This window comes from Arachis stenosperma, chromosome 2 (genome assembly GCF_014773155.1).
Source record: "Arachis stenosperma cultivar V10309 chromosome 2, arast.V10309.gnm1.PFL2, whole genome shotgun sequence".
Classification (NCBI taxonomy): Eukaryota; Viridiplantae; Streptophyta; class Magnoliopsida; order Fabales; family Fabaceae; genus Arachis; species Arachis stenosperma.
Genome location: NC_080378.1, coordinates 2,152,039 through 2,209,778, shown reverse-complemented (window position 1 = coordinate 2,209,778; position 57,740 = coordinate 2,152,039). Strand labels below are relative to the sequence as shown.

The following is a 57,740-nucleotide window of genomic DNA, read 5'->3' as shown; positions in this document are numbered from 1 at the left end:
TTTCCTTAAAGTTTTAAGGAGTATATGTAGCATAAGAGCTTTATCTATTACAAGAAGTTTGATTGTAGTGTTGGTCAAGTCCTTGAATATTATTAATCTTATTGAAAAAACTTGGGCATCTATCTTTTCATACTTAGCTTCCCACCTCCTTTTCAAATGTCACTGTTTGGAAGAAGATCCTCTAATGTGAGAAGATGGGTAAAGTGGTAAAGTGGGTTAATCCCCATTGAATTTGTAACTTTCATTATATATCTACTACACCAAAAATTAGTGGAATTATTAGTTGATTAGTGGCAGGGTAGTATTGTTGGTAGTGGTTATGATAGTGTAGTTTTGTAGCTGTTAATATTAGTTCATTTTGCAGTGAAACATATGCAGATCAATATATTTCATTTCCTTTGTGTTGGAATTCGGATACCATGGAAATTACAAGCTCTTTTGACTATGTATAGGACATTATTAAACCCTCTTCTTATTTGCATGAACACACAAAATGCTTTGCTAGTAGAACTTTTAAACAGAGAAACAATACAGTAGTATTATTATTCTTATTATAACATTCACAAGGACTTTGATCAAGAGTTGCATAACTGAGCAATTCAGTGAATAACTCCAAATGCTTCATTTTCTTCTCATCCATGGAAACCCAAGCTTTTATACCATCTTTAAACCTAATATCAACCAATATTATCATATTCGTAAATACATAAGTACTTGTCAAACCAATAGGACTCACCCACATAGGTTTTTTCCACCCAAAATCTGCATCATAGAATCCAAAGTTCCCTTGTTTTACTGCCAAAATTCCTAAGAACATCTTCTATAATTGAACTTTCCTCTTAGTCACTTTGCAATCTTGCAATAAAATCCTTATCAACTTCATGGATTGAGTTCTTCAATTCACTCACCAACTCATCCAAACTCAACTCGTGTTCACTCGTGTTCTGCTGGTGTGAAGCATAGAAAATTCCCTATAGAATTCTCAGGACGTAGAGATTCGTCCATTCTTCGGCGAAGATTCACCGAATGAGTCACCATAGAAGGCCTTTGAGTTCCAAATTGAGTTTTCTTCGCGGCCATGAAACACTTCCACAAAAATGCAGAAACTATTGGACAGGTGTAGGATGATTCTTCAATGGATCTAATGAAGATTTCGCCAGTACTTGAGCTTTGAGTGTGGTAATAGCTGAATTTGTGAACAAAAATCTTCTTGTGACCTATTTTTCTTTCCTAAATAAGGAACCCCAAATTTCCTTTGATCAGTCTCTGAAACATAAAATACTTGTAAGGAAGAGAGAATTTATATATGATTGTTTGAACCTAAAATAATTTAATCATACTACATATACACAAAAAATTAGTCATTCGTATGAAATATATATTAAAATATAAAATACACATTGAAAATGAACCAAACAACATATATATTTAATTTTTTAGAGTAAATGTGAGCTGAAAAGAATTGGTTAGAGCTTAAGCTAGTTAATTAGCAACTAAGTATTAGTTAATGACAGCTGGCAGATACCCTTTCTATATCTAGCTAGAACCTAACTATCGTTATAACTAACTTTCACTTGATCAAATAAATTAATTTTTTTATATACATGTTAGACAAATAAATTCTTAACAAATTTTATTATAATACAATTAGGTTCTCAAAAGATATACTCTAAAATAAATTAGTCCTCTTTTTAAACGATGCTACGATCAATCTATCTCACGAAAGTAGTTCTCAAAGATATTTAACACTAAAAATTTATTGATAAACAATGTATCTGATCTAAAATTCTACAGAAATCAACTTGAATATTTATTCTAAAAAATTTAATCTGTCCACATATTTCATATCGTATCATATTGTACCGTACTTCCAAGTGTTTTATATATCATAAATTTTAATTTCTAAAAGATTATTTAATTTTTTTTCTTTAATTCTATAAAATAAAAGTTTATTTATAGAATCATTTTGTTCAGAACTAACATGAGATATATAGAGATGCACGCTTTAAGGTTGACCTTCCCCCCCCAAGAATTGGTTAATCATGCGGTATTAATGTGATTACTTGTTCATATGAGCGAAAGAAAAGTCTAAAAAAACCAAAATATTATATATAAAACATTTATTCGTGGAATGAAGGTGAAGTACACATCAGAGAATTTTAATAGAGGCAAGGTTCATGACCATCCTACGTAGTCTTTCTGAAAATGTATAAGATTTGAGATTAGATATTAGAGGCAAAGGAATTAGCAAGTTCAGATTGTTATTATGAGGGTCGATTAGAACACCTTATACTTAATTAAAAAGCATTTTACTAATAATTCAAAAGGGATTTAAGTCCTCACAAATGGAAAATATATATCATTTAGTATATTTTAGTTTTACATTTAGCATAAACCATGCCGTTTAGAATAATAAATGGATATATTTTATTATTGTGTTAGTTCATACATATACATGCTTATTTTATGATGATAAATTAATAAAAAAAATACATACTTTTTATTTGGATTGACTTTTCCTTGTAATGGAAAAGATGTTAATACAATAGGCTGTCACTGAATAACAAAAACATTTTTTGTTACTATTAAGTAAAGAGTAAAGATGTAGATACAGAAAATAATGAATCAATTATAATTAAATTTTGGATAAAGTATATTCTTTTTTAATATTTTTTAAAAGTTTTTAAAAATACTCCGAATATTTAATTTATTTTAATTTTGTCTTTAATATTTTTTATAAGTATTTGTTTTATCTTTATCTATAATAAATTAAACAAGATATATATTTATACACAAATATATAGTAATTGATTTTGGTAGTTAATTTTGATATATAAATAGGTTTTTTTTAATAGTAAGGCACGGGCATGGATAATCTTCCCTTATCAACCACAAAGTTTTCACCAACTTAATTCCCTTATCATATTTGGAGGTGACATAAAAATTAAAAATCAATTACAATTATTTTAGTTTACAAAAATATAGAAAGAAATTATTTAGTTCTAAATATAATCAAATCCAAGATTGTCAACTCTTTGATCCACATGCATGCATGGTTTGTGCATGATACAATGATGCAACATTGATAATTTCTAAATTTCTATAACATATTCCAGACACTGTTTCATGGGACACATGAACCATGCTTCTTTTTTCTTTTTTCTTTTATTTTATTTTATTTTATTATTTTTTTATTTTTTTTCTTCTGCTGTCCCAATCCAATTAATTCCTATAGTTTAATTTGTACTTATTGTTCATTCCATTATATTATTATTATAACCTTAATTCTTGTACTATATATACACTTGAACTTTCACTCAGATTCTCCTCATTAGAGAGACTCATCTTTTCCCCAAATTAAAGAAACATACATATTTTACATTCTTGAGTTAACATATATTTAAAACTAAAAAATATATATAAAAAAAAAGGAAAAAAGAAAAGAAAAATGGGAGATCAAAAAATAGTGAAAAGGTCACCCTCTCAAGTAAAATATGACATGATTCTATATGCAATAAGGCTTGTGGTGCTGGTTGTTCTTCTTGGTTGGATTTTCATTTGGATAATGATGCCTACAAGTACTTTCAGACAAACATGGTTACCTCATCTCAGAGCAAAGACAACTACCTCAACCTATTTTGGTTCACAGGGTAATTTTATTATTATTATTATTCGATCCCACCTAGTGGGATAACACTTTGTTGTTATATTATTATTATTATATTTAATTATTCTGTTAGTTCTTATAGTTTTATCAAATTTTTAATTAGATCCATATACTTTTTTTCCTTTCAATTGGGTCTCTACACTGCTTTAGTTTTGTAATTAAGTCCTTCCTAGCTAGTGTAAAAAATATTAGAGTTAACTGAGTATTTTTTGCAAATTGAAAGTATTTATAATTAAAAACTTAATTAAATATTTGATCACATGTATTTTGATAAAAATATTATGTTAATTTTAACATTTTTAACATAAAAAAGACGTAATTACAAAATTAAAAGCGGTGTAGGTACCCAATTGAAAGGGAAAAAAGTATAAGGATATAATTAAAAATTTGGTAAAACTATAGAGACCAATAGAGCAATTAAACCTTATTATTATTAGTCGATCGATCCCACCTAATGGGATAAGATTTTATTATTATTATTATTATTATTATTTTTATTATTATTATTATTTCACTCTTGAATATATAATTTGTTTGCATTTTCACCATGTGCATGGTGTTATTTACATATAATTGCAGGTACAACACTTTTGATTTATACTTTTCCAGTATTGTTCATAGCTTCTCTTGGGTGTATCTACCTCCATATAGTCAAAAAAGCAAATGATTCCAACATGGATAGGTAATAATGATCAACAATAATATTTATCTAAATAAATTCACTTAAATCTTTTACTTGGTCATCTCTATCTTTTTTCTTTTTTCTTTTTTTTAATATAATGAAAATGCTAAAGAATAAAAAATTAGTTTCACTATATAAGATAAGAATTTAGTATTTAATTATATTTTTAATGGTTAGTTTTTTTTCTATGACTTATTTATTATTTATTTTGCCATCAGATGTGACAATAAGAATGATGATAAAGGAGGTAAGGTAACAATATGGAAGCGTCCATTTATTGTAAAAGGGCCTCTTGGAATTGTTTCTGGAACAGAGGTAGCAATGTTGTTAATGTTTATTGGACTCCTAGTTTGGTCCTTTGCTACTTACTTGCACAATTTCTTTGCTCTAATCACACAAAAATCAGCAGCACAATTTGGTGAAAAAGTGTAAGAATTTTCATTAGTTATTTTCTACCATTATTGTTATTTTTACATTAAATATAGAAGGTCTAAATATTTTTTTATTTCTCTAAAATTTGATTATTATTATTATTAGTTTTGGTCTTTCTGAAATTTTTGTTTTATTTGGTCCAAATAAATCCTGTGTTAATGTTTTCTCATAAGGCAAAATATAAAAAAAAATTGCAAAGACAACAAATTCATAGGTTGATAACAACAGTCGCATTCTTTTTAAAAAAAAAAAAGAAAAGAAAACTATTTCTTTAATTTCATGATAAACTTAATTATTTTCAAAACATATATTTTTTGGATTTAGAATTATTTCATGTGAAAATTCAAACTTAAATATTGAAATATATCATATATTCTGTTCAATTAAAAATATTCAGTTCGATTAAATCAAGATGAAAAAAGAAAAATGATTAATAATTACTTATAACATAAATTAATCTTTTTTATTTACTACAATATTTTTTATTTATGACCAGAGTTTTAAAACCGTGACCATAATAATGAAAAGCGTGATTATAAATCTATGATTACTATTTTTTATTTTTTCTGACGCGATCACAGATTTATGATTATAATTTTTTTTATTTATAATCATGATTTATTTTTTGTCACAATTGTAATATTTTTCATCTAACATTTTTTACCATAGTTTATAATCGTGACTAAAAAATAGTCACGAATAAAAATCATCACTATAACTTAATCTATGATCACTCTATTTTAAACCGTACAAACTTCATTCCATCTTATTTAATGTGGCAGATGGGAATTGAAACTGGAGGACGCAGGACTAATATTGGGTTTGGTTGGTAACGTATGCTTGGCATTCTTGTTCTTTCCTGTGTCACGTGCCTCCCCCGTGCTTCCACTTCTAGGCCTCACCTCTGAGAGTTGCATTAAGTACCATATATGGCTTGGACATTTGGTTCTCACTTTCTTCACTGCCCATGGCGTTTCCTACATCATTTTTTGGGCTGCCACCAACCAAATTTCTCAGGTTAATTTAACAATTATATACTCCCATTCATTTGCATATGGATAATTATTTATCCAATAGAGAACTCAATTACAGTTTTTTAAAATTGTAAGAATCTAATTAAAATTTTAATAAAACTATAAAGATTTATAAAATAATTAAACTTACATTAGAAAAAGTGAGCTAATACTAAATTTAAAATCTAAATTGACCATATTTGTTGGGAAAAATGAATTAACTTTAAAAGACAATTAGTTATGAATTATGATGTACGGACACGATATGATATGGCACATGATACGTTGACATATAAATTTAAAATTTTTATAAGACATGAGAATACGATCGTGTATGTATAAAATATAAAATATTTTTTAAATAAATTATAATGATATTTTGGTATTTTATTAATATTAAAATACAAATTAATTTTTTAATTATTTTTTATTTTTTAATTACATAAAGTATTTAATTTTTTGTTTTAATAATTAATAATATATACTATTTTTAAATTCATTTCAAAAATATATGTTAAGAATAAAGTTAAACATGTTGATACATAATGATATTTAGATGTATCCAAACATATCTGAAAAAGAATTTTTTTATTTTTTATTAAGATACAGTTAGATAAAAAACAATATATATTAGACTAATATTAATGAGGCTTGTATCCAAAATGTGTATATCACATAAACATAATAAATTAAAGAAGTATCTATGCTTCATAAGTTATGAACAGAGAGTAAGAGTAGACTAGTATTTGTATGTGGTGGAAATTAAACAAGACAAAAATGAAATAAATTGGACAAAATTTTCAATGTACATTGTAGTCTATCTCGAATCTCTCTAATAATTATTCTTTTTCTTCTATCAAATTGAGTGATTTTTTTTTTTTTTTTCATAGATGGTGAAATGGGAGAAAATTGGGATATCAAATGTGGCCGGAGAGATTTCATTGGTATGTGGTTTGATCCTATGGATTGCAACAATTCCTGCCATTAGAAGAAGATTCTTTGAGCTCTTCTTCTATGCTCACTACCTCTACATATTCTTCATGATCTTCTTCATCTTCCATGTTGGAATTTCCTTTGCAAACATCATGCTCCCTGGTTTCTACATCTTCATGGTTGATCGTTTCCTAAGGTTTCTTCAGTCAAGAACCCATGTTCATTTGCTTTCTGCTCGTGTCTTGCCTTGTGATACCATAGAACTCAACTTCTCTAAAACCCATGGTAAGTATAGTAACTAATTAAACATAGTCATCAACATCCTTAATTACCATTCTGTTTGGTTTGGTACATAGCTTCCTTATATAAGACACTACGACTGTGTGTGGTTCTGAGAACAAAAATAATACAGAACATAAAAAATAAATATACAAAAATTAATATTTTATATTTTATTTGGTGCTAAAATGAATATAAGATAAAACAAATAATTTAGTATATTCAAAATTAATGTAGTGTGTTATTATTATTTTAATTTAAAAATAATAAAAAATAGAATAATAAAAAATATAATTATAAAAATTTGATAATGTTGATGTAAGATACGCAAATAAAAAAAACATTAAAAGAGGCAAATTTTATGTATTTAATTTGTTGTCATTCTAAAATGTGAAAATAAAAAAGACACCATTTTTTTATCTTATATTTGAATTCTATGTTATGTCTCTAATATCAAATGCAATTTATCTTTTTTTTTTAATCTCAAAGTATCTAGTACTTAAATAATTTAGTACATTCAAAATTAATGTAATTTGTTATTATTATTTTGATTTTTTGGCAGAGTTAAGTTACACGCCCACAAGTGTTATGTTCATAAATATACCAAGCATATCAAAGCTACAATGGCATCCATTCACCATTACTTCAAGTAGCAAATTGGAGCCAGAAAAGCTTAGTGTTGTTATTAAGAGTGAAGGAACTTGGTCCAAAAAACTGTACCAAATGCTCTCAACACCTACAATTGATCACATTGATGTATCTGTTGAAGGCCCTTATGGACCTGCATCAACTAATTATCTAAGGTACTCATCAACTTTAATTTAATTCAAAATCATTTTGTCATCAATAATTCTTTATTATGTTTATTTCACTAAGCTCTTTAGTGCATGTTTTGAGGTTTTATTGTAAATTTTATACTTGCTATTTACTTTAGAATTTTGTAAAAAAAATTAATTTTATTAGTTTTTATTTTGATTTCCTACATGTTCTGCTTTGTCAGAATGTTGTAAATGAATAGTAAAGTTTGATTGTTACTATTTTTACTTATAAATTTTTATTTTTCATCTTAAAATGCTAAAAATAAAAAATAATGGACATGAAAATAAAAAAATAAAAACTGAATCCAATTAGGTAGGTTTATTTTGAGGTATTGGAATGGAGACTAGGAGATTGTGACTCAATATCATATTTGTTGGTCCAAATATTGATATTAAAATTTCAGTCTTTGTTCTCAAAATTTCAGTATTTCAGTACTTCTAAAAAATGGAGACACAAAGGACTGAAATTTTTTAGGACGGAAACTGAAATTTTAATAACATTTTATACCTAAAATACCCTCATATCAATTAATTAATTTCAATTTTACTCTTTATGCAAATTAAATTAGAACTTCTTTCTTATTTCGATATCTGTCTCTTTAGCGTTTGGTGGAGAGACAGAGACTAAGAGACAGAGATTGAAATAAATCTCAGTATTTTGTTTGGTGCAAAGTGGGAGACAGAAATTGAAACAAGAATTAAATTCTAATTTAATTTGTACAAAGGGTAAAATTGGAATTAATTAATTGAAATGAAGGTGTTTTAAGTATAAAATGTTATTAAAGTTTCAGTTTCCATCTTTAAAAATTTTAGTCCCCTGTGTCCTCACTTTTTGAAGGTACTTAAATACTGAAATTTTAGGGATAGAGATAGAAATTTTAGTATCAGTCTCTGAACCAACAAACATGATACTGAGTTTTAGTCTCCCAATCTCTGTCTCAGTACCTCAAAACAAATGCTACCTTATTTTACACCAAACACAATACTAAAATTTAATTATTTCAGTCTCTGTCTCTCCGTCTCAGTCTCTCTTCCAAACGCTAACTTATTAATTTCTCCTAAATCACTAATAATTATTGTTTTCTTTTTTATTATTTTTATCAGGCATGATTCACTTGTTATGGTTAGTGGAGGAAGTGGCATAACACCTTTTATCTCCATCATTAGGGACTTAATTTATCTTAGCACCACATTCAAGTACAAAACCCCAAAAATACTCCTAATTTGTGCATTCAAGAACACTTCATCTCTCTCAATGTTAGACTTGATCCTCCCAATTTCTGGCACCCCATTTGAAATTTCTAATTTGGAGTTACAAATTGAAGCCTACATCACAAGAGACAAGGAGTTCAAATCAAATACCTTAATCAACCTTCAAACAAAATGGTTCAAACCTAATCCAAATGATGCCCCAATATATGCCATATTAGGCGCAAATAATTGGCTTTGGTTTGGAGCTATAATTTCAAGTTCTTTCATCATTTTTCTTATTTTAATTGGGATCATTACACGTTACTACATTTTCCCTAAAGATCATAACACAAATGGAATATTCTCATACTCTTTGAAGGCTTTAATTAACATGCTAGTAATGTGTGTGTCCATAGCCATAGTTGCTAGTGTAGGTGTTCTTTGGAACAAGAAATTAAGTGCTAAGAAAGGAAATAATCAAGTTCAACATTTGGAAGGGTTATCACCAACAGTGTCACCAAGCTCAGTGGTTTATTACAATAATGGAGGGAATCATAATGTGGAATTGGAAAGCCTTCCAAGCCAGTTAATTGCTCAAGCTACCAATGTTCATTATGGTGAAAGACCTGACCTAAGAAGTAAGCCTCTTCTATATACTTCTACAAGAGTAATTAAATTAAAATTCTAATCCTAATTATTGACCAAATTAAAATAAAGAGGCTAACATTATCTTTTAGAATTTGAAAATGACAAATTTATAGTAAGTCAACTGAAAAAAATTAAAATGCTAACTTATTTGTTTCGCTACAAAAAAGTCAGTAGATAGCGACAGTTTTTCTAAAATCTATATACTTTTTGAACTTTGTCTCTTAGAATAGAAAAAATAAAGACGTATATTTTCTGTTTTTGAAGAAGTATTTAAATTACAAATTTTTTTTGTCTTTATAACAAAAGAATATATTTTTATCTCAGAGATAGAATTCAAACAAAATTTATATGTATGAGATCAAAAAATTTAATGCATCCTACATTTTGAAATATTAAGAAGACGAATTTATCATTTTTTATTCTTTATAGATTATATATATCTCTTTTTTTTGTTCAAGATAAACTTGATAATAATTTATAATTTAATTTCTAGGTACAATTATGTCTCATCTCCTATATTATATATGAATGAAATGAAATGAAATCACTAGTTTTAATATAATCTTTTTTTATTTATTTATTTTACTTTGCAGAAATACTATTTGAAATCAAAGGGTCAAGCGTGGGAGTTTTTGCTTCAGGACCCAAGAAAATGAGGCAAGAGGTTGCAGCTATATGCTCAACTGGTTTAACTGAAAATCTTCACTTTGAGTCCATTAGTTTTAGCTGGTAATTTTATATTATAATTTATAATCATGCTATGTTGTAAAAGCTATTACAAAGAGAATTTTACTTTCAACTTCTATAATAGTAGCTAGTGGTCTCAGCTTGCCTTGGTGGATAGGAAACATTTCAAGTGCAAGTGTACCAGTTATTTTAATCGTTGATTTCAATTAATATATATTATATATATTTTTAATAATTCAGATTAACGGTTAAAATAACTAGTGCACCGATACTCTCAGTGCACTTGAAATATTTCCTGGTGGATATATATATATTTGTATTTGTAACCTTATATTTTAACTTAAATAAATGTATATTATTTTGTGTATGTAAAACAATATTTCATTTATCCATTTTTTTTTATGCATGGTGAACAATGCGCTGCAAGAAATGTCTAAAAATGTTTATATTTATATAAACTATATATTAAGTATTCTTCTCTTTAAAAAAAATGAACTTAAACTTGATAACTTTTTTTTTCAAAAAATAACTGTTAAGCAATTAATAATCAAATCACAACAATACTATTTGTACAATTGTACATAGTAAAATGAGTCAGTTAATTTATGGAAGTTGTGGTTCACTTTGCTATGTTCAAATAATGTTATTGCTCAATTTATTAATTAAGTATTGAAATATATTTTCTATATGTTATTTGTTTCTTTTGAATTTGGAAGCATATAAAAGACAGTGCCAAATGACAAATGTGCATACCAATCTCTGGAATCAAGATCAGGTGACATTAACAGTTGTACGAACAGTATATACCATGTGACAATAACACCTCCATTATTGTGTCAAGAGAAATTCTTAGCCCAGTATTTTTTAATATTTTTTATTATTATTTAATCAGTATAAATATTAATTTGTATTTAATAAATAAATTTTAAAAAATATGAATACAATTGGTGTGTACTTTTCTTTTTCATACGTTCTTCTTCTTCTATCTTTACTTCTTGTTGTGTGTGTCTTTGTTTTTCTTCATATTTAGTTCTTCTTTCTTCTTTTCCTTCACTTGTTATTAATTGTTTTGTGTGTGTATGTGTTTTAATTTTTTTTTTCACTTTCTTCTTTATTTTGTCGCATGTGTTTAATTTCCAGATCTAGTTAATTAAAACATGTTACATTCATATATTACTTTATACTCTTCAAAAAAAGTCCACAGCCTTTAGGCAAAAGGAAAAACGAATTGTTATTATTAGAAGTTTATAGGACCACATTTAAGCTTGAATTCTTTATGTATACTTTTCTCAGCTTTGATACAAATAAAGTGTTGAAATTATTCTAGGGAAATGGTGGAAAACATATATGATGTATTATCTCAAATTAATGAGATCAACTCCTATATAACTTGTAGATCCATTTTGCCAACTTTTACATCACATATGGAACAACAATGAAATTGATTTTTTTTTTTATAATATCTCCTAATTCGATATGTCAAAATTAATTTGTCATGAATTAAAATTCTGTTTAAGGATTTTCTGCTGACCAATTGATTACTAACCAACTCAGTTTGGTTTGGTTCAAATTTTGTGTGTCAAAATCGAACACCAAACTAAACCGAATAAAAAAACTACAAAAATTCATTTTTTTCATTTTTTCGATTTATTCTGTTATTAATTTTTTTGTTTGGTTGATCAATTTTATTTGAATTGGATTAATTTTGAACACTCCTATAAAATAGTATTTAAATTTCTAATATTTACTTAAATAAACTAGTGATGCAACGGAGGTCTAACACGGATGGCATTTCTATATGCCTCTTGCAAATTGCACCTGAGTTCTAATCCCAGCTGAAGTTGGTTATTGTTTAGTTAATGGAATTGGAATTTATTTCATATTCTTGTCCAAAGAGTCATTTTTATAATTTTTTTTTAATGAAAAAAGAAGAGAGACTAATGATGGATTTGTTTAATTGGATGTTAATTAGCCCAACACCCAAAACCCAAACCTAACAAGATCACTCTATAACTACTAATTTCTAATTGGGCACCCAATTGTTTAACCATATTGTCCATATTTTCTTCTTCCTTCCTTCCTTTTCTTTTCGTAATTTTTTGTGAGTTTGGAATACAATTCATGAGTTTGATTGAATCCATGAAGTAATTAAGCATGTCCACATAAAAAAAAAAAATTGAAAAAGAAATGATAAATCAAGAAGAATGCAAAAGGAGACTAATTAAGGTGATTATATAAGGACCACCAAATAAGCTTTTTACAAGATCCAAATCAACGGTCAAATACAAGTTAAAGAATGCCACTATATATTCTTATAGAAAGAGATAAGATTATAAACTATTGAGCATGTGGTGTGCATGCTTGATGGGAAGTGAAAATGGGGGACATAGATCAAACATTTATTGTTCATGCATTATTGGGTCTTTTTTTTTTTAATCTACACCTCTTTCATTATTTATGTTAACCTAGCATTAGTCCTTTTGTGATAATAAAATAAATCACATATGACATAAATTAAAGAGGGAAAATCAACCCCTTTCAAATCATGACTTTATCAAAAGCTTCCCATTTAGCTCCACATTAGGGATACATTTTCTTGGATTGTTGATTTATTGTCTCTTAATCTAAATTTGTGAGGATCGGATCCTTTTCAGTAATACATAGAGGAAAACATCTAGCAAATAAAAGTCACTAAATATATATATATATATATATATATATATATATATATATATATATGCCTCAAAAAAACTATTAACATGATTATTCTAGATACCCAAAATTTTATATACCATATTAAGCAATAATCATGATATTAGAATGAGTTAATTTTAATGTACTGACAGTGTAAAACGTTTTATACAGTCGTGCAATTATATCTGTTCTTTCGGATAACTATTCACACGATTTCTTTGGTCACTAAAATCGATCACTGAATATAATTTTAGCGACCGAATTAGCGATCAATTTTTTCCTAATCCTAAAAATCCTATATAAGAAGTTAAATCAATCGCTATTAGCAACCACTTTTTTTGGTCGCTAAAATCGGTCGCTATTTTGATAATTTTTTGTAGTGTACTTTCTATTAACAGTGCATCAAAATTAAATTCTATTAGAATATATATGTAATTTTTGAGATAATAATTATAAAATTAGTATTTTTTTATTAATATAAATAATGGCCATAAAAAAAGGTTTTTATGCTAATAATGTATGAAGGTGAAGTATTTAATTTCTTTTATATAAGTGAATAGTATTTATGTTCCATTAAATTGTGTACTTTGTAGCACATCAATTCAACATCATTTTCATTTCTTTGGTTCACAAATATATAATCTCCTTAATTTGTGAAAACAAATATTCTTGTGTCTCCCTCCGATCCTTCTATCATTTTGGAACATATGTTACTTTTACAGCACTGTTTATTGCTGAAAATCCAACCTCACATATCTATACTTTAATTTCCATAAGCAACACCAAGGACCTAAAACATATAACTTGTCAATCCAATAAATTTACAGGATATGATTATATTATATTAATTTCTTTATTTATATAAAAAGAAGAGGATGAACCGGCTATATACATTGATCCTAGTTAGTTTTCCACTTTCAATTGGGAATGTTATCCGTACAGAATTTTAGGTGTACATTTATCTTTTAAATAAGAAAAAAATAAAAAAATAATGAATATAAATGAATTTGAAAATAAAAGAGAACAGTATAATTAAATTAATTAATCCGCATTATGAGGTCAGATAGAGAATATTTTAACTTTATATATAATATTTTCTTACTTTTCCTTTATTATATTCTCCTGTAAAAGTCTTATTAAGTATTTTTTTTGTTTACTTTCTTTCATGAAACAACATGGTATTTTGCAAGGTTATGAGAACTGGACTGGTCAATAAACTGGTGAAATGATTGGTTCATTGGTTTACTAGTTTAACCGGGATTTAATCGGGGTTCAACCGGTTTAATTAAATATTAAATAAAATTATTAAAAATTTAGTATATAAACACATGAAACACAATACGAGTTCCTTAATGCATTGAAGAGGAAATTATCCAATAGCTATTAAATGTACAATGATAATGCCTATACCAAATGAATTTTGCAAATAAAACACAAACTTAAAAAACAAACTATAACCTCTTGAGCTCTTAGTGGCTTCAGTTCTTTGTGAACTTTTCCATCTGCATTACTCATTGACTCCCCTGTCTTGTTGCATTCTTCATTGCTCTTGACCTGCTCCTCTGCTGTGTTGCACGGTTCATCAAGAGTCATTCCATTCCCATCTTCACATTCACCATTCTCTCTACAATCTTTAGGTGGAAATGCATGAGAGACATTCTCCTGGCAGGTTCAGAAGCATCCCTTTCAGATACTTTCACCACCAACACAATATAACAAAAATCAAGCACATAAAATGTGCCAAAATTAGATAAAATTCAAACTTGATAAATTCAAATGATACGGTAATGAAGTTATTAAAAAACCAGAGTCCCAAAATTGAACTTTTATCAAAATTTTATATTCGGTAAAATTCAGAATTACAAAATGATTAATTCATATCATTAACAAAATAAAAAAAAATTGAAAAGCAGAAGAACTCAAAACAAATACTCTGCATCTGAAGTTATAAACTCAAATCTACCCTAAATTTCTCACTGAATAAAAAATTAATTGAAAAAAAAAACAAAAACCAGAAAAAATTTCAACATAAACAATGTAGTGAAGCAATCCATCATAACACCATCAACTGAGAATCAAACAAATCAGCAACAAACAAGTGAAGCAACTCAGAAATCAGAATTAATAAAATTAACAAACACAATAGAGAAAACAAATCAGTGAAAATAAACAAGACCACGAAGATGTTGAGGGACGATGAAAATTGAAGAACTCACGGGCAACGGCGAAGAGCCCACGGCGGCACAGGTATGTTCGCACTTCAGATAGAGAGGTGCTCGACACAGACAGAGAAGAGATGTCTCGGAGACAGAGGCATTTTTGACGACGAGAAAGAGGCGGCCGACGACGGGGACGACAGAGAAGACTGGCAGCGTCTGAGACTAAGAGCGACATAGATTAGAAAATTTTGCCATTTTTGTGAGACTGAGAGTGAGAGAGAAGAGAGAAGAGAGAAGAGAGAAGCAGAGAAGCTCGGTAAGCCATGCACATCAACCACAGCTCTACCGCCTCCTTCCTCCGCCGCTGCTGTGCTCCGACAAGCCTCATTCTTCTGCTGCTCTCCAGAGAACCTTTGAATTAGGGATTTTGATTATGGTGTTGGTGACACTGAGAGTGAGAGAAGGGAGAAGGGATTGGGGGCATTTGGGCTACGCGTATTCTTTATTTTTTTTTTAATTAAACCAAAACGACGCCGTTTGGTGTTTAAGGAGAGAACCGGATTTAAAAAAAATTGGCTGGTTCGTTTGATTCACCGGTTAACTACCGATTCAGCCGGTTTTTTCACTGATTTTTTGCAAGCCGATTTTAGATGTTGACCGGACCGGTTAACTAACCGATTCTCGGTTAATCTGATCGAACCGGTTGGTCCGATTCGATTTTCAGAACAATGGTATTTTGTTATATTAAGGAGGCATTCTTCTTTTTCTCTTTCTCCTTTTTTTATTATTATTATTATTTTTAAAGTTAAAAGGGAGATTTGAATTCAAAACTTTTAAATGAGGATGAAAAAATTATATCATTTAAATTATAATTCGTTGTTATTATTATTATTATTATTATTATTATTATTATTGTAAAATTCAATAATTCAGTTGTGAAGAAAGATATAACCATACAACTATATCTAATTAATTATACTATATCTTAATAACATTGATGCCATTAAGCCATAGACACTACACACTAATTAATTTTTAATACTTAAAATAAGGATTAAATATAATTTTGGTTTTTAAAGTATAGATAAAAAATTTTATTCGTCCCTAATTTTTTTTTGTGTACAAAGTTGTCCCTAAGGTTTAGCGTGATTTTAAAATCGTCCTTTCTCTAATTTTCGGACAAAATTACCCTTTCCTAATGTTACACACATTGACTGATCCATCATTGTTGAAGGATCACCAAGTTCTCATACTCAACAACTCCAATTTTCACAATTTTTCACGTATATTCCAAAAATTCAAGAATCAACAACACCAAATTTTCACACAAATGCCACAATTTCTTAAAGATAGAACCATAGAAAAAGAGAAGGATGAATAAAGAAAATCAAAAACAACAAGAACAAAAATCAACAGAAACTAAAGAAAAAAAAATTAACAATAAATAACAACAAAAATCATCACCAAATACTCAAAAAATTAGTGATGAAAGGCTGAAGAATAGAACTTGAAGGAGTACGAATGGGAGTGACCACCGCAATGAGAAGAAGACGACTTAGACCACCGCGAGCATCTATGCCATGCCCACGTTGCTACCGCGAGAGTCTGTGCCCTCCTAAGTCGCTGCCGCCTGCGTCCGTGCCCGCCTGTGTTGCTGCCGTTTGCATGATTGTTGCATGCTTCTCTTCCCATCCGGTTTGCTGCCGCCAGCGTGTCTTTCCGTCTTACATTGCTACCGCCTGCGTCTCTGTCCGCCTGCATCTTTGCTCACCCATGTTGCTACTGTCAATGTGTCTGTCTTTCTATCCTCATTTCATTGCAGTGATGGGAGAAGATGAGAAATTGGGATAAATTAGAAAAAGGGCATTTTTATCTAAAAAAATAATTTTAAAATCAAACTAAACCTTAGAGACGATTTTGTATGCAAAAAATAGTTAGGAATGAATAAAATTTTTTATCTATACCTTAAGAATCAAAATCGTACTTAACTCTACTCTACTATTATTATTATAAAAATCAATAATTCAATTGTAAAAAAGATATAACCATACAAGTATATCTAATTAATGATACCATATCTTAATGATGCCACTGGGCAGTAGGCACTAGGCACTAATTAATTTTCAATACTTAAAATAATTAGTATGATAAACATACAACATGCTATAATGGTTGAATAGTGAATTTACGTACCTACCCATAATGCTTTAATTCTCCACATAATGATTGGTGGTGACACTTGGGTCATTAGTGTCTTGGCTTGGCCAGGCACGCCCAAAATTTTGAATTCCAATCAAGCCTCAATAGTTTTTAATCTATATATGACTAATTAGCTAGATCTACATTCTTCTTGTATTATATGAGTTTGATTTCCACATTTATAGAGATTAATATGAGTTAATTTTCTGCTAATATGAGATCAACCATATTATATGTTAAAAACGTAATACGTGACAAGTTTTGTCTTGCATATTAACAATTACCAATAAAATATTTGTATGCAATTAATAAAAAGATTAACTTAATTTATATTTATATCTTTTAAACAGGAATTGTAGACGAATTAATCTGTGCCGCTAAAAATAATTAGTCTCATCAATAGCGGTCTCCGTCATACAAATCTGAATTAGATGGATTTTATAAATTAATTGACAATTTTAAAATATTAACTAAATTCGTCTTTTTTTTTCGAGTTATAAGTAAGCCTACTTAGCAGGTTTGAATCTGTTTGTTATCCTTAGCTACCTTCAAATATATATAAATTGATAGATTAAATATTTTTGAAGAAAATGAAGATGAACGTGAAGATTTGGAATATTGATCTGAATTAGTAGTTATTGAATATACTTTATTTTTATCCCACTTATGTTTTTGAAATGAAAGGGGTGATGCATGGCCAACCATGATGGGGGTGCTGGTTGGCGAGGGTTAGCATCACCGACGGTCCATATTTTGTTGTCTATGTCTCTTATCCTTCACTTTCTTCCTTATGAATACCTCTCTTCATATTCCCTTTGTCCTCTCCACCATGCTTCTCATGCACTTCCACCTTTCCTCAATTATACCCCACACTTTCTATTTCATCATCTCTTTTTCTAGTGCTTAAATTAGGGTAAAAAATTAAGTTGGGTTGGTCTAATGGTTAACTTACTAGTTAGTCTATTAAATAAATTATTATTTGTATCTATAAAAAATATAGATGCTGACAAATGTATCCATATAAGAATAAAACGACAATTATACCTACGGAAGATGGATAATTCCGTGTACCAAGAGTACCCGGTCGTTGGTTACACAATTGGTCTGTTAGGGTATTCTTGGCACATAGAAACTATCTTTTATGGGTATAATTGTCGTTTTATTCTTATATGAATACATTTGTCAACGTTTATATCTTTCATGGATACAAATGGTAATTTATTCTTAGTCTATTTAAAAAAATTCCAGGAATTCGAATATTACTTTGTGCATGCAGCAATTTATTGACCAACATAAAAAAATATTATATAAAATTATCTATTATTATTATATCAATAAAAATAACTAATATTATTTAAAAAATAATCTAAATACAGATGGTCGTTCTTTATACTATTTATCTAAATTAAATTAATACTAAAATACAAGATATACTTTAATTAATATTATAGTAGAATTGAATCAATCTAATTTAACTCTCAAAATTATTTTATAAATTTAAAATTTATTGAGATTATTTGAACTAGCTAGTTAAATATTATTGGTAGTGACTACAGTGTAAATGCCAATAATTTAGAGGACATTTCGTGAAAGTAGGTAGGCCAAGTTTCAATGTCATGAAACTAAATCTGCATGGAAATTCTGTCCCCTTTAATTTATTTTATGCTTGTTTTCCTCTCCTGAAATAACCCATGTTATGCATGCCTTGGGCGGTTTTAACCCCCCACCATTTCATGCTAAAGTGAAACATTTTCATGACACTTGCCATGGGCATTTAAAGTTAATTATTAATGGGATTGGATCAACAAGTTTGGTGAGTGAAAAGACTAGTTGAACAATGAGGGGACACTTTTTAATGTTAGAGATTAAAAAGTTAATTACCATAAGGGATAACTTAGTTTAGTTTCCAGATTTTTCTATTTTGGTATTGCACAGTTTTTTAGAGCAAGAATCAAGTGTTTTTGCTTTGTATAACATTATTGAAGACAATTAGACAAGGACATATGAAGTATGAACACTATAAGATTCCCATTCTGTTTGATATTTATAAAAATTAAAATACAAAAAAAAATCCAATATTTCTTTCTTAAATATGCCTTATGCTTTAATTTATTTCAATTTTCATAATAAATTTATGTGTTTATTATCTTTATATTTATATTTCAAAATAATATCAAATGCAACCTAAAAGGCATGATCTATGATCAAGTATGAAAGAAATTGAATTCTAATTATGATACCCAAAATTATTGGCATATATTTAATTAATTAAGCAAACTTATCCATATTATTCAAAATATTTAATTAATTACAAAGTCCTCATAATTTCATCAATTTTGTAAATACATTTCTATATTTTAAAAAATTGTGATTGGAATTTTTTTGTACTTAAAATTTTTTGTAATGAGATCTTTGCCTATATAAAAAAAAACAGAATATTTACAGATATATACTTATGAGAACTTAATTAAAAAAAATACATAAATAATACAAATTTTGAAATTTCTAAGATATTAAGTAACCTAATAATTATTTTTTGAAAAAAAAAAGTAACCTAATAATTAAATTAATGTCAATATGATCTATTTTTTCCTATTAAAATTTGTCGTTTACCTATATTTTTATGACAGCGAGGATGATTAGAAAGGCATCATTAACACTGAACAGTTAACTCCAAAGTAGAAATTAGGTTTAGACAGTTGGGGACATTAATTTCTAGTTTTGTGTCCTTCTAGAATCAGGAAAATGACTCAGCATACTAATAAATCTTATATGGGACTAAAATTGGAAATGATATTTAAAATATAATGCAAATTACACCAATGAAATTAAAATAAAAATATCTAGGAAAATACTAAAAGCTATAGTTTAATTTACATTTTCAATTATCATCAGTAAACTTCTAACCAATTTCCTTAAAATTATTTTCAAATTTATTAACTTATTAGATGTGGTATCCTAGTAAATTAGTTAATGCTCTTAATAAAAAAAATTTGAATTAATCAAGTAGTCAACTTATTTTTTCGCTCAAACAAATATTAAAGAACAAATCCTGCATTATTAATTACATTTAGTATCTCTTTTAGATAAAAAAAAAAGAGAGATACATCTTTTTTTATTGTGTTAAAAAAATTTAAAATATATTTTTTATATATTTTTTTAAGTTGTGTCTCCAAGACAATATTAAAATGGTCCTAAATTAATAGTTTATATAGTTAGTGATGCAAGATGTTAAGAATTTCTTAGGTGAGACGCTTATATAATGAACATATCCATTAACAAGATGTGCACCTTTACTCCTTGTTTTCAGTACAATAAATGTATTGTTTTTAGTTTCGTAGATTTACAATATTATATACTCCTTCTGGCCAACACAAAGCAGAATCAAAGCAAACATAATTATTATTAGCTCATTATTAAAGTAATGTATATATGTAGCTACTGAAGTGTACTAAGAGAATGTCCTATCTGATCATTAAATTGTATAGCCATATTGCCTCTATTATATGTTAGAATTTTAGCAATTAAGATGTGAATTATCAATATAAGGTAGCTAGGTTGGATTGGAGTAGTAGATACTCTTAATTCCACCAAAAAAAAAAATGTTAATTACCAACGTAATTATATATATAAAAATATTATTTGAATATTAAAATTAATTACTAAAATTAGTCACGATGTATTTATATATATATATATATAATTTAATTTATTATATTAGTAACTAATTTTAGTAATTGATTTTACTAGATACTTATGAAGTACGAACACTTTGTTGAGTTGTCGTATCTGTGTATCAGACATATTTTGGATACGACACTTATCGACACTTATTTGATACACGTGTTTGTTATGTCTAACGGTATTTTAATAAAAAATAAAAAAAATTTCTCTGGATACACCTAAATACCATCACGTGTCAGTGTATCCAGTCTTATTCTTAACATGTATTTTTAAAATAAACGTAGATATAGTATATATTATTATTTATTAAATAAAAAATATTTTAAATATTTGATATAATTAAAATAAAACATTAAAAATAATTAAAAATTTAATTTATATTTTAATATCAATAAAATATCAAAATATTATTACATTTTATTTAAAAAATATTTTATATTTTATATGTATACATATTTCTGTATCATATAAAATTTTAAAATTTGCGTATCAACGTATTTTGTGTCGTATCATATCTCATATTTGTGTCTATGTTGTATTGTGTCTCATATTTGTATCAGATACATATAGTTGTTATATATGTACTATGAAATTGCTCTCATATTTTTTTTAAAATATATATACAACGCACGCCTTGGATTAAAACATGTGTATATGATTCCCCCTAATTAATTATCGTCCTGCCCGTATGTATAAAAGTCAATTACGAATGTATACATGACTATGATGGATAATTAAATTATCAGACAAATGAAGATAATGGTTAAGATTAAAAACACGTGTCACTTATCTTCAAATAAAGAGAAATAATTTTTACATCTTTCATATCCTTTTTAGCACATTTAACATAAACTCTCTAAATTAAATTTATAGATTAAATTGTTTATGTAGATAGTATAAGTTGAAATAATCACGATTTAATTATATTTTTAATCTAAGATAGCGTTTATTTTAAGGTATTGGGATAGAGACTAAAAAATTGAGATTTAGTATTATGTTTATTGGTTTAAAGACTGATATTAAAATTTTTGTTTCTATTTTCAAAATTTCAGTATTTTAGTACCTCAAAAAAGTGGGAATAAAAAAGACTGAAATTTTTAGAGACCATAACTAAAACTTTAATAATATTTTACACCTAAAATATCTTTATTTTAATTAATTAATTTCAATTTTACCCTTTGTGCAAATTAAATTTGAACTTTATTCTTGTTTCAACTTCTGTCTCTCACTTTGCACTAAATAAAATACTAAAATTTATTTCAGTCTCTATTTCTTAATCTCTATTTCTCGATCTTTCAATCTTTATCTCTCCACCAAACACTACCTCAAAACCTAAAAACATACAAGATGTTATCCTTCTTTAATTTTTTTCAGAACAATTTTTGAAAGAGAATAATAATGCAAGCGCAGCCTTGTATTGAATTGAATAAACCTCAGTTCAACCCCTACCCTTTCTTCTATCTTATTGCACGGGTGCAATGCACTTCTTGTAATCAAATCTTTGGATTAAGTATACTACTTAGAATATAAATAAATTGGGAGACACGTGAGATATAATAATTCATCTAGATGATATCAATTCTCAAGTAATTAGACATTTTCACTTTATTTTTTCTTTATTGAAAATATACGAATTATCCAATATAATTGTACACATATTTAACACATGAAATAAGTTTTTTATATATTTTATTTAAAAAAGGAATATTATCTTTTAAATTAATACATGTTTTAAAAAAATTATCGAAATTTTAACTATATTTAAATTAATTAAATATATAATTGTTTATGTGATGAAAATAATATATTTTGTAAAAAATAAAAAATTAATTTAGAATATTGCTCTGAATAAAATTTTCCAACTCAAGTTAATGCAAGTTGGACCTTCACCACTGGGCACATAACAGCCCAGTAACCGAATCCCAATCTCCTCTTCTTCCACACTATAAATCCCACCCTCTCTCTCCCAGTCAGAACCTTCTCACACACATCCCACTTTCTCTCTCCTCTAACAACCAGACAAAACACACACCGAAATTACAAAAACACCCTCCATACTATTTTCAATGGGTTTTCCGGTGGGCTACACGGAGGTTTTCTTCCCTCACCTCTTCCTCCGCTTACTCACCTTCCTCGGCCTCCTCCGTAACCTCGTCTTCCACCTCTTCCGCCTCCTCGGACTCTCTGAACTCCTCATCGACACCACCACCGACAACAACAACAACTACTACAACCACAACCCCAACCCAACCCGGACCCCCTCCGCCGTCGACCGTACGCCATCCCTCTCCGCCATCCTCATCCGCGAGTTCCTCCCCGTCGTAACCTTCAGAGAAATCCTCGCTAGCGATGACGTGGCATCGCCTCAACTAACTGGCAGCTGCGCGGTTTGCCTAACGGAATTAGTTATGGAGGACGAGATCCGGTGGTTGCGTAACTGCAAGCACGTGTTCCACAGGGAGTGTGTGGACCGTTGGATTGATCACGATCAGAAGACGTGTCCGCTTTGTAGGACGTCGTTTGTTCCTGATGAAATGGTTGATCAGTATAATCAACGGTTGTGGGCTGCTTCTGGTGTTAGTGAGTTCTACGTAGATTACACTTCTCTCTAAGTAACCACATAAACACAACTCTCTTTTTCTTACACTTTAGGTTTCTCTTCGCTGTCCACCATTGATTTTTCCCTATACTTTTTTTTGTTGTGAATACAAAAAAAAAATTAGAAAAAAGAGAAAGTTAACTTGCATTGAGCTGAGAATATCTATATAACTGAGCTGAAATCAAACTTGTAAAATTTCCGTAATTTAATTCAGACAAATTAAAATAATATATATATATATATATATATATATATTATGGTATTTTTTAAATTAGCAGACTAAAAACTAATTCGTTACGTATCTGAATTTTTTTAAATTTTCGATACTTATTTAAGCGAAGTAGTAAGGCAACGGCTGCTTAAACCAATTCAAGTTTGTTTGTTTATATATTCTAGATTTGAGTTTATATAACATTAGGAAATGAGCTAAGGCTTTTTTTTTTTCCTACCATTTTTTAAAGAATTTTATCCTACCGTTGCTTACTTTAGGTTTTGGATACATCATACATAAACTTCTTTTGCTCAATTATTGTGCTATACTGGTCTCAAGTATTGGAGTTTAATTTTTGTGTATAATTATTATGACAATCTATAACAAAACCATGTTACTTTACACCCAAAAAATCAATCCTCAAATTAACAACACGTATACAATACAGGTTAAAATATAAATATATGTTAAAAGTAAATTAAATAATATATATTTATTTACAAATATACAATAAGTTAAATTCTTATTATGGTTACTAGATGAAATAAGATGATATGTTCGTTTCACCCATTTATTTGAAAGTAAATAAGATGATATGTTTCTCTAAAATGAAATTTTATTTTATTTTATTTTTGTTAATTTAGTTTCTCTCTCTCCTGGTGGGTGGTGGCCGTGGGGCTAATGGAATCATAAAGTGTATATATATAACGAAACCAAAAATAAAGGAGGAGAAAAAATGGAATATTGTTGGGTACCTTTCCTTTTATATAAGCATATATCGGTATAATACTTTCTTTATGTATGGTTGTAATTTAGATATAAACTTTACCATAATTAAATAATATTTTTTGTTAGTAGTATGTTACATGATTACTTCTTAGCCATAAATACTAGACAAAGTATTTATACCGTTAAATTTTGTAGGGATAAAGAAAGTCCCTTTTTTAGTTACATTGTGGAGAAAAAGTAGTGTGCATATATGACCCTATATAGTTAATAATGGAGGATAGATCTAAATTATTGGTGAAACATGATTTGTTTATTTGAAAAAGAAAATAAAAATGTTCTCTCTTCAATGATTGTGAACTGTATGATTTCAAAGGGAGAGGTCATTCATTGAATATTATTATGTATCTTAAGATTTACCTTTTGACATATTGCAAAGGAATTGTTTGAAATAATTATATATGATCACTTCATGATTCATTCTAAGAACTCATTCTTAATTTGAAATAATAGCACCCTTCTTCCTTATTTTATTTTATTTTAATTTTTTTTGGAGGTAGTGATATGATTTCAGGATAGTGACTTTACTTGTCCGATTATTAAAACAGTACTATCCAAATAAATGACTAGTATAGTTTTGTTCTTTTCATAGATCCAAAGCAGTATATTTAGAGAGAGAGAGAAAGGTTTTGATTAGTATATTATATTTCTCTTATTTATTTATAAAAAAGTGTTGATACTTGATAATATATATTGAACAACGTAACAGGCGTGTGCAAATACTGTTTCACGTTAAATATATTGAAAACATTAGGGGCACTATGTTGCCAAGGCTAATTTCTGGTCGTTAGTTTTTTTTTTTTTTTGGGCATAAAGCTCTTTTGTTTATCAAAAAAAAATATTATGGACTATTTTTGCATATATATTTTTTAAAAAATATAAAATAACCATTTAACTCTATCTTAAAATTCACTCTTTAATTTACCCTAAGAAAATAAAAACAAATTTCTATCATAAAAATATAACCTAGTTTCCATATTCTCTACTATTCCTAGGTAGTGTCTAGAGATGAAGAAAAAACTTTATGAACTAATTATTGATCTTAAAACATATAACACTTTAATTTAGTCTCTTAAAAGATATTAACACAAGAGTAGTTAAGTTAATTTTTCTGTGTACTTTTTGAGTAATATTAGATAATAAATTTTTTTCAATTAATATTAGTCAATTTTTTTAAATTATTTTACTTTTTAAATTTTAGATACTAAATTATAAACTTTTAATTTTACACCCTAAATTATATATTTTAAATCTAAAATTAATTAATAGTAACTAAAAATTATTTTTCTATATTCTTTCTAAATTTTTTTATATACGTATCATTTTTAAAGGTAGATATGTGAAATAAAATTTGTCACTAACATGTAAGGATGGTAATAGCATCCGAACTTGCGGGTACTCACCCCACTTCTACCTACTTGGGACGGATTTTTAGCGGGGCGGATTCTTGGGAAGGGCGGGACGGATAGGTAATACCCGCCCCCTACTCGCCCCATTATATATATAATATATATAATTTTAATATATAATATGTATAATATATGTAAAATAATTAATAAATAATAATAATATTATATCATATTTAAATTTTTACTTTAATTTATGTTATGTATGTGATGATGGTTATATAAATTTTGAAAATTAATTTTATTTATTAAATTTCAATAATTATAGAGGACTGGTAGGAGCAGAGCGAATACCCGTAAGAACGGATTAGAGTTCAACGTTTTACTACCCACCAGTAGAAAAGTGAAGCGAGTTCTATACAACTTGTTGTACGACAGAACTGACCGGAGTCGAGTAAAACAAAAATCCGCCCCTTTACCACCCCTACTAACATGAGATGAGACATATAACACTTAACATTAACACATTAGTAACATATATTATTCACCTTAGATATCTTTTGATAATTATCCAAGACATTATACTATTTAGAAGCTAAATTGACTCGTACATGATCTTTTAATAGAAATTAGTGCGAACATTTTTGGAATAGTTGGATTTGAACCGTTGATCAATTATATGTCTATGGTTAATTACCGCGGAAATGTGCAATTGGATTTTTATTTAATGACATTGCCTACTATTGCTTACTACTTAAATATATTTAGTATCATGTATAACATCACTGAAATAAATGTTCAATAGATTGTTGATTTCTTTGGTAAAGATCCGATCCACACAAATAATAGAGAGATTAATATATGCTTGCAAGTCACTCCCACTTGCAGCAAAGATATCTCTTTGTTTATGTACTCAATGTTACTTTGCTATATCCACAAGATAAAGAGATGCCTATTTGTATTCACGTTTTTTTTTTAAATATATATAGAGAATTTTTATTCACTTTAGTCTTATACATGAAAGAAAATGAACATATTTTTGCTATTCATGTCAAATATTTGCACAACGATGTCTTTGCTTTTAAACAGAGTTAAAAGCATAGTTATGAGAAATGAATCTGTGATTGAAGTGGTCATTCAACTAGTTAGATTACTGATTTATTAATTTATTCGTTTAATCGGTAGGTAATTAAGTTGCACACATGCAAGAAGGTTTAAATTCAAAATTAAGAAAAAAAAATTTAAAATAAAACCTAAAATAGTCTCTGATAATTATTTCAAAAGATAACGAGGCTCTTAACAAAAAAAATCTAATCCGACCCTTGATAATTACTTCGAAAGGACAACAAAGTCTCTGTGTCAAAAAAATTCAGGTTATTTTTTTTTGGCACAGAGGTTAATCAGTCCAAAAAAATATCAGAAACTGGATTTGATGTTTTTTTTTTTGAGGCCTCGTCCTTTCGAGGTAATTGCCAGGGGTCAGATGAATATTTACTCAAAAATTTATTAATTATTAACTTACAATTTTAATCGATTTACACTGATTTTAATTGGTTATGTCTGATTTTGATCGATTATGTCCGATTTTAATCAATTTTATTCAATTTTAACTGATTTTTTTAAACGATTAGAATACTATACTCTACTAATTTAGTATTCGATTTATTAATTTTTCGAACAAATTGATCGATCTGATTCAATTTTAACAATTATAATTAAAAGTAACAAATTTTTTTTATTTAATTATAACTTAAATTTCAATTAATTAAATAATTATCTTATTCGTCTATTTAAATAATTATCGAAAATTTAAATATTATTTTATGTATGTAACCATTTACTGATTTGTTCGAATATTTTAGTGCTTGTAGTTATAAAAAATAAATATTTAATGAATGATCACCGATTAGAATAACCCCTTACAACTGACATTGGAAATCGTGTCATTGTGCAATACAAGGTCTTCACTTAGTATATATCACAATTTCACAACATAATCATCTTTGACTAACATATCTAATGATAAATAAGTTTACCACATGATTATGACTTGTAATAAATGTTTAGCTAGGAATTAGCTGAATCTAAGAAACATGGTTGCACCATTAGAGTTATGACTCATGTGGCTAATAGAGAATCACAAAAACTAATGCAACATTCTTAAAAGAAATTTAGTCTCTACATACAACCCTAAAAATCTCTCTGCTTTTCTCCTCTGTTATGAGCTTCCCAACAAGGCTCTTCTTGCATTCTTGTAAACCCTCCTCAATGTCACTTTTATTATATACTATTAACCCTTCTTCCATTTCAAACTTTTTTTTTTTTAAAAGAGCTTTTGATAACAAGTTTTATATGAATATAATTGTTAGGATTGCCGTTTTATTTAAAATTTTAAGTTTTAATTTTATTAAAGATATCATAGATGCATTTAGAAAATTCCTTAAGAAAGGGAATGTAATTTGAGGAAGGGGGTGTAATTTACAGGAGTATTTAAATTACTTTATGGTAAAATAATGTATTTGGATCATTAGTAGGAAAGTTTTTCAAATTTTAACTACTCAAAATAGAATATTTTAATTTTCACTTTTACAGGAAGGAAATTTCAATTTCTTCTTTTCTTTATATCATTTACAATCAAAAAAGTCAAATCACATTAAATAAAAAGGTATTTTAAAATTATTAATGATAAAATTTTATTAGAATAAAATATTATAAATAAAGATAATGTAATTACCTTATCTATATAAAAAAAATTGATATTATAATGGGGCTATAAAAATGTCTAAAAATAGAAGTCTATTGAAGAATTGATGTCTGTTGTTGGATTGTCTTTCTATCAAAGTGTATGTCATCACATTAGAATTATTGTTCGTCATCGGGATTTATCCTCCAAGCTGCAAAGCTTGATTTCTTTGAGACCAAACTTTACTATCAATTGATGGTTATCAATGGCTAAAAGAAGGGGGGTTAAATCTTAGCCTCCTTTTCTTGTGAATATTACTTTTTTATTTTTCAAAGAAACTTATGAGATATTTTTGTTTTTGTCTCGTATCGAGTTGAGAGACACTTTATTTTTGTCTCCTGAGTAAAAGAACCAAAAGTGAAGTAGAGAAGAAGAAGAAGTGACACACAATTGTATCATGATTCAAATACCTAATGCAATATAGTATATATCCAGTTTCCATCATAATCATGATGAAATTTCACTAACTTTTCAATACATTACATACACCAAAGTTTTTTTAGGATCTACCCAATTATATCTGAGACAAATTCAAATTCAAACTCAATCTGAATTTGACTAGAACTCAACCTAACTTTTAACAGCAAAGTGCTAACCTAACTTGTAAGAGAATTCCCTCAAGATCATGACTCAAAACAGAAAGATGTACAAAAAAAATCTGAAACATTTTATGGCTTTTTCTCCAAGCTTAACTCAATGCCCTTTATCTCTCATTGGCTTTTTCTTACAAACCTCACCATGTTTGCCTTTTTCAATAAGACTAAGACAGATTAAACTGAGAAAAAAAATACTAAATGAAAACCATGAAGGAGAAGAACTCAAAAGATGAGGAAGCTATGAAAACCGAACTCTGTACCTTGTTTTTACTCTCTTGCCTTCAACCCTTGGCCGTTCAACCTTATTATAGAAGAGTGAAACTTCTAAGGTTGAAGCTAGTTCAAGGTCCATATTGTCATCTTCTCTTCTTCACAGAGTTTGCAGCGGCTTCGTCAGTGAAAAAAGAAAAATCCGAATCGATTGCATGCAACGAACTTATCCATTCTTTTTCATCATTTTTCTTCAAGTTCCTTCAATCTTAATCGTGGAGCCTTGCTTTGGCTCTAAGTTTTATTTCTGAACGTTGATAAGCTTCTGATCATTGTTGACTTCGCTTTCTTCATTATTGCTTGTTCTGTTCTTGGTGCTTGGCAGATTTCTCCTTGGTTCCTTGATGAATCACAAAAGAGAGAAGATGATTTTTGATGAATTCTGACCGAAGTGTGATTAGCTTATTTGTTGTAGCCTTTATTTCTTGTTTGGAATTGAAAACAAGCCTTTTGTCCTTCAACCCACCATAGCTTTTGCACTTTTCTTTTCTTTCTTTCTTTCTTGCTGAATGACGTGACCGAAGTAAAAAGAAAAATGAGAGAGAATAAATGATACGTGGTCAGGAGATTTTTTCCTTATCAATAAAGGATTTGGCTTTCAATGGAAACTTCAAGAAAATTAATTAGAATGAATTTGGGGTTCAAGTGTCTGAGAATGGAAAGTGTAGTTAATTATCGAATGGACCTGGATTTTTATTTGGGCCATGTAACTTGTGGCTAGGTTCAGCCGTTTTCTACCTTGGATCAAGATTAGGGTATTTAGTGAAGACTTGTTTAATGGGTGATCAATGTGTAAATCATATTGTGTGCAAATATGGATCAGACCGGATTTAGACTGGGTCTCGAACTTCTTGGACCAATTTTTTTTTTTGCATACTAAACCAAATAAATTAAATAAAAACTTGATAATTAGTTTATATTGTTTGTTCATCACAGACATTAATTTTCTAAACTCAACAATATGTATATATTATATACTTATATAAAAATATATTTAAAATAGATGTTGAACTAAAGAGCTTTTGTTAAATACAAAAGATTCTTAGCCATTAAAAAAAGATCATTATTAATAATTTAATTTTTTTTTTACATAAAAATCAGTTCTATTTTAAATTATCATTAAATTATATAATAATGTTGCATCTTGTTAATAACCTACGAATAGAATAAAATACTCACAAATTATGAACAAATAGGATTAAGGTTTGAATATTTTCAACTGCAAGTAGGGTAGGGTTAAGATTAAATTTAAACCCTACCCTACCCATTCTTATTTTTGGTTCTATAATGTTATTGCCATTACAGTATTTATAAAATCGTGTCCTCTGTTCATAGCTAATTGGGTTTGTCTTTAGTTGCCAAATGATCTTCAAAAAAAAAAAAAGAAGCATCGTTCATTGAACCAAGGGTTTTCAACTCTAGACCTCCCTTATGTTTTGGTTTGCATGTAATCTTTCAATTTATGGTATGCATTCTTCTCTTGTTTCTAGTATCTTTCCAGATAAAACTTCGTTACATTTTTTCAATTTTCCTGCAAATTCTTTTCGAAACTCTGCAATGTTACATTTCAAAATTAACACTAAAATTAATCATTGATTTAGCTAAAGTAATTTTTCTGGTAAAGAATAAACACTTATTTTTTCAACCCTTCAATTTATTTTAAACTCTATCAATTACTATTTTAAATTTCTCCTTTCCTCTTCGGTTATGGCTTATTGTGGCACCAAAGTTATCTATCCAAAGCATTGTTTTTCTTGAAATTGGTGGCTCCAATTATCTCGTGTCTATCTTGAGAGTGAGTGTTCCGGAAAAAGACCGTAGAAAATTTTGCTTGGTAAATCATTTATAGGATTTCTTATATCTTTTTAATTTTTATAAAGACGTATAATTTTGATACCAAAGTGTTTTTTTTTAGAAAAAAACCATAAATATTTTGCATGTAGATAAAGTATTTTGATAATTTTGACACTACAGTTTTGAACCATTATAACCGTTCATCAATTTTGGGCTTCTATATGGCCATATGGGGCCCTATCACAATTACAAAATAGTCCATCTAACTTTGATAATTGTTTTTAATCCTTCAGTGGGCCATATCATATTGTTGGCCAGTCCTACCCAATCGCCGGTATCGGATCCACCACGTAGTCCTCACGCGCCGCCGTTTGTGATTCGTTGTAATAACTAATACGTAACAACTAGTAGTAAGTGAATATTGAAGAAAAAAATAGACTAAAAAGTAAAATTTTAAAAAGATAAAGTGTAAAAATGTTGACCAAATTACAAAAATGGCTAAATAAAATAAAACAACTTTTGAATACAATAGAAATAACTAATTTCAAACATATTACTTAAATAATTATTAAAAAATAAATTTAGTTAAACTAAATGATAACTTAGAAAATTTATATTATTTTCTTGTAAAAATTAACTTATACTCGTTTTATTTTATGTCATTATGATATTTGTATTCTTTTGCATTGAACACAGTCCCACCAAAGCTAATTCATTATCTTCCATCATGTGGGTACCAACCATTAAACAGTAAAGAGAAGTGAGTTGACCTAATTTTCAATTTTATATATATAATATTATATGCTAAATTAGTATATGTAGAAATAGAATCAATTTAATATCCAAATAATAAAAATACAAATAATTTTGTTATTTAAACTTTTTTTTTAATGTCCAACACTTATAAAAAGAAGAGAGAGAAACAAAAAAAAGAAAAAAAATATAATTAATTAAACCCCAAATATAAAATTCACAAAAAATATGGTTTTTCAAGTACAACAACACAGTTTTTTAATTTCATTTTTTTAATTTTTACTCTTCTACTACTACTACTACTACTACTATAGTCTATAGTAGTATAGTTAGTTCTAGGTTGAACTTGATTCAAGTTAGGAATAGTGGGGTGCTTTGGGATGCACAAGGTTTCACTGTGGTCTTGTCCTGACATGATCATTCCCATATAGTTTCCTTTTTAATTTTAATGGAAAAATAAAAATAAAAATAAAAATAAAAATAAAAATAAAAATTGTGTGCTTTTTTTGGACAACCAAACTCATAAGAGAGTGACGTGGTTCCTTTTGAGCAAAATAGTGGCAAAAGCAGCCGTACCAATTTTCTCTCCAAATCATTGTAAATACACACTTAACCTAAGGGCATCATAGTCCTAACAAACAATCCCCAAATCCAAATTCATAAAAAGCAAAAAATCATAACACAAAAAAGGGATAAAAAATAGAGAGAAGAAGAAGAACCTTATTTCTAATTACTAATTAGTCTTGAAATTCAGGAAGAGAGGGATCTGTAAAAACAATTGGAAAAAAAAAGAACCAAACACCAAAAAAAGAGGTCCCCTTTAACTCACTACTCACTACTCACTACTCACTAATCTCTCTCTAAGTTTGAGGTAGCAGCAACACAACACAGCACAAAACAACACCACCAAAAAAGTGACCTAAATAAATAAGCATAAATCTAAAATATAAAAAATATAAATACTAAATACAAAAATGAAAATATAAATTGCCATTCCTTCGTTCTCTTCCCATTCGATTTCGTTCCTTTCATTTCATTATTCACACACACCAAACAAAAACCAAAAAATCTGAAACCTTTATTTCTTTCTTTCTCTTCTCTTCTTCACACACCATTTTCTTCTGCTACTGCTTCTGCTGGTGCTGGTGCTGGTTCAACATGAGGATCCGCAAGAACGCGAAGTTCTCATCTTTAGAGTTATTAAGCTCATCTTCCTCAGAAGGAGGAACAGGTTCTTGTTCTTCATTCTCATTTCGTCATACCCACGTGTGCCAGCTGAACCAGTCTCCATGGGATGTGATCCCCTTTGACTCTGATTCCATCCAGGTTCCTCCTTCATTCTCTTATTCTCAGATCTACCCACATAATAATAACCCGAAAAAAAGTTTCATTTTTTAGGGTTTTTATCTTTTGGGTTTCTTATTATTATTCATTATTCGTTATTCATTATTATTATTCAGCTTTACCTCATTTAGGGTTCTTCACAAACACACAAATTTTCCACGTGAAATCGTTCCCTTTCAATTCAAACACCCAATTAGGTTATTGGGTACCCCTCATTTCTCACTATTTTTCTCTACCCAGTTCGAATGCCACAACAATAACAACACCACCTTCCTCACCACCACCACCACCACCACCACCCACGCTTCTGTAAATGCTGCAGATTCCGTTGGACCTGTTGAAAGGTAAACGTATCAATTATCATTCCTCTCGATTTTTCTGTTTGCTTCTTCTTCTTCTCTTTCAGTTCGTGTTATCAACATTAGGGTTTTTTTTTGTTTCTGCATTTGTTCGATTATGCCAAAAATTTGCGTGCTTTATTCGTTTATTTCTCTCCTCTTCTCCTTCTGTGCTCTCTGCTCGAATCTGAATCTATCAGCGTCGCTTCGATGATGGACATTGACGACAAAACCAAGATGGTTGCGCTTCAAGACGACGATGCAGCCGTGGCGGCAATGACGGCTGTCCATCGTCGCGATAGTGGAAAGGGAGCAAAAGTTGCCGCCGCGAACGGCGGAGCTGGTTACAGCAAGAAGACACCGGCGGCAGCAGCCGGAGGAGCTCGCAGCAGTCGCGCCAATAAGAATCGCGGTGGTGCTCCTCTCGCCGCCGCTGGCAGCAAGAAACCACCACCGGCGTCGAGTAATCCGTACGAATTTTACTACTATTCAGGGTTTGGACCGCTATGGGGGCGGAGAAGAGGCGGCAGACATGGCGGCGGTGGCGGAGGAGGAGAAGATGAAAGCAAGAACAGCGATGGTAACGGAAGTGAGAATAATCATAACAATAATCGAGCATTGGAGCAACCATCGAAAATCGTTACTATCATGAATGAAGCTGAAGCCGCAGAAGTAGAAGGTGGTAATAATAATAATAATAATAATATTAATAATAATATTAATAATAATAATAATGTTACAAATGTTGTTAGTGTTAATAATAATAATAATAATAAAGGTAGTGGCATGGAAGATAGTGTTGTTGGTTATTCTTTAGTGAATGTTGGGGAATTGGATTATGTGGAGATTGATGATGACGACGAAGAAGAAGAGGAGGATAATATGAACGATGATGAAGAGATTGGGAACAAGAAGAGAATGAGGAAGCCAGTTAAAGCTAGGTCTCTTAAATCTCTTATGTGATTATATATATAATATCATATAGTATAAGATCGAGGGTTGGGGTTCAATCAATGTAATGTTATTGTTGTTGTTGTTGTTATTGTTTTGGAATATTATTATTATTATTATTATGTATGGTAGGGTGGGGGTTTGTGTTGTATATGGTGGTGTTGTATGTTCCTCTCTCCCTCTCTTATGAATCAATATTTAGGGTTATGGAAATCATAATGTTAATTTTGGTTTCATATGGATATATATATATATATGCATATATTATGATACGTTATGATGATGTGTGTTTGCCACGTGGCTGAGGTTACAAACTTCACGGTACATCTACATCCCTTTTTTATTTTCTCTCTCCATATTTAAATTTTTTTATTCTTTTACATAAAATCTAAGACCTTTAATTAAATTGGATATATTTTTTTAATTGGATTTTATTATAAAGTGGGAAGGAGGTGGACCGTGAAAACAGTGTGAGTCAAACCTTTGAAAGGAGAAGGGTATAATGGTAAATTGGGTTTGGGGTATTTTTTCCTATATATATTTGGCTCATGCATAAGAGTAAGCATAAATATAGATGTGGGCCACATAAGGCATATTTTGAAAGTAACTTCCTCTTATAGGCCTTTGGCCTCTCTTACACTTTTTTGTGCCTTATAAAGGGCATTTGTGATTCTTATCCATTTGTTTCCTCAAGTTAATAATAACATAATAGAAATAAAAAATTTTGGCCCTTTCTCTTGACCTATGTTATGTCATGTTATATTTACTTATTTAGCCACTTTTCTAATTTGATGCTCCAAAACAAATCATTTGGCAGAAATGAGAAAGAAGAGCTTGAAATTTATGTAGTGCTAAATTATGGAATTGAAATTGAAATAACAGTAAGCATAGTGCCAATAATGTTAAACATCATTGCACCAAAATTAGATGTAATAATAGTTAGCATGACTATTTGTGTCGGAAAATAAAAATGCATTACGGATTTTATTCAAAGGGAAAAATTAAACGGAGTTAGGCCTTTTTTTTAGAATCAATGTAATTGTGTTTGATTTAAATGAGGTAATTAAGTAAATGAGTAAGGTTTTCAAAGTGGAAGAAATTTAGATACATTCTCTCAATCTCTCCTGTCTTTCAATAGAACATCAAAGACTAATTTTTTTAGTTCTCTTGTTTTGTTTCTTTTTATAAAATAAAGAAGATAAGAGGGATTAGAGAAGAGTGGAGCAAGCCAAAAAATGTTCTCATAATAATGTCTAGAAAAAATCTAAAGGAGTGAAGGAGAAAAGTGAGGAATAAAATCTTTTTTATAGGCTTCTAGTATCATCTTTTTTATTTGAAATGACAATATATGCATTGTTCTTTATGACAAGGTCACAGTAAATTTATTCGGGTCTTTTCTAAAATTAGTCACTAAATAAGATAATTTAAGTAGTTCTGATATTATTTTAAATATTTTTTTATGAATATCTAAAAAAAGAAATATTCATAACATATTAACGAAAAGACATTTAATTTATTTTATTTTATTTTATTTTATTTTTAATTAAATATTTTTTATAATTTAAATTCAACCAATTCACTTTTACTAATTTAATTTATACTTAAAGATATTCTCTTTTTAATTATGCTTTGGACATCGTATAATTATTCACACATAATAAAATTACACTCTTAAGTATAAAATCAATCATATAATTCAAACTATATACACAAAATAAAAGAGCAGGGGAGAGCTCATCATATTTGATCTGATTCTAAAACAATTTTCCCAAAGAGAAGATAATAAATAGAGCAGCATCAAAGCTAACAAACTAAAGGATTACAATCACATAAATAATATAATAAACTAAGAAGCTGAAAACATGTGTGCACTCAAATTATCAAATTTGGAGGCATTTACTTAAGTTAATACCATGGTACATATTATCTGCACTATCAACACATATAAAACAGAATAAACAAAACTCAATAAAACATCAACAAAGGCTTAAGATAGATTCTATCCTATCACAAGTATAACTCTGTTTTAATTGATGTATCAATAATGTTAGATCTACAAATTTATTAGTTAATATCATGCTCTGGTCTCACTTAAAAATAAAAGTGCTAAATGGCTATGATAATTTTTCATACCCTCCTTGATTATACTATTCTCAAAATGTGCTTATAATAATACATTATCCTAATTATCTACGTTTTCCATAATAGAAGAGTAGTGAAAACATAATCACAAATGTTTCATAAATTATGGAAATATAATTATTTCAATGTATCCATTAAAATTTTTAAAGTTTTATTTGACTTTTAATTGTATCTATATATTTTGTTCGGTAAAAATATAAATATAAATACCAAAAAATTTTATAAAAGTCATTTTTTTAGCCATTTTTCTCTTACATTAAACAACTCTTAACCTTCTTCCACCACTACTCTGCAAAGATCATCAATCCAAATCAAAATTCAAAAATCTAAACATATAAAATCTAAATCATCAACTTAAATAAAACCTTAAACTAGATTTTTTCTTAAAATAGGAAAAAAACATATAAAGAAGAGAGAGAGAATACAAGAGTTAAAACTTGTAAATTTGATATTCTTCTGAGGATAAAAAAGGTTTCAAAAATTTATATCTCTTAACCAAATTTGTGTCCTAACTTTTGGAATAGAAGAATTTTTTGTGTGTATTTGTCTCTATCTGTCCTTCTAAACACTTTTATGTCTCTTCTTGTTCTTAATTTGCCTCTGCATTTCTGTTTTAAGACACAATTCAAAAGGAATCTAAAATTATACATAAATGTAGAAGCTAAGATGAGGTTAGACAAAATTTACATACCATATGACAAATCTTTGAAAATACTAACTTGATCCACATCCTAAACATGAAGTCTCTGTTAACACTTCATTGTGTATCAATTAGTTAGTTAAGTTAGTTTCAGTTGGTTGGAAGTAGTTAGAGTTAGTTATTACTGGTAACAATGCTTACTGTGCAAGCCATTTCAAGTATATATATGAATCAGTGTATGCAGAATCAATAACAATCTTATTCATTCTACCTTTTCCTCTCTTCTCTATTCTAACATTTCTTTTCAACACAAGTTCATAGCTTTCATTTATGAAAAAAAAATTGTGTATCATTTAAAAAAAATAAATCTATATATTTATTGAATAACACGAGAAGCCAATCAACTTGGGTTGGTCGAATAGTCATCTCATTCGTTCACTTAAGTAAGTATTGGACGAATTAGTCCTTAATCTATCTGAACTTAGATATTTATAATAACTTAAAAAGAACTCTTATTTTGAAGAATTGATACTAATATTTCTTAATTAGAATATAAGATATTTATTACCATGTTGACTATCTTCATATTTGATATATATATATATATATATATATAAAGATAAATTAGTGCCTATTAATACATTAATTATTACAGTAGTATTTGGTATATTTGAATCTAGTAATATTTACGGTATACAAAAGGAATTAAGAGAAATTTAATATATAATTTTTCTCAAAGTATTTGTGTTATTCCCAAAGTTAAAAGAAAAGAGTGTTTACATTTTATATACAAAATAAATTATTAATGGATACATTAGTGCTTATTAATCTATTAGGTAAAAATAAATTAACCAAACAAGAGTAATTTTAAATCATTGATACAGATGGAGTTTTGTGAAAACAAATTATGAAAAGAGATTAAGAGTAAATAAATTTTTGAAAAATACACCTCTAATAATGTCTTATAAACAATACAAAAAACTAAAGATATGAAATAATAATGTAAAACAAGTATTGAAATCTTTATTAAAGTCAAAAGTAAATGAATGAGTTTTTCAAAGTGAAAGAAATTTAGATACACTCTCTCTGGTCTTTCAATAGAACACCAAAGGCTGATTTTTTTAGGTCTCTTGTTTTGTTTCTTTTTATAAAATAAAGAACATAAGAGGGGTTAGAGAAAGGTGGAACAAGTGAAGAAATGTCCTCACAATGTCTAGAAAAAATCTAAAGGAGTGAAGGAGAAAAGTAAGGAATAAAATCTTTTTTATAGACTTATAGCATCATGTTTTTTTTTTTGAAGTGACAATACATTGTTTCTTTATAATAAGGATATGTTGTGACATTATTTTATTTTTTAAAAATTAGTTATTATTTTAAAAATAATCGCTAAATAAGATAATTTAAGTAGTTCTGACACTATTCTAAATATTTTTTACGATGAGTATTTAAAAAAAATGCTCATAATATATTATCGAAGAGACATTTAATTTATTCTTAATTAAATAATTTTTTTTAATTTTAATTTAACCAATTCATTTATACCAATTTAATTTATACTTAAAAATATTATCTTTTTAACTATATTTTGGTCATCATATAATTATTCACACATAATAATGTAAAACAATCATATAATTCAAACTATATACACGAAATAAAAGAGCAGAGAGAGCTCATCATATTTGATCTAATTCTAAAACAATTTTGTCACAGAGAAAATAATAAATAGAGCAGCATCAAAGCTAACAAACTAAAGGATCACAATCACATAAATAATCTTAATAAACAAAGAAGCTGAAAACGTGTGCACTCAATTTATCAACACATATAAAACAGAATAAACAAAACCCAATAAATCATCAACAAAGGCTTAAGATAGAATATATCCTATCACAAGTATAACTCTCTGTTTTAATTGATGTATCAGTAATGTTAGATCTACAAATTTATTAGTTAATATCATGCTCTGCTCTCACTTAAAAATTAAAGTGCTAAATGGCTAAGATAATTTTTCTTACCCTACTTATATTATTCTCAAAATGTACTTATAATACATTATCCTAATTATCTAATTTATCCATAATAGATTATAACTATTGCTAAACAGAGAATGTAGGAAGTAAAATAACATCTTTCTAAATTCAGTTCGCGGCAGTGACTTGAATCTCTGGAGGCTAGAATAATAGTTGTTTATTTAGTTGAAATTCACAAATCTAAGAATGTAACATCTAAATCATCAATTTAAATAAAAAAATCAAATTAGTTTTTCTTTAAAAAAGGAAAAAATAGAGAGAGAATAAGAGTTAAAAATCCGAAATTCAACATTTTTGTTAGGATAAAAAAGGTTCCCAAAAATTTGTATCTCTTTACCAAATTTGTGTCCTAACTTTTGGAATAGAAGAATTTTTGTGTGTTTATTTGTCTCTATCTCTCCGTCTAATCATTTTTATGTCTCTCTTTGTTCTTAATTTGCTTCTGTATTTGTATTTTAAGTCACAATTCAAAAGGAGTCTAAAATTATACATGAGTGTAAAAGCCAAGATGAAATTAGAACAAATTTATATACCATAGATATATAATTTCATTTAGTACTAATAGCTGGCTAACAATATATTTTAGTGCAAAGATATCAAATAAAATTATTAATTTAGTTTAAAGAGATAAAAAATTAAGTTTATTATTATTCAAAATTTTTTTATTATATGTCAAATAATGTGTTCTTTAGTTTTTACTTTATTAAAATAATTATCTAGATCATAATACTAATAATATATCATAGGATTATTATTATTATTAATGTATTAACCATATTTTAATGTTTATTATTTATATATTTAAAAATTATATTGAGAATTATTTATTTAATTTCATAATAAATAATATTTTTAAATTTAAATAATTTATTAATTAATTTATATTTATTATATCATATATTCAATAATTTATTAAAAAATATTAATATAATAAATAAAAATATAATTTAAAAAAATAAATAAACCTCCAACTAATTTAAAATAAGAGATAATTAGACTTTTGTCCATTTTGTATTGTCTACCTTGATTTATAAAGACTACTTCAATAAAACAGCTTAGTCATGTAATCTCATTCGTCATCGTTTTTAATAAGTATTTAATAAAAAATATAAAAAAAAACTAAAATAAAACGATCTTATTATCATTCTAAAAAAATAGACAAAAACCGAATTAATAATTCACTCTTTAAAGGGCATGTGTGATTCCTATCAATTTGTTTCTTCAAGTTAATGATAACATAATAGAAATAAAATTTTTGGCCCTTTCCTTTGACCTATGTTATGTCTTATGTCATATTATATTTACTTATTTAGCCACTTTTCTAATTTGGTACTCCAGAACATAGCATTTGGCAGATATAAAAAAGAAGAGCTTGAAATTTAAGTAGTGCTAAATTATGGAATTGAAATTGAAATAGTAATAAGCATAATAACAATAATGTTTAAACATCATTACACCTGTAATCTAGATTATTTTCTATTAGGAATAAAAATTAATTATTTAATTTATAATTATAATTAATTTTTTTAATAAGAATATATAAATAAAAGCCATTTTATTCTTAGAAGAAGCAGGGTTAGGTCAGAGGCAACATGATTAAGCGATGAGATGAGAGCAAAATGAGGTGGTTCCATCACCACCGGTTACAACCACAACACTCTATCTACTTCTTTTCTTTTCTCTTTCATGGCTTCTCTCAGATTTTCTATTTTCATCGATACCTTCGATTCAAAGACCTCAATCCCTGCTATATCTTGTTACGGAGCTTTCCCTTTCAAATCCCTACTCAAAACGAAGTACATTCATATCGACGCTAACTTCAATTTCAAGCCTAAGGTTCGGAACAAGGCTCGGGTGGCGAAGCGAGTGCCAAACCCACAAATCGGAGCTGAATTTAGGTTGGGCTACGAAGCCAAGAACAGTGCTCCACTAGCAATTGATAAGTTCCTCGTGCGCCGTGACGGCGACGATGCTGACGTGGATTACTCTTCAGTTGGTCCTGAACTAAGCACGGAGCATTGCAATGCGATCTTGAAAGTGCTTGAGAGGACGAGCGACAACGCCAAAACGATGTCGTTTTTTGAGTGGATGAGAGGAATGGGGAAATTGGAGCAAAACGACCGTGCTTACAACATCGTCCTTCGTTTGCTGAGCAAGAAGGGAGATTGGGAAGCTGCAAAGAAATTGGTTTTGGAAATGAAAACCAAATTCGGATCCGAATTGAGCTTGCAGGCTTTCAACACTCTCATATACGGTTGTCGGAGGCAGGGTTTAGTGGAATTGGGGGCGAAGTGGTTCCGACTGATGTTGGATTCCGGTGTGGCGCCGAATGCGGCGACGTTCAGCATGTTGATGGGGCTTTACAGGAAAGGATGGAACATTGAGGAGGCAGAGTTCATGTTTTCTCAGATGAGGCAGTTAGGGATGTTGTTTGAACCGGCATATTCAGGTATGATTACGATATACACCCGTTTTAGATTGTATGAAAAGGCAGAAGACATAATTAGCTTGATGAGAGAAGACAAAATTGTTCCTAATATGGAGAATTGGTTGGTGATGCTGAATGCTTATAGCCAGCAAGGAAAATTGAGGGATGCTGAGAAGGTTTTGGTGTTAATGCAAGAGGCAGGGTTCAGTCCCAATATTGTTGCATATAATATTATGATAACTGGGTATGGAAAAGCTTCCAATATGGATGCTGCTCAGAAGTTGTTTGTGAAACTGAAGAATGTTGGGTTGGACCCTGATGAGACCACTTTCCGTTCTATGATTGAGGGATGGGGTAGAGTTGATAATTATGTAGAAGCCATGTGGTATTATAAGGAGCTCAAGCGGTTAGGGTACAAACCGAATTCGTCGAATTTGTACACTATGTTAAAGTTGCAGGCTAAACATGGAGATGAAGAAGGTGCTGTTGGAACTCTTGGAGATATGGTGGAGGCTGGATGCCAGTACTCTTCTATGCTTGGTACTCTATTACATGCTTATGAAAGTACTGGCAGGGTTGATAAATTGCCGCTTTTGTTGAAGATGAATAGGAGCTGTTACGAACACATTCTTGTTAATCAACATTCTTGCTCCTCTCTGGTCATGGTTTATGTAAAACACAAGCTGACAGAAGATGCTATTAAAGTGTTGAAGGAGAAGAAGTGGTGTGACGAGCCTTATGAGGATAACTTGTGTCATCTTTTGATTTGCTCGTGCAAAGAGGCAGGTATGCTGGAGAATGCTGTTAAGATATATAATCAAATTCACAAGAATGTTGATAAGCCTAACATGCATATTTTGTGCACCATGATTGACATTTACAGTGTCATGGGCCTCTTCAATGAGGCAGAGATGTTGTATATGAAGTTGAAGTCTTCAGGGATTCAGTTGGATATGATTGCCTTTAGCATTGTTGTTAGAATGTATGTCAAAGCTGGATTGCTAAAAGATGCTTGCTCTGTTCTGGATGAAATTGACAAGCTCCCAGACATTGTGCCAGACATCTTTTTGCTACGTGATATGTTTCGTATTTACCAAAGATGCAACAAGGTGGATAAATTAACTGCCCTTTACTACAAAGTCTCGAAAGATCGTGTGGATTGGGACCAGGAACTATATAATTGTGTCCTAAACTGCTGTGCGCAGGCTCTGCCAGTAGACGAGCTTTCCAGGCTTTTTGAAGAGATGCTAGACCGTGGATTTACCCCTAACACGATTACTTTCAATGTCATGCTTGACATCTTTGGAAAAGCTAGGCTCTTCAAGAAGGTTAATAGGATTTTCTGCATGGCTAAGAAGCAGGGTCTGGTTGATGCGATATCTTACAATACTATCATTGCAGCATTTGGTAAAAATAAAGACTTCAAAAACATGTCATGGATGGTTGACAAGATGCAATTTGATGGGTTTTCAGTTTCCCTTGAAGCCTACAATTCTATGCTGGATGCTTACGGGAAAGATGGTCAAATGGAAACTTTTAGATCCATATTGCAGAAGATGAAGGAATCAAACTGTGCCTCTGACCACTACACATACAACACCATGATCAATATCTATGGGGAGCAAGGATGGATCGAAGAAGTTGCTAATGTTCACACTGAATTGAAAGAATGTGGCCTTGGACTTGATTTGTACAGCTATAACACATTGATTAAGGCTTATGGAGTTGCAGGGATGGTTGAAGATGCTGTAGATTTGATCAAGGAAATGAGAGATAATGGAATTGAACCAGACAAGATAACTTACACTAATCTTATCACCGCACTGCGCAGAAATGATAAATTTTTAGAAGCTGTTAAGTGGTCGTTGTGGATGAAGCAGATGAAATTGTGAATAAGGTTAAATCATGTCATATCAGTATATAAGTTGCCTCTGACCTAACCTGTTTCTTTTGAGAATAACATGGCCTTAAGGTCCTACTTGAGGATAATTATCTCTGATCTTACCTACACCACAAAGATATTTCTGTATAAATATTAAAGTCATTCATGGTTGTTTACAGTTTATTTATAATTATATATAGTATGTCAAACCATATTATTATAGGAACATTTTCTTGGGTATACTTTGTACATTTCATGTATCATTCTGTAATGAAAGTTTCTATTTCATGATTAGTGACTTGAAAAAAAAAATTGTTTAGTAGTTATATGTTTTTTTATGTACTTTTTATGTACTCTTATTAAAAAAATTAATTATAATCATAAATTAAATAACTAATTTCTATTACTAATGAAAAATAATCTAAGTAACAACACCAAAATGAGGTGTAATAGTTAGTATAAAGATGTATTAGAAATTTTAAGTCATTGATATGGATGAAGTTTTATGAAAAAAAAAAATAAAAATTATGAGAAGAGGTTAAAGGTAAATAAATTTTAGAAAAATACACCTCTAATAATGACTTTATAAACAATACAAAAAACTAAAGATATGAAGTAATAATAATGTAAAATAAGTGTTAAAATCTTTATTAATGTAAAAAGTAAATGAAAGAGCTTTTCAAAACAGCAGATATGTATACATTCTCTCCTGTTTTTCAATATAACACCAAAAATTGATTTTTTAGTTCTCTGATTTTGTTTCTTTTTATCAAATAAAGAACAATAAAAAAAATTAGAGGATAGTAAAGCAAGTGAAAAAATGTTCTCACAATGTCTAAAAAAAATCTAAAGGAGTGAAGGAGAAAAGTGAGGAAATAAAATCGTTTTTATGGTATCATATTTTTTTTATCTGAAGTGATAACACATCTTTTTGTATTGACAATAACATATTCAAAATATTTTTATTTTTTTTTAATAAAGAGTGATAGAGATTAGTAGATTTTATAATTTATAGTAATTAATTAGTTATTATTATTATTTTTAATAGTATGAGATTACATTTAATGGTGTGGGATTACTCACTTTTCTTTTGCTGATTAAGTATTTGTCAGATTTTAATAGAAGTGATGGTCTCTAAACTTTCTCTCTTTTAATAGTCACTAAATAAGATAATTTAAATAGTTCTGACACTATTTTAAATATTTTTTTATGAGTGTCTAAAATAAAGAAATGCTCATGATATATTAATGACGTCTAGTTTGATTTATTTTTAATTAAATAATATTTTTTAATTTAAATTAAATCAATTTATTTTTATCAATTTAATTTTTACTTAAAGATAATTTCATCATTTTAGTCTAATATTCATATAAAAAAATTATTCTCCTTTTGACTATACTTTGATCATCATATGATTATTCACACATAATAAAATTACACTTTTGGTGAAAAATCAATCCTATAATTCAAACTATATACACGAAATAAAGAACAGGGGAGAGCTCACCATAGTTGATCTAGTTCTAAAACAATTTTGCCAGAGAAAATAATAAATAGAGCAGCATCAAAGCTAACAAACTAAAAGGATCACAATCACATAAATAATCTAATAAACTAAGAAGCTGAAAAACATGTGTGCACTCAATTTAACAAATTTGGAGGCATCTACTTAAGTTAATACCATGGTAAATATTATCTGCACTATCAACACATTTAGAACAGAATAAACAAAACCCAATAAATCATCAACGACAGGCTTAAGATAGATTATATCCTATCACAACTATAACTCTCTGTTTTAATTGATGTATCAGTAATGTTAAATCTACAAATTTATTAGTTAATATCATGCTCTGTCTCACTTAAAAATAAAAGTGCTAAATGGCTAAGATAATTTTTCATACCCTCCTTATATTATTTTCAAAATGTGTTTATAATACATTATCCAACTTATCTACGTTTTCCATAACAGAAGTGTAGTGAAAATATAAAAATAAAAAACTTTTGGAACTTGGTATTATTCTTTAAGATCTACATTTGGTGTTAAAATATATGAATAATTCACATTAAAAAAAAAAAAGAACAGTTTTGAAGTTCAGGATAGGATGCTGCATAACACATTCTAATATATGCAGAATACATAAAGGGGTATGGTTTATTTCAAAGTATCCATCCATTAAAATTTTTGAAATTCTATTAAAAAATTGTCTCTATATGTTTTGTTTGGTAAAAATATAGATATAAATACCGAAAAAAAATGTAAAAGTCATTTTTATCCATCTTTCTCTTACATTAAACAACTCTTAACCTCCTTCCACCACTACTCTGCAAAGATCATCGACCCAAATCAAAATTCACAAATCTAAAAATATAACATCTAAATCATCAACTTAAATAAAAACTCAAATTAGATTTTTTCTTAAAATAGAAAAAAATATATAAAGAAGAGAGCGAATACAAGAGTTAAAACTTATAAATTTGATATTCTTGTGAGGATAAAAAAGGTTCTCAAAAAACCAACTTGAATTGGTCGAGTGGTCAACTCACTCGTCCGCTTAAGTAAGTGTCGCGGGTTTGAATTCCGCCTTATACATGTAGCAACTTATTGGCCAATGGCAGACCTTTAAATGAAACTTCGATCCGCAACGAATTAGTACTTGACTTGTTGGGTTGGGGGATACCATGAAGAACAAAAAAAAAAGTTTCTGTGTATTTGTCTCTATCTGTCCTTCAAAGCACTTTTATGTCTCTTTTTGTTCTTAATTTGCCTCTGTATTTATGTTTTAAGACACAATTCAAAAGGAATCTAAAATTATACGTGAGTGTAGAAGCTAAGATGAGGTTGACAAATCTTTTAAATTTAAAACTTTCAAAGACTAACTTAATCCACATCCTAATAACTTGTTCCATTGTACATGAAGTCTCTGTTAACACTTCGTTATCTATCAACTAGTTAGTTAAGTTAGTTTTAGTTGGTTGGAAGTAGTTAGAGTTAGTTAGTGACGGCTAGAGTTAGTTATTACTGGTAATAATGCTTTCTGTACAAGCAACCTCATGTATATATATGAATCCGTGCTTGCAGAATCAATAACAATTTAATTCATGGGACCATTTTCTCTCTTTTCTATTCTCACATCTCTTTTGAATACAAATTCATAGCTCTTGTAAACATAGCAACAAACTCTTGAGAATTTATATTTCAGATAGATTAATTTAAAAAAAATATTAATAAAGTTATATAAAATAACAAACGTAAATAAATTAATTTAAATTAAGATTTAGGGATTAATTTAAAAATAGTGTGTCTATTTATTATTCTAAAAAATTTTATTAATTTTTTTAAATTAATAAATCCAAAATATAAATCTTCATAAATTTATTTATCATTTTATTTTTATAAATATTTACAAAAAAAAGTTATATACAATATGAGTTAATATTCAAAATGGCCTCTAAAATTTGACTCTTGACGCAATTTAATTCTTAAACTTTCAATTGACTCAAATTGTACCCTGAAATTTTGACCCGTGCCTCAATTGGACCCTTCTGACGTTTTTCGTCACCAGAAAGCTGACTTGGCAATTTTAAATGACACTTGGCACTGTAACGGTTAGATGACATGGCCAAAATTTTTAAAGCATCAATTTAACCCTCTTTAAACATAAAACCTAGCGCAACTCCAATTCCCCAAAATCGTAATAGTCTCACAAATCTTGAAGTATGATGCTAGGTTCAAAGTGGCATCCCAAGATAATTCTGAATGATGAATTAGTGCAGACTCCCCTTCAAGCTACACGCATACACACACCAAAAAAGAAAGGTGAAATATATGGTAAAGATGTTGTTTTAAAGATGTGCTATGTGGCAAAATCTGAACCACACATTCTAAAACCACACTTTTAATTTAAAACCGTTGTCCTTTACAAAGAAAAGCGTCACCTAATGGAAAAAACTAGTAAATTAGAAGATTTAAGAGAAGAAATAATTAATCTATCAAAATTAATAGATCAAAAACTAATGATCTTAACTAATGTCAATTGTAATGACACTGAATTTTTAAAATCAATACAAAACGATTTTTCCCAAAATCTTAATTTTACTTTAAGTTTTATTGAAGGAATTCAAAAACCTGAAAAAACTTATATTTCACACGGAGTTTCTAAAAAATGTTATCATGGAGATAATTATCCCCATCTTCATCATACTTTCAATCCACAATTAAATTCTATAATAGATATGCTTGAAGAAATATTAGTCTCTATAAAATTTCAGAAAAATAAAGAAAAAGAAGAGCCTAATATAATAACCAAAATTGAACAGATATTTGAAAAACACTTCCAAAAAGAAATCCCTAAGAAAGAAGAAGTCCAAAATAAAATCGATACAACAAATCTAAAGATTAGACCACCTCTAAAACTATGAATATTGATGAAAAATTAGAAGAAGTCACAATGCTTTTTAAACAATTAAAAATGGCTCAAGAAGATAATTTTATAGAACAAGGTTTTCAGATTAAAGAAGAACCAGAAATTTCTGAAAGAGAAGAATATGTTTTAGACTATTCAAGTGATGAAGAACCAGTACACCAGTACAGTACAGTAAAGATGAACATCTGGGAATAATACTCAAACCCATTTAATGGGAAACAGGTTTTGAAAATTATGCCTTCAAAAAAGGTTTTATAAGCAAAAATTCGAAATATACCAAAATACCATCTAAATACGTTCCTAAAATTCAAGAATTAGAAGGAGAAAAAATGCTTGATCTAGATTGCAAAAAGAATGAAAAAGAAATTTTCGAAGATTGGATGAACTCTTTTCTATTAGAAGCTTATACAAACCCAAAATTAAATGAATTATCTGAAATGGATATCTGGAATTTCATAGGATTCCACACTAAAGGAACTATAAGAAACTATATGTTATCAATAGACAATAAAATAATAGAAGAATTAGCTGCAAAAACAACAGCTTATGATAGAATAGCACACATAATGAGAGTTCTATACAAAGAATTTTTTGGAAAAAATGTCATAGATCATAGAAAGAAATTTCTGAAAAGAGTATTTAGAAGCAAAAAATCATTTGGCCAATATTCAAATATTCGATCTATGCTATATAGAATCCTATATTTGTGAATATAGATATATTATTATAAAAAAGAAGAAGATAAAAATCATTATCTTAGCATGTATATCACAAAACTTCCATACCCTGCTAACGAAAGTATTATGGGAAGATTTATAAGAGAAATAAATATAAAACAATTGAAATAATTTCGGTGGAGCAACTTTTGCATAAGAGAGGAAATAAAGAACGCTGTATGCAAGAAGCCACTCAGAAAAGATTTAATAATATAATTAGAATTTGTTGTCAAGATAATGAGGAAATTCCTCAAAATTATGGTTCTAATAAAAATATTCGAAAATACCATCCTTATAAGAATATCCAAAGAAAAAGAAAATATCATTTTAGAAAAAGAAAATATTATCCAAATTGGAGAAAAAAGAGATATTTTAGGGAAAGAAGTATCAATAAAAAACAAAAGAACTATTGCCCAAATAAAAAAAAACTGTAAATGCTGGTATTGTCAAGAAGAAGGACATTATGCAAATGAATGTCCAAAAAAGAAGGATAAAAAAGACCTAAACAACTAGAAGTTGCAAAAACTTGTTTTATGGAACCTTTAGAAGAATCTGATGATGAACTAAAATATATTTTTGAATATGTCTCAGAAATAGACTCAGAGACAAACTCAGGAACTGAGTAATAGCGCTACATTTATTACTGTAAAAATTACAGAAAAATTTATTAATGCCTTCATAGACACAGGGGCAACAAAATGTTTTGCAAGTTCAAATATAAGACTTAACTGAAAAAGTTAAAAATCCACTAAGAATTAGAATAGCCGAAATCTATACACAAAATTAATTTTAAAGCAGAAATGATTGAAGTCTTCATTCAAAATTACAGATTCATCATTCCATCTATATATAAATTAGAATCTGGAATAGATTTAATTATAGAAAATAATTTCCTTAAACTTTATCACCCTTTATCCAAGAATAACATATATAGTTCTAAAAGCCCCATATGATTCCTCTCTAAACCAAAGGGCAAAATTAATAAAAATCCCAACTCCAAAAAATGACCTTGAAATTAAAATAGAAGAACTTTAAATGAAGTTTGTGCTGAAAATCCTTTAGATATTAAAAATACAAACAAAGAATTAATAAGTATTAAGCTAAAAGTTCCTACAAGGGAAATAAATGTTCCAAATAGAATTCCCTATTCAGCTCGAGATAAGGAAGAATTTTCATCCGAATGTAAGGATCTTTTGGATAAGGGAATTATAAGACTAAGTAAAAGCCCTCATGCGGCCCCAGCCTTCTATGTGGAAAACAATAACGAAATTAAAAGAGGAAAACGAAGAATGGTTATTAATTATAAAAAAATGAATGAAGCAACCATAGGTGATGCTCATAAGCTCCCAAGAAAGGATTCCATTCTAGAAAAAATCAAGGGAGCAACTTGGTTTTCATCGCTCGATGCAAAATCAGGATATTGGCAACTTCGTTTAGACGAAGAAACAAAGAAATTAACTGCATTTACTTGTCCAACAAAAGAATCAACAGGAGTATTACTCTACGAATGGAATGTCCTACCATTTTGGACTAAAACAAGCTCCAGGTATTTATCAGATTTATGGAAGAAAATTTAAAAGATTTAAATGAATTTGTTCTAGTTTACATTGATGATATACTAATCTTTACAAAGCAAGATAAAGAGGATCATCTTCAAAAATTACTTATTGTCTTAGAAAGATGTAAAGAAAAAGGTTTAGTCCTTAGTAAAAAGAAAGCTAAGCTAGCAAAACAAGAAATAGAATTTCTTGGATTAATTCTATCTAATGAAGGGAGGTTAAAACTTCAACCAAATATATTAGAAAAAGTAGATTTTCCTGATAAAATGGAAGATAGAAAACAATTACAAAGATTTTTAGGATGCATAATTATATTTCTGATCAAGGATTTTTAAAGAATATAACAGATTATACTAAAAACTTATTTTCAAAAATAAGTATAAAAAAGAGTTGGAAATGGGAAGAAAGGATAGCCTGCAGATTCAAAAAATTAAAGAACTTTGTAAAAATCTTCCAGAACTTTATATTCCAGAAGAAGATGACTATTTAATAGTAGAAACAGATGCTTCAGACAAGACCTGGTCAGGTTGTCTAAAAGCTAAAAGCTGAAAAAAGCTTGAATAAGAAAAAGAATCACTAGATTCTAAACATTCCTCAAAGGAATTACTATGCAGATATATTTCTGGAACATTTACACCAACAGAACAGAGGTATACTACCCATGAAAAAGAAACTCTAGCAGCAATAAAAACTATCAAGAAATGGAGAATTGATCTACTCCCAAAGGAATTTACATTACGAACAGATTCAAGTTATTTAACAGGTTTTATTAGATATAATTTACAATCTGATTATAATCAGGGTCGTCTGGTAAGATGGCAAATGTTTCTATTACAATATCCGATAAAAATCGAGTACATTAAAGGAAATAAAAATATTATTGCAGATACTTTGACAAGAGAATGGAGTTCATTATCAACACAATGAATCAAGAAATCCAGAAGCTTGAACAAGAGCTTGAAAGGTGCAATCACTGTCAGCAGCTAAAAGCTCAAATCCAATCCATCAAGAAGGCCATGGAAGCCATGAAAGTAACCCAGCAGGCAACATTACCTGCTTCAACACCAATGTTGGCAACACCATCAGAGTTCAGCCAGCTAAGCGTGGTGGACCAACCAAAAATTGAAAAAATTTCTGAAAATAAAACTAATAAAACTTTGGCAGAAATAATTAAAAAATCAACTCAGGACAAAAAATATTATGTCATTTATAATGGCCCAATGAAAGGAGTCTATGATGATTGGGCTAAAGCAGCCCCATTTACTCACCAACCCAGAACTATTCACAAAGGAGGATTCTTAACAATGGAAGAAGCAAAAGAATCCCTCAGAGAATATGAAGTGCTCCACCCAGAGCAAATTCTAAAAAGAGCTGACAAAGCTCCAGCTCAAGCCCAAAGAACTCCAGTCCAAGTTCGAACAGGAATACTGAAAAATATTCCCACAAGGGCTGAAATAAATGACAAAAAAAGGGTCTGCAGATCAAACTGTAGAGAAACCTTAAATCTGGTTCTAAACTGGACTCTAGATAAAAGAGCAATATTGGGATACTATCCCATTAATAAAGAACAGCTAACAAAGCTGGTAATCTTTCCAGAGGCTTCACCCTCTGATACATATCAGTTTTTCCAATATGGATTAATTGATACGATCCTAATTTTTGATAATTTAAATATCATCAAAGATTTTCCTGCAGGTTTTATAGATGCAGTGAAAAAATTTAAAAATATGATTGATGCAAGAGAACCAAGGGATATATCCCTAAAATTCACAAGCAGTCAGCCAATCTTCAATGAAGAAGGAGAATGTCTGATCCCAGCTTTTCAAGTAGTTTTCATGTCAGTCTTCCCTGGAGACTTTCAACCAATAGAACAAGTTCAAGATCTATCAATTTATAGCGACGAAGGAAGATTGGCCAGCACAGCACATTAGCAAGAGTCTTCGAGAGAGCCCAAAAAATAAACAAAGAATCCAGAACAAGAATAAACTACAAAAGCAGAAACACTCTAATTGTTTCTAGTAAGAAAAACCAAATTGAATCAAGAGAGATGAGACTCCTAGTGGATTTTGAATCAGCATTTTACAACTTTTCTGGGTTACTGGAAAAGCTTCCTGACGGAATAAGGAGGAATCTATGCCATTTACTAAAAGACAAAGAAGACCATAGGTGCCAGCTGTGCACCTCAGAAATGTCTGAAGAAAGCAACAATGCCAAAGACCCCACCCACGTGGGAAAAGAAGAGGATGAGACATCTGAGTCATCCATCAACATTATTGTTGAATGATGTAAGAGCTTACGTCACAAAAGCACCAATAATGTAGTTGGTGCAAACTTAGTGCTCAGTGACGCATGCAATGACGTCACAAGAAGGGTAAGGATGGGATTTGTCCATCAGACCCAACCATTATAAATAGAGTGCTAAGTCATTTGAAAGGCCATCAGAAATCCGAAAGCAGGAGGCTAGAAGTACTCACAAGCCAGGAGGGCAAAGAGGAAGAAGCCAAGGCGATTCTGAAGTCTGATCACCAAAGTCATTAGAAAAATAATTCTAAACTCCCCTCTGGAGTTAATTTGTAAAATCTCCCCTTTGGAGAAAAACACCTATTGTAAAATAACATTAAATAAAAGTTCAGCTCCAGAAAGGTACATCTTCATCTCAATCTTTTTATATTATGAACCATTTAGAAGATTTGGAAATAACTGAAGAATCTGATTATTATAAAATAACTGCTTTACTTGATAATGAAAAACAAGCTATTTTAAAATCAGAACTAGATCTTAAAGCAAATGAGAATTTTAAACAAAGCTTTTAAAAGAAATTTTAATAGAAAGAACATAATATTTTATGGAAAATGCAGTTTGAAGCACCTGTAAAAATAGAATCTGCTAATGGAGAACTTGAAATAGCTCTAATAGATGAAGAACAAATAAATGAACAAATAAAGAAAATTAAAGATCAACAAAAAAGATCTAAGATCGGATGGATTCATATTAGTACCATCCAAATTTTAGTAAAATCAACATATATGAAAGGAATTAATTCACCAATAAGTTTAGCAATCTGTGATAAAAGAATTATTGATTCCACAGATCAAATAATTGGAATTATTCATGGAAATCTGGCAAATGTAAATGTTAAATTTAATACCCATATTGGATATGCTATCCCATTATCAACAAAGAATTTTGATAGATCTATAAGCCTAGCTTATAAATTTCATAGACAAATTTAATGGAACAAAACGACGAACCTTTTTCAATTACATATGCAATAAACTATACATTAACCAATAGTCATCATAGTATAGAATTTAAAAACAAAGAAGGAATTTATATTGATGATTTATTCCAGAAGGTTGTTAAAACTGAAACACCAAGGCGCAAACCTATTGAAAAACCAGTTTTATTATTAAGAGAACCATCAAGAAAATCGTGTTCCTCTAGTTTTCGAATAAGAGAATATAAAATCAATAGTCCTTTAAGTTTATCCCATTTAAAAGATGATGAAAAAGATTCTGAAGTAAGAGAATTAACAAAAAAGATTGAAATGCTAAATGAAACCTTAAATAACAAGCTATGACAATAAATAAAGAAGAAATATATGTGTCTTATCAAAATAAGAAACAAGAACTCTTTGAAAGAAAAAATCATTTGAAATATTTAAGGTTTTCTGAAATAAATCAAAGAGCTTTTGAAGCTTTAGTATTATCTTATAATAATCTGAAAAAAGAAGTCAAAGAACTAGAAGGAATAATAGAATCTTTAGAAAATAACAATGAAGCTTTGGCAGAAGATGCAGAAATTTTAATATGAAGGATTTTCAAAAAAGTCTTATTTCTTTAAAAACAATCAAAAGAAATATGAAAACAAGGATAATGGCTATTGCCATAAAAATAAGAAATTTGGCAACTGAATCCTCAGATTTAGAAGCAGAAATCAAAAAGATAAATAGGAAGATAATTAGAACAAGAAAATTAATACAACGTTTTAAAACTAAAAAATCAGTCAAAAGTCTAAAAGAAAATATTAAGAATAAACAAATTTATCGTGCTCGAAGACTACACTATCTCCACATACAAAATATGATTGCATTACAAGCTTTTGAATCAAGAATACATGTTCAAAATATTCAAGTAATACAACCTCTACAGGTTGAACCCCTAGAACAAGTACAAATTGAATCTGAACAAGAATTACAAGTTCCTTTATCACCTTTACAAAATCCAATAACCTAAAAAGCATATAAAATGCCTGGTTTAGCAAATCAAACACTACAAGAATTAAAAAATGATTTAGAATTTCAAAAAAGTCAAAAAAGATATTATGAAGTAAGATTACAGAATAGTAACATTTACACAAGAAATAGAGAAGAAGTAGAACAATTCTGTAAAAATTGTATAGAATGTATATCAAGAGAAATAGAAAAATTGTTAAAAGAAATAGAAGATTTTAATAGTGCAAACCCAACCCAAGAAAAATATTTCAAAAATCTGCATTAAGAAAAATTGGTATCAGAGCCAAGTTAACGATTAAGGGTAACACTTTCCATTTAAGTAACACTTTTAGTGACACGCTTTCAAAACCATAAAAGACAAAAATTTTTAAAAATGCATCTGTACACTAGATGCCCCCAAAAAGAAAAGGTTAAACAAGGTACTTCTAAATTTCGTTGCTTTAATAAGACAACGAAATAAGATTGTCAAAATATACAATTATAATGGTAATTTCACATACCTTTGTGGCTTTCTCTATAGTGCAACTTGCACATACAAGTTCACTTTACCTTTGTTGACTTTTTCAAAATACTTTTATTAACATTTCCTGTATTATTCTGTTGTTGGCTCGGTTTCTTAATCTCCAATAAAACTTTGTTATCCCTAAATTGGAAGGTTGTCCCTTTAACCGAAATAGATCGCACCAAATCCAAACCATCCAATTCACTCCATGGCTTCCTTTTTCTTAGAACTTTCAAATGGAACTTCTTCCACCTCAATGTGTTTTCCCTTCTTATAATACAATTTCTCAATATCAAGAAAAGTAGCATCAAGATTAGCTTTTCTTCCTATTATCTGAAACAACAAGTATCAGAATGAATATAATTCATTAACAAGCATATACACAAAGCAAAATCAATAAATATAATTCTTTATACAAATCGTTTTCTTCATCCAGTCACCATACGAACGAGCTCTACTAGAACTACCTAAGTCTTGGTTGCACTAAGTTTTATGTTTAAATTGTGAGGGGTTAAATTGATGCCTTGAAAAATTTGGTCACATCATCTAACTGTTACAGTGTCATGTGTCATTTAAAATTGTCATGTCAATTTTTCGGTGACCAAAAACGTCAGAAGGGCCAAATTAAGGCACGGATCAAAATTTCAAGATATAATTTGAATCAATTAAAAATTTAAAGACTAAATTACATTGAAGTCAAATTTTAAGAGCGATTTTAAATATTAACTCTATACAATATACATATATTCTATTAATTTAGTAAGAATTTTCAATCATCATCAAATCCTCCTCTTTACCAAATAAATTCTCATGTAATAATACAAAGGAACAGCCATAATGAGGTAACTTAATTAATTCTTAAACGAGTTAGATTCACTTTGTTGCTACATCTATGGGTCTATGTGGGGTCCACCAACGAGCAACAGCCAACGAGTAAAATAAAAAAAAATAGTTAACTTATTAATTTTTTACAACAAATATATAAAAAAAAGAAATTACTTTTGATATATTTGTGTAAATTTTATAAATAATTAAATTTTTAAAAACTTTTTTTTTGAAAACTATATATTGTTGAATTTCATTAATAAAATTAACTCTCATTTTTTACCATTGATATAAAAATAAAAGTTGTAAAAATCTCTTACAATATATATGGAAAAATAAATCATACATATACATGATTTTTCTTTAATGTTTTTTAGATTATAAAATGTAAAGGATTCACTGATTCAGCACTAGACTGTCTCGAGTTCTTTGGAATCTTTAGTAAAACCGGCTTTTGCTCATCGAATCTCCGCATTCAAGAGAATCTTTATCAGTTATCACCGTACATTTAAAAAAAGAAAAGTGGAAATTTAGATTTAATTGACTTTACGTGAAGTTGATATCTTTACATAAAATCGACTTCACCTGAATTTTTACCTTAAAACAAAAAAATATATATATCTATATCAGTCTGTGAATTTTAGTTTAATAGACTTTTTTATGATTTTAATAAAAGTTTTAATATAGGTGTTAAATAAATAATTTTTAATATATTTTATTATAAGATAATATTAAAAAAATATTACTAAGACAAATTAATTATCTTACAGAAAGATATATAACTTTTAAAATATTAAAATTTTGTTAAAAATTAAAATATTTGATTTAAATTTTTTGAAAATCAATTAAAATTAAATATGTGTGAGAGAGAAAAATTTTAATTTAATTATATAAAAAGCGATAAAATTTGGAAATATACTTTATCAAGGAATAATGCGTTAAAAGATGACACTTTATTAATTTTAAATATTTATTATTTTAAATTTTAGTATATTGAAAATGCTTTTTAAGTTAAAAAACGATGCTTACGTCACCATAAATTATCTTATCTTCTCATGGGAGTTTATAGGATGTAAACTAAGGTGAGTCATCTTATATAAATATCCATAGTCATAAATTTAAAAAAAAAATAGTTAACATATATCTTAAATACATATTAAAATTTTTATTAGTAAAATTTTTAAAATTTTTTTTAATAAATGTAAATGTATACAAATTTATTAGAAGATTTAAATCTAATATTTTTATACAAAATTTCAATTAATAATTTTAATATATATGTTTAAATGACATAATTTTTTTATATTTATCTAAAACGTTGCGGTTTGAATTTTCTTATTTTTATTTAAAAAATAAATTTAATATATATTCTCAAAATAATTGTTAGTTAAACCCATTTTAAATTTATTTCAGCAGGAAATGGACCTACCCTACTATTGTACATGAAAGAAGTTAAATTAAAGTATGGTATCATAAGGAAGATGCTAGAGCCTACAATAAATAAGTGATAGTACCTGTGACTTGTGATGTGAGTG

The 57,740-nt window shown here is 28.6% G+C and overlaps 4 protein-coding genes across 4 annotated transcripts; all 4 read left to right on the top strand.

Annotated features, from left to right (window-relative positions):
* The first annotated feature begins 3,351 nt into the window (after nucleotides 1-3,351).
* LOC130961664 (ferric reduction oxidase 2) lies at nucleotides 3,352-10,687 on the top strand. The gene is made up of 8 exons (XM_057887644.1): nucleotides 3,352-3,650; nucleotides 4,247-4,349; nucleotides 4,568-4,777; nucleotides 5,564-5,798; nucleotides 6,685-7,012; nucleotides 7,569-7,809; nucleotides 8,929-9,653; nucleotides 10,257-10,687. Exons 1-8 carry the CDS (start codon nucleotides 3,449-3,451, stop codon nucleotides 10,394-10,396), a joined length of 2,184 nt encoding a protein of 727 aa, XP_057743627.1. The 5' UTR covers nucleotides 3,352-3,448; the 3' UTR covers nucleotides 10,397-10,687.
* A 12,389-nt stretch (nucleotides 10,688-23,076) lies between these two features.
* LOC130960768 (brassinosteroid-responsive RING protein 1-like) lies at nucleotides 23,077-23,844 on the top strand. Its single transcript, XM_057886231.1, has one exon. It carries the CDS (start codon nucleotides 23,153-23,155, stop codon nucleotides 23,696-23,698), a length of 546 nt encoding a protein of 181 aa, XP_057742214.1. The 5' UTR covers nucleotides 23,077-23,152; the 3' UTR covers nucleotides 23,699-23,844.
* Nucleotides 23,845-33,228: 9,384 nt separating this feature from the next.
* LOC130962264 (uncharacterized) lies at nucleotides 33,229-35,014 on the top strand. Its single transcript, XM_057888432.1, has 3 exons — nucleotides 33,229-33,510; nucleotides 33,769-33,872; nucleotides 34,067-35,014. The coding sequence occupies exons 1-3, from the start codon at nucleotides 33,343-33,345 to the stop codon at nucleotides 34,827-34,829; spliced, it is 1,035 nt and encodes a 344-aa protein (XP_057744415.1). The 5' UTR covers nucleotides 33,229-33,342; the 3' UTR covers nucleotides 34,830-35,014.
* A 6,204-nt stretch (nucleotides 35,015-41,218) lies between these two features.
* On the top strand, nucleotides 41,219-44,209 carry LOC130962102 (pentatricopeptide repeat-containing protein At4g30825, chloroplastic). Its single transcript, XM_057888197.1, has one exon. The coding sequence runs from the start codon at nucleotides 41,319-41,321 to the stop codon at nucleotides 43,950-43,952; it is 2,634 nt and encodes an 877-aa protein (XP_057744180.1). The 5' UTR covers nucleotides 41,219-41,318; the 3' UTR covers nucleotides 43,953-44,209.
* The last annotated feature ends 13,531 nt before the right edge of the window (nucleotides 44,210-57,740 follow it).

Coding starts and splice junctions, on each gene's coding strand:
- LOC130962264 (XM_057888432.1), top strand. CDS start 33,343: ATGAGGATCCGCAAGAACGCGAAGTTCTCATCTTTAGAGTTATTAAGC. Junction 33,511..33,768: donor TTGACTCTGATTCCATCCAG/GTTCCTCCTTCA, acceptor TTCTCTACCCAG/TTCGAATGCCACAACAATAA. Junction 33,873..34,066: donor TCCGTTGGACCTGTTGAAAG/GTAAACGTATCA, acceptor TGAATCTATCAG/CGTCGCTTCGATGATGGACA.
- LOC130960768 (XM_057886231.1), top strand. CDS start 23,153: ATGGGTTTTCCGGTGGGCTACACGGAGGTTTTCTTCCCTCACCTCTTC.
- LOC130961664 (XM_057887644.1), top strand. CDS start 3,449: ATGGGAGATCAAAAAATAGTGAAAAGGTCACCCTCTCAAGTAAAATAT. Junction 4,350..4,567: donor AATGATTCCAACATGGATAG/GTAATAATGATC, acceptor TTTTGCCATCAG/ATGTGACAATAAGAATGATG. Junction 7,810..8,928: donor GCATCAACTAATTATCTAAG/GTACTCATCAAC, acceptor TATTTTTATCAG/GCATGATTCACTTGTTATGG.
- LOC130962102 (XM_057888197.1), top strand. CDS start 41,319: ATGGCTTCTCTCAGATTTTCTATTTTCATCGATACCTTCGATTCAAAG.